At 37.5% G+C, this 72,089-nt stretch overlaps 1 protein-coding gene across 2 annotated transcripts; it reads left to right on the top strand.

The window, feature by feature from the left end:
* Positions 1 to 33,650: 33,650 nt before the first annotated feature.
* On the top strand, positions 33,651 to 64,364 carry LOC145988437 (uncharacterized). 2 transcript variants are annotated; one of them, XM_083123329.1, is made up of 4 exons: positions 33,651 to 33,740; positions 45,008 to 45,125; positions 57,664 to 57,788; positions 63,981 to 64,364. In XM_083123329.1, the coding sequence occupies exons 2-4, from the start codon at positions 45,121 to 45,123 to the stop codon at positions 64,214 to 64,216; spliced, it is 366 nt and encodes a 121-aa protein (XP_082979455.1). In that variant the 5' UTR covers positions 33,651 to 33,740; positions 45,008 to 45,120; the 3' UTR covers positions 64,217 to 64,364. The 2 variants fall into 2 exon arrangements, with proteins under 2 accessions (XP_082979455.1, XP_082979456.1); XM_083123330.1 differs by lacking the exon at positions 33,651 to 33,740 and adding an exon at positions 41,967 to 42,189.
* Positions 64,365 to 72,089: the final 7,725 nt, after the last annotated feature.

Raw genomic sequence — 72,089 nt, 5'->3', positions numbered from 1 at the left:
ACATTTGTTTAACCTCTTCCGTACAATTATATCTTTTTACATTATCTAAATTTTCTCTTCTTACTTCCTTTGTCACCATATCTTGTATAACTATAGTGTTCCTAAACGTTTCTAATACTATATACGGACCTTCGTACTTGAAAAACAGTTTTTTAATTGTGCAGTCAATGGCCTTACTTATTGGGTATGTTTTACAATAAACTATATCAACCCTCTTTACTTCTATCTTCTTTCCTTTCGCTTCCTCTTTTGACGTCCTCTTCTTTCTTTTGTTATACAGGTCATTGAAAAAATCTTTCCTTGTTCCTCTTTCCATATCCTTCTTGGGCCATTCTAAATCATCGAAAATCATCGGCTCTGCTTCATATCCCAAGAAAATCTCTATCGGGCTCATATTCGCCTCAGCTGATATAGAGTTATTTAATAACATAACTATCCTGTTAATTACTGCACACCACCTTGTATGATGATCATGACAGTACATTCTGAGTAACCTCACAATCTCTCCATTGTAACGCTCAATTGGATTTGAACTTGGATGATATCTTGTTACATTAATCAATTTTATCCCTTTGAAATATATATACTCCTTGAAATACTCTGAAGTAAATTGAGTTCCGTTGTCTGTCAACATTTTCTTTGGACTACCATAATGTTTGATAAATCCTTCATCCAACTTCTTGACTATCTCTTTGGTTGTGGCTTTCTTTAAAGGATAGCACATGATAAACTTGCTACATATGTCCACAAACGTCAATATGTACAAAAATCCCTTAGACCTAGGTAATGGTCCTATTAGATCTATCGAAACCATGTCTAATGGCCATTTAGCGATAATATGTAATTCTTCTTTCTTAAATTTTATCTTTGAAGGTTTAGTTTGTACGCAAACTGTACAATTTCTAACATGGTTAACAACGTCACTCTTCATAGTCTTCCATACGTAAATTCTTCTAGCTAATCTCAGCGTTTTGTCAACTCCGAAGTGGCCGGATCCTTCATGCACGATCTCGAGTACTCTTCTTATCAAGGTTCGTGGTACATTAATCCTTACTTGGTTCGGATTCTCATAACTAACTTGGAAAACGATGCCATTTATAACTTTGTATCTGTTCTTTATCTTAGATATCCTTGTTTTCTTGTTTCCTTCCTCTCCTTCCAACACCTTGATAATATCCCTTAATTCCTCATCTTCCTCTGTTCCAACTCGCCATTCCTCTTCTTTAATACCATTTACTTCTTCCTCAGCGATAGCGTTGATTTCTAGCCTAATCACTTCCTCTGGTTCCTGATTTCTCTTTAAAGGTGCTCTACTTAGAGTATCTGCAACATGGTTTTCCTTTCCTTTTATATCTATAACATCAAAACTGTTCTGTTGAAGTAATATTGAACATCTCGTAAGCCTTGCATTCCACTGTCTTGCAGAATTTAACCAAACTAGACTCTTGTGATCACATACCACCTTGAATCTTCTGCCTTTCAGATATGCAGAAAACTTTTCTATTCCAAATATTATCGCCAAACACTCTAGCTCACTTATAGTATACGCTCTTTCAAAGTTCTTCAAGCTTCTGCTAGCATATTGTATTACATTATCTTCATTGGATTCGTTTTTCTGAAATAGGTATGCTCCCAATCCAATGTTTGATGCATCTGTGCGTAAAAAGAACATTTTCCCGAAATCAGGTTGGCTTATGGCTGGTGCTTGTATAAGGTCTTGCTTAAGTCTTTGGAAAATCTCCTCTTCGTTTTCCTCCCATTTCCATTTTATATGTTTTCTTAGAAGTTCGTATAATGGCTTGGCTTTGCTTGCGAAATTGTGTTTTTTAATTTTCGATCGCCAATTACATACTCCCAGGAATCTTTGTAGTTTTTTTTCCTTGTGTTTGGCCTTGGGAACTTGCTTATCGCGTCATTTTTGTCCTGGCACATCTTTATTTCACCTCCAGATACTATATGACCTAGGAAACGTATTTCCTTCCTTGCAAAATAGCATTTTTCCAATTTGACAGTTAATCCTGCTTCTGCCAATTTACTTAATACCCAATCTATTTTTTCTATGTGTGTCTCCCAATCTTTCGTATGTATACACATATCATCCACATATATAGCAAGCCATTCTCTTGTTTCTATACTAAATATTCTATTTAGAGCCGTCATAAAAGCTGATACTGACGAATTTAAACCATATGGAAGCCTTCTGAATTGAAATAACCTTGATCCATATCGAAACGCTGTATATTTCCTAGACTCTTCTTCTATTTCTACTTGAAAGTATCCCAAAGTCATATCAAATGATGTGGAGTATATGCTGCCTGAAAAAGTGTGTAGTAATTCATTTATTCATTCTACTTGATTTCTGGGAAGTAGCACATGTTTATTTAGCTCCCTTAAATCCAGTACGGGCCTCACACCTCCGTCTGGTTTGTCTACCACTTGCATTGGGCTTACGTGTACGCTATTTGAGTTCTCTATTATCCCCCAACTTAACCATTTCTTCAATTCCTTTTCTACAGCTTCTCTCCTTTTGCAAAGGGTATAGGATATTGCTTTGACACTATTGGACTCGCTGTGTCTACCTCAATCCTATATGTGTATACATCCGTTACTCCTGGGCGTTGGCTAAATATTCCCCTATGTCTAAACAAAATATACCTTAAATCTTCTTTTTCATTTTCCGAGATCCAATGACACTCGTCCACTTTGGCTTGTATTTCTTCTTTCGATTCCTTGTATTTATGGTCCTCTATTTCGACCTCTTTTTCATATTCACCTTTTACATTTTCATTTTCAATTATATCATCGTAGTCTTTCTTCTTATACACTGCATCATGTTTCTGATATACAAGACTTTGCTTCCTAATGCCTATTTCGCTCTCGGAACCTTTTACTTCATCCTCCATAGGGATATCTACTTTCATGTTCTCCATTGATTCTAGATTTAGCCGTTTTTCGTTTATGTGTATGTGCCCATTGTAATTTTCTAAGAAAGGTACTCCTAGGATTATATCACACCTCAAACCCTTTATCACCAGAAATTTTACTTCAAAATTAGCTCCTCTGATGCAAATAATGATGCGTACCGTGCACTGAATTTTGTATTCTTCATTTCCCGCAGCCATAACTAATCTGACTTTGTCTTTTTCAGAAGCGTCTAATTTTGCTTTTGGGTATTTCTCTTTAATTCTCTGCCAACATTTATAGCTCATTACTTCTACGACACTCCCACAATCGATCAAGCATTTAACCTTAATTTCAATTATTTCTGCTTCCACATACAATGATCTTCCAGGTTTTAAGTTTTCAAAACTCGACTCTCCAATCAAAAATAACTTCAGAATTCCTTCTTCGTTAATCTTATATTCTCCCTCCATATATTTATCAGTTTCTTTTGCTCTCACACCTGGGAGTTGCTGCGAGAGCTCTACAAGTTTAGCCTCTCGGCCGATGTTCCTCGACTCCTCATTTATCTGCTGCCGCACAGCATTTCCTACTTCGTTCTGCATTTGGCTTCTTACTAACTCCACTGCTTCTCTTCGCTCTTCAATTATCTCATTATTTCCCCTCTCGTTCCTCTCGTTGTAATTATTTCCTCTAGGTTGCCTTTCCTCTATCTCCATCCTTCTTTCTGAATTTCTTCGATTCGCATTTTGCCAATAATCATTTCTTCCTCTATAGGCGCGGTTTCCTCTCCACGGTCCTGTATTTCTTCCATCAAAATTTCTCTGCTCTTCTTGAACATTATTTCGCCTTCTGCAGTTTCCGTTATCTTCTAAGAATCCTCTTCCTCTGTCTCTATATTCATTTCTGACTTCTATGTTCCTAATCCCGAATTCTTGTTTCCGGAATTTCTGCTCTGGACGTTGTTCCTCTTCAGGATGATGCCTCTTAGGATAATATCTACCTTCCTTTTCTTTATCCCATGACCTTTGAGTCTTTTTCAGCATGTCATCTGTTCTGAGGTAGTCTATCAAGTCTTCCACCTTCCTTATCTTTACTACAGCCACCGCTCTTAGCGTCCATATTGGTAGCGTTTGTATCACTTGTCTAACCAACTCTTCCATTTTTATTTCAAATTTCGGAAGCTCCTTAATGTTTCCCATGTGTGTGCTTCCAAACTCTCAACCTTGGACCAATCTATATATTTTCTTTTCAATGTCTCCAATTGCCTTTCCCTAATTTCCTCACTACAATAATATTCCAAAAATCTTTTACTAAACTCTTCGAATGTTCCAAACTTGTGCTGATTTAACTGATGCCAACCTGCCGCAGACTTTTCAAAACATCCTTCGATTAGGTCCAGTATCATATTTCCTGGTATCCTCATTAGCTTCACGTTAGTTGTTAGTTCCTTCAGGAATTTTCGTGGACACTAGTCAGATATATTTCCATTAAACTTGGGCAAGTGTTGTAATTCATTAGGCTTAGGGATTCTTGTTTTATATTTTCCCACTTCCAAATTACTTCCGTTTACTTTGTCCAACCATCTTCCATTGTCGCTTCCTTCTTCACTACTTTTCCATTTCCTTTTCTTCCTCTGATGATTCCTTTTATGCTTTATTTCCTCCTCTGTAGTCGATTCGTCGCTACTACTTTCCTTGTTTATTCTCCTCTTTTCATACTCTTATTTTCCATCATTTCCTTCTCGATTGAAACCTATTGGCTTATCTTGTATTCTCATATCTTCTATTTTAGGTATTATGTCTCTCCATTGTACTTTATTCTCTTGCTTTCCTTTGTCGATCTTACTTTCGAGGGTTTCCATCTCCTTATTACTCTCGTCTAATTCTTCCCTAACTTCTTGCCGCTCTCTAATTATCATTTCTCTAAATTTTAAAGTTTCTTTTACTTATGTTTCTTCTGTCGCAATCTTCATTTCTTCTACTCTGTTTTCTACTTCATCTAATTTGGAAATGTTAATATCTATCTGCTTCTTATTTGCCAAAATTTTGTTTTCTAAACCTGTACTCCTCTGCTGGCATTCTTCATTCACTCTTGAAGCTTCCTTTTCGATCTTTCTATTGGTTTCTTCATGTCTTTCATCTGACATCCTAATCATTTCTTCTATCTTTCTCTCAAAAGCTTTCCTGTTTTCTTCACATACTTCTGCCATCTCTTCTATTTTTCGATTATTTTCTTCCAACCTTTCTTTAACTTATTTGCTGTTCTCTTCCAACCTTCTGCTGTTGTGATCTTGACTTTCTTTTATTTCCATCATCATTTTCATCAACATCGCCATCGTATTTTGTTCTTCTTTCTTTCCTTCCTTTTCCTTTAACTTTACTGTCCTGCATTCCTTGCATTCGTATCCTTCTCCTCTTTCACATATCTTCTCATATTTTTCTTTCCGGATTCCTTCACATAACCAGTGTTTCATTTCTTCACATATCTTACACTGTATTATTTCTTCCTTATTTCCTTCTTTGCCACAACATATATATTTTCCTTCTTCCATTTTTGCTTTATTTATCTTTCCAAATTATTTTTCTTCGCGTTATATCAACCTCTGGTCTGTCTCGAGCCCCACACGTTGGTCGCCATTAAACGGTACCACGTCCCTCGCGTAAACACCTACCAGCTTATAGCCTCTTCTTCTTATGACCAATATGACATCTTATTCTAATAATTTATATGGCATCTTCTTCTTATGGCTTCTTCTTCTTATAATCATTATGGCATCTTCTTCTTATAATTAATGAATCTTCTTCTTCTAGTATTTAATAATTATAGTGCCTTCTTCTTGCAGTTAATAAGGCTTCTTCTTCTTGTAATCGCTAATATTTCTTAAGTATGTGACAAACGATGTCACGGCCCAGAGTGTAAGACTCATGTGAACACCTTGGCCAAGAACGCTATTACCTGTCGATTGAACCGAATGGATACATTAGTCTGACTGGGACATGCAAGGTGTTCTTTATGTGGACTTTTTTTGGAAAGGTTCAAGATTAATGTCCAGTAGTCCTGCACATTGATGAAGGGTGAGTACGTAATGTCATTCGTAAAAGAAACGGGGATGATGTTTGCAAATTTCATAAGCTTAATTTTAAGGTAAAATGCTATATTTTTCTGTTAAAATCGTCATTTGTAATTAAATATTATTCGTCTTATATTATGTGCCTCCCCGATAACACAGTGGTAGCGTCGTTGCCTTGTAATCAAGGGGGTTCGATACTTGGTGGAAACATATAGTGGTTCGGATTCCACTTTAAACTGTAGGTCCAGTCGAGATTAACCTTACTGAGCATAAAGTGTACTTAAGAAACCAAATCAATGAATCAATCGTCCTAATTTGTATCTATTTATTGGGTAATTATATTTAATGTAATGACAAATAAGGGCTCCCAAGGTCAATTTAACAGATGAAACTCTCCGAAAGGGGTTTGCTGCATGTTCTTACACTACGGACGTAGCCCTCAGTGATTATCAGATTATTTTAAGGTTCTTAAAGAACACATGAGATGGAATAAATTGAAAATAGATGAAGCACCGACAAAAAATGTCCTGCAGTGGCTACGAGAGCGATAAACTTTATTGTATTCTAAAGAACTCGGGGAACTGTTACAGTAATGGTAGCGGTGCCTAGATGCTGAAAGGGATTTCTTTCAAAGACTCACACAGTTGAGTGCTTGTAGAACGTTCCAATTTTTTCATAGAAATAAAAGTCTAGGGCAAACTTGAACTACCCTTGCATTTTATATGTATATTGTATCCCATATTACTTGTATATTACAACAAATATATTGAATAGGTTAAGCTAAGCGCTAGCGAAACTAAAAGAAGAATGATTGAGACAAGTGAGCACTCGTACTTCGCTATACTCTATACTGTGTTTGATTGCAATTCTATATGCTAGAGGGACTACAGCCTCCATTACAATTTGCATGTTGTCGAGTTTAGTGTTAAACGTAGAATTTCATTAGCTATGTCTCTCGTATTGTAAAGTAGTAGTTGGTTTTTAATTCATTTCTTGGGAATTACATTATGTTCAGAGTTGTCTGTAATGAACCAAAGTGAGTGATACAGGTAAAATTAATTTAGCAACGATAATGTTTGGCTTCTTCCGGAGGGAGGGGCTATGATTCAAACAGTGATGGCAGATAGACCTCAGCCACCTCATGTGGAGAGATAGATGCAGAGTGGCTATATATTATGTTATGTTTCAAAGGAAACATGAACTTTAAGGACTAATAATATGTTGCAATGCTATACTCACGTAACACCCTTACCAACGCTAAACATGATGAAAATCATTTAATTTATTTAAATCATTTATTTTATGTAACTCAGCATATTACGCACGACGTTCATTCCTTGAGGGTTTTTGTTTTCAATATATATCATAACTATTTCTGAAATGTGTATTAGTGGTTTATATTACTTGAAACATTACTTCAAATTTACAAAATACAAGGTATCTATTACAGTAGTCCGGGGTTTTGAAGCTAAATATTTTATTAAAAACTGAAACTCAGGAAAAAGTAAATACATATTTTTGAAGGTAATATTATCAAGTTTTGTTTACACTTTAGTAAATTCCAAAGTGTGACCCGTTTGTAGCACGGCACATATCCAAACGATAATCGTTATCTTGCCAAGTCCTGGCCAGCATGGCTGGGGTGATGGTTGCCACAGATGCGATAATTCTTTGCCTTAGATGGTTGACAACTTGAATTATCTCCGCATAAACCATGTTCTTCACATGTCCCCATAGGAAAAAGTCTAAGGGAGTAAGTTCCGGACTTCTTGGAGGCTATGGAATAGGCCATTTCCTTCCAATCCACACTTCCAGTTTCTTTAAACGCCTGAAGCCATTGACGTATAGTTTTGGCCGAAAGCTAAACACCTCCATATTCACGTCGAAAGTTCCGCTGTACAGTAATAACAGATCCAGTTTCTACAAGTCATATCTCACACTCCACCTTCTGTTGTGGCGTCGCCGTTACACTCAACTGCACTGACTTTGTTCGGCTCGGCTCAGCTCGACTTGGCCACTTCAAGGTCAACGCTTTTCAGCGTTGCCAACATTTGTTGGAATAAACTCCAAACGACGTGAATAAAACTTGATGAGCTACTGATTTCAAAATGATTAACTAACCTGAGTTGCCTATACAGTTTGCGCGCTATCATTGTTTAAAAACCCGGACTTCTTTTATATACACCCTGTATCTAGTTCACAGCATTCCCTCATCAGACGATTTTCTATTCGAACAGTAGGAATGTTTGTACACAGGATACACTAAAAGAATAGCTTGCAAAAAATAACTATGGCCATTATTTCGTTCAAATGTTATTTCAACACGTATTACATGAATGAAATATATTATAAAAATAGTTTTCACTTACTTCAATTTATTATAACAATCATTGAATTCCAACCAATTGCTACATGCAAGTGAGGACTTCAACTTCTGTCGAATATTATATATTAAATGCTATCTGTTAATTTCCACAGTAACAAAACGAGTAACTAAAAACAGCAATTGAAATACGTTACCTCGCACAATAAAACATTACCATCAGCAAATTAATTTTGATTCATTTACATTGAAAAGCACACAACTGAAGATTATCCTTATAACTAGATCAGCAGGCAGGAACAGGATCGATCCTTTGAAATGGATTCACACAAAGATAGAATAACTTTCAATTATTCATTGGGTTTTGCGTTTGTATTTATCATAGGCAAAGCTTTAATAGCATATAAAATATGCTATAAAATATGTACTATGTAAAATAGTACTTGGGAAATAAGTCGGCATTCTACTACAAGTTGCTGTAATATTTATAACCTCGTATTCGACCGCCTTCACCAAAGCACCATGTACTTCATTGCGTCAATTCTGCTACATATCCACATTAAGGGGCTATTTTGATAAAATTTAGCTGTTCGGAAATCTTCAGATTTTTTCTTGTGAAGACACATCAGAATGGTTGACAGTTTAAATATGACGAAATATTGTATTAACTAACTGCCAGATAATTATATAAAAAGGAAGCAAAGAGAAATCATGAAACTGGCTTCTGAAGTCACTCATTATTTCCATAGAAAGCACATTAAATTATAATATTTATTTAGGTATTCTCACCAATACCTCAGACACACACAGGGAACTATTTAAAGGAGTAATTTGGGAGAACTATTACCTGCAAAGTTTTAATTTACATGAAGCAAAGAAACCATTATTACCTTGGTATTATTTCAATATATTATTATTATTATTATTATTATTATTAATATTGCATCTTCGAGCAATTTACATTCAGTAAACATTGTGCTTATCCTTTACACAGTGCCGACTTCCGTACTGGAATGGTTAGAACAGCAGGCCAGGACATAGCAATAAGTTGCATTCAAATGTTGACATTTTATTCTCTAGACAGTTTCCCACAATATTTATTAATGTATGTCTGGATAGATGGCCAGAAATGTCTGGTGTTATTTTTAAAAAGAGACGTATCCAAGGCATAAGCGTCTTCTGGAAAAAAAAATTGCACTATATGTTTGTTCTTTCACAGCAGGAAAGGACTTCACCGATGCGATTTAATGTTGCGTTTGGTTGCCAGAGTTCTTTGAACCTTCGTAGAGCCGAAACGACGTACTAATGGAAATACATTAATGGGAAACGTGTTTTCATATTCTCCACAGGTTTATGTAGTCGGGTGCCATTTTAATGACACCCTATTTAAAACTATTTAAAGAATTGTGTGTACACACATACACCCACACACACACACACACATTCAGGGTGTGTCACCTAACATTACCAACGGAAATATGTCGTGAAGAACATGGATAATATGAGAGGGGCTCATGAAATTAGTGGATGAATTTTAAATTTGAATTAATTTTTTTGGGGTGCGTCAACACTAAGGCTATTTTGTACCCGTCACACTACACATGGTCCAGCCCCTTATCATAACAAAAATAAAAGCGTGTCTGAAAACTAAAATTTCCTTACATTGGTTAAAAGCTGAGGCTAAAAATGGGCGCTCAGCACAAATAAGGATAAAACACAGGACGACACAGAATTATACTGGCCATAGGACGAGTCGCCAGAGCCTCGTTAGTCTGCAGTCCAGGGTGTAGTACGTGAAAGTGAGGTTGATTATTGGGTGCACTACGTGGAACGAGCACCCCTTACACCCCATGAAATTAGTGGTTACGATATATTTAACAACGTAAGACAATATGATTTTCAACAAAAACTTAAGATTTTTAATGGAATTCTAATTTATAGTTGTAATGCAATTGAACTTAAGGAAAAATACATTAATTATGGCGTTTGTTACATTGCAATACTTCAATTGCTTCAAAAGTAATTATAACGTGAAGTTAACGAGTAAGACAAAGCTCTCAGGATTTCATTCGCGTGTCGTATTAAACGTGTTTTACCTTTTCCCTGTTAATTCGTGTGTTGTAACAAACATCCCCCCCCCCCCTTTGACTGTTCATTCGTGAACATGAAATTGAGATACAACGAAAGAGAAAGAAAAAATGGTTAAAAATGTCCAAGCAAGTTATCGTGATTTTATTCGTAAGAGAAATACGACGATATTTTTTACTTTTTTACGTCACCTTCAACGATACAGTTGGCATAATGGTGTAGAAAGATGGATTTTATGAAAGGGAATTCGTAAAAAAAATTAAAGAAACATTGATGCTTGCTTAAAAGTTATATATTATTTCAGTGCAGTAGTAGCATTTTAATGCAGTGTTCCAAAAGTCGCGCAACCCAAATTATGAAAATTTATATCACGAAAACTGTAAAAGATATTTACATCAGGTTTTCTGCATTATAAAGCCTCATCCTTTGAAATATTTCTCAATGCTTAACTTTATCAATGTATTTCATACAGAAAATTTAATAAATTAATAACTAGCGGAAGGCAGCGTTAAAATTTTTCCAGAAATGCACTTTTGAGTGAAATCTATATAAGAAATTATCGGATTAGACGTCTGATGACTGATCCCATGTCAATCTGTCATTTGCGACTAATAATGATCATGTGAAGCATTTGATTGATTTATGACTGGCAATTTTATGGGTTGAGTGAAAAAGTGACATTTTTCGAACATATCTCCGTAACTGGCAACACTAGCAGGTCGAAAGTTTGTCACCAGACGTACGCAATATGTGCTTAAGTATTGTCCATACATTTACGTGAAAAATCATAAATCATGATTTTGTAGCGAAATTGGACTCTTGAGAGAATCCTAGGCTGCCCCTGGCTACCCTGAATTTTCTTCGCTCACGCTTCGCAACTACAGTGCCTGGTTGATTCAGCATGGCGTATTCATCGGAGAAGCGCATTTTACCCGTATTTCCATACGTGTACATTATTATCAATATCTACATATATCATTTTCTTCTACATTTATTATTATTATCGGACATTCAGAACGTTTGCAAATCCCCGTCAGTTTCTGAGAAGCCAAGCAAAGGTCATTTGCGTTGCCCACAAAAGGCGAAGGCTATATTTACGCTTTCTCTCTCAGAAGCCCCTTTGTCTCCCCAACGTGAAATATTTCCATTCCTCCCGGCAACCAACCCCCTCCTCCACGTCAGCCAATATAAACTGGACATGGACAAAAAACCCTAACCCAACGGTGAATTTTGGCGGTTCAGTGTGCGTCTATAAGCTAGACAGAAGAGTCGGTGTTGAGAATTCAAGTGACAAGTGTGTGTCTAGAACTTGTGCCGGAGAGTCTGTTGTCGAGAAGCTGCGATAGAAGTGTTGAGGATTTGCCTTGACAAGTCTTTGTCGAGAGGTTGCGCTGAGAGTCCGTGTAAAAATGGTTACACTGAACATCCTGTGTCTAGACGTCAGTGTCCGTCAATGCTGAGAGCATAGCATTTAACACTTGATTACGCTGAACGGGATAGTTTTCGTCACAAGATAAACTATATCTTTTTACATATAATGTATGTAACTGGTCAGTGCACAGAAGACAGATGTGAACTGTGACGTGCGCTTCCGCGGCCTGATATACATGTAAGAATCGTCACCGGAGTGCAGTGTGATTGACATCACGGACAGTTGGGACTTCCAGGTTCCCTAACGACAGACAATGGAGACATCAATAAACAGAACCAGGACATCGGAGTAAGTGTGACCGGAATTGAAATTAAGGTGTGGACTTCCAGTTCTCATATCATGTAGAGATTCTTAACATAATACATATTCATATATCACAGTCCATCAATCAAATGCTATAATTTCATTTGCAACCCATCCTTTTCCCCCATCTCAATAGTATTTTTCTTTTTGTTTATGTGCACCGTGCAGGTATAGCCGGGCATCGAACCCTGGACTGCTTGGTCCCCAACCGCCTATTGTTCGGCTTCAACCAAGCGGCCCAGGGGGGGAAAGAGCTAGCCTGTACGGCCACAGCATGTACATTGTTGAAGAGTATTTTACCACTCATTCTTACTCATGTGCAAGAAGTTTTTCAAGATAAATACCCTGCTTCTGCTGTACCTCACAAAGCAACTGTTTTACAACTAGTGTGTCGATTTCGAGAAACCAGAAGTGTATGGAACAAAATAAGAAATGCTCGCCATCGTTTTTATCCGATGTACGTACACGCCTGGAACAATCTCCAACCGAAAGCCCGAGGAAACTTGAGTCTTAAGCGAAATTGTCACTCTCCAGTGCTCATAGGGCTGTGAAGAAAGTTACACTAAAATCATATCGCGTTCGCGCTATTCAAGAACTGCGACACCTTGATAAGGATACACGCATTAAGTACTGCAGGTTGTTTCGATATCTCATCAAAGAAAATGGCATCATTAATTAATTCCTTGTTTTTCACTGTTGAAGCTTGGTTCCATTTGAATGGTTATGTCAACAGCCAAAACAGCAGAATATATGGTCTTCTGAAAATCCTCATGCGTTCCACGAGGTACCTACCGCTCCGTCCACAAAACTTGGAGATGGGTTGGGGGGGAGGGTGTATTCCGACGACTTACCATTTTATTTGAGTGAACAATGGATGGTATTGTGTACGGAGATATAATCACTCAGTTTATTTCCCAGCTTCAAGAGGATGAACGCGATTTCTGGTTTCAGCAAGATAGCACTACTTGCCATACCTTCCACGAAACTATGTCATTTTTGCGCGAGTTTTTTAATGAAAGGATTATTTCCAAAAATTTGTGGCCCCCGGATCACCAGATTTAGATTTATCCTCTCTAGATTTATATATTTGGGGTTACCTCAAAGGAGTAGTTTACAGGACACATCCAACCACCCTGCAATAATTAAAGACCAACATTGAAACTGCAATTTTGAACATTAAGGAGGAAACACTTCACCGAGTTTCAACCAACATGCTTAGAAGAGTGTGAGCATGTATCCATGAGAAGGGCACCCGCTTTGAGCATCTCCTGTAAAATTGACACGTTTGCTATTGTTGTCAGACTGTTTTTCTTTTCAGACTTGACAGCAATCAACAATATCAAACACCAACAAATGATCCCACAAATTGTTAAGAGTTGGTATTTACAGTTGAAGATCAATTCCCGGATGGTTCAGCAAATTAACAAAGTTTATAAAATATTGTAATTGTTTTTGTTTGGATAAATGATAAGAAATACATTGACCGAGTGATAGCCTACATGATTAGTTTAGTGATTTAAACGGAACACTTAATGTCCAAATTGTAAAAATAATAATAATAAAAAAGTAGACACAAACACAACAAAGCCTCTAAGAAATCCGGACGTGTAGTAGCCGCACTTATGACTCGCCCTTACCATTTCGTAACAAGCTCTCGTCAGCTGTGTTAGAATGGCAGGGTTGCCAGGTGCGTAGAAATTTACACTTAAAAGTCAAATTTCGGTGCAAAATTATGATTTTTATTTTTCATGTAAATGTAGGATCAATATTTATGCACATATTGCGTGCGTCTGTTGACAAATTTTCGACCTGCTAATGTTGCCAGCTACGAAGATATGTCCCAAATATAGCACTATTTCACTCAACCCATAAAATCGCCAGCCATAAATCAATCAAATTCTACACATAATCATTATTGGTCGCAAATGACAGATTGACATGACGTCAGTTACCAGACGTCTATTTGTGACTCTCCGATAATTTATTATATAGTTTTCTCACTCAAAAGTGCATTTCCGGAAAAAAAACCGGGGGGTAAAGGCGGTCAGGGGCGTGATGCTGATCACATCACCCCCACTCACGACCGGATCAAGAAAGTGTGGGGCGTTACTCCCACACCCCCTATTCGCCTTCATGGCGTGGTGCTGTGCACAGGGGATCACTTTAATTTTTTACCTTTTTTTTGCCTTCCGGCAGTTATTAATTTATTTCATTTTCCGTATGGAATAAATTGATAATGTTAAGCATTAAAAAATATCTCAAAGTCAGAGGCTTTACAACTCAGCAAACCCGATGTCAATATCTCTTACAGTTTTCGTGATATAAATTTCCAAAATTTGGGTTTCACGACTTTTGAAACACTCTGTATTACGAAATATGTTGTTGTGTATTCCACCCCGTAGAACATATCTATGCATAATCAAATTTTAGAATTCCTTCCACCCCGCTAAAAAATTCTCCGTACACTACTGCTATGGTTTTGTTTTTGGTAATAACTGTTGTTTCATAAATAATTGAGGGGTTACAAAAATTTATTTCAAGTATGGCCAGCTTCTTATTGCACGTCCTTTAGAATTATTTACTTAAGAAATATAGTTCTTTCAAATAGGAGATAAGGCTTACAACTAAAGTTGGTCCATTAACCTAGCAGAAATATAATTTAAATACGGCAGTGGATGGCTTAACCCAGGGGTTCCCAAAATGTTTCCTTTGTCGGCGCCGTTAGTGTTTCAAGATTCCTCCGCGGCGTCAGAATGTAGGCCTATCTAATAACTTAAACACTCAGTTAGTGGTTAGGTTGTTTACCTTAAGTTAAAAAATAAACATATATTTCAAATTCAGAAACATTTTACACATAAAAAGTACTAAACAACACCAGCCTGCAGTTTTTTAAATAAAAATCGGATGATTGCAAATCAATAGATGATTCTGGAAGTATTGTGAATGCTGATCACGGAAATGACATCCATTTTTTTCCATCACGTTAGAATTTTTCACAATTAAAATTATCACTTATATCATTGCATTAAGCCTATTACAGAACACAATAAAATGATTTAAAACACAAACCAATAGGTGATTCTGTAAGTATTTTGAATGCTAATAATGCACATGATATCCATTTTCCTTTAGGGTAAGGACGGGGCAAACGGACACCCTAATCACAATTTTTCAAAATAAATCTGAAACATTTTATTCAAAACTGAAAATAACTATTGGCATGGAAGGTGTGAACGTTCAATTAACACATGATAGCTTATGGTGTTCAAAAAAATGAAGATCTGTCTCAAAATAGTCTGATCAATCCCCGGATGCGGTAGTATCCGTTTACCCCACACGTTCGGGGCAGATGGACACGTGATGATTTATGAACTATAATCACTCTTACAATAACAACACACAAAATATGGGTCATTTCCGTTTGCAACACAATTTACATGGAACCAGAGAGAACACTCTTAGCTCTGCGCCCAATTTTGATCCAGCTTGTACACATCTTTGCATACAAGGCACTCATCACTTGTGGTGCATTTAAACTCTTTGATTTTTTTGCTGCAGCTTTCAGTTTTTTGTCCTTGAGGCAAGCAATGAAGGAAGGATCCGTCAATACATGTAATTGCCCAGTTTTGCGTTTCCTGCTGTAGGTCCCAGAAGTTGATTGCAAAGCGTTAACTCCTCAAAACGTCCACGAGATGACACATCCTCTTCTCTTGCTGGAAGCTCTGATGATCGCTCATCTTGAACATGGACAATTACAGAAAAAAATACATGCCCAGGCAGTCTTTCTAGATTAAAGGAATATATTCCACAAGCATTGATCGCATATGCAGCATTGTTTGTCCTCGATGTCTCACCATCCTGTAACAAGGGCACATTGTATTAGAAACACAAACATTTGAAAGGTTTAAAATGCATTACATACAATTCAAACTTGCCATTTCCATTAGTGAGTCAAGTATACATTAGTATCTGAATCAAAAAATTACCTAACAATAGTTAAATTAAATACAATTCGTCTATGTCCGTTTGCCCCAACGGCAACCTGTCCATCTGCCCCACTTGTAACCTTTGACCTTACATTCCGAGAAAGTCCTCCAGATTGCAGCACAATGTTGGCAACATGTGTGTATCTATAATGGAATCACTGCCTTCACCACACTTCAAATCACAAATTCCGTGGGTAATCTATACAATCCCTATGTTCGCAACATATTGTTTTTTGTATTCAGTATTTTGCTTGTACATTTTGTGCTTACCTGGTCAAATTATTAGGCTGGATGGGAATTTTTTCTATACTATTTCTTCCGATGCTCAACACACCAGCTCGCAAACGTTCAGGTTCGTACACAACTCCAACTGCTAAACTGTTGCTAACTTCAAACCCAAAATATTCGTACTTTGCTTAGGAGATGTCCGTTTGCCCCAGTGCCCGTTTGCCCCAGTGTCCGTTTGCCCCATCCTATCACGTCAGGATTTTTCACAATTTCACAATCAAAATTATCACATTTTCCATTGCATGACGCCTATTACATAACGCAATAAAATGATTTTAAACAAAGGAAATTTCGGATGTTTACAAACCAGTAGATTATTTTGGAAGCATTTTAAATGCTGATGACGGATATGACATAAATCGTTTACCATCACGTCAGGATTTTTCCCTAGATCAGAATTTTTCTCCACATCATAAAATTCAATAAACCCACTACATTCTAACATTTTGTTTTAGACATTTTATGAAGAATATTTTCATGAGGGATTTCCAACATGGAACTTATGTAATCAAATTTTACAGTTTTCATGTCAATGTGTCTTGTGAAAATGGAAGGTGGATTAAATACTTACTGCTTTGTGCATTTATAATTCAAAATTGGAGGATATCCATTCTAGAAAACCAATATTTTATCATCATTAAACAGAGCCATCTATTGAGGAAATCGTGGAACTACACATTTCATTGTGAAATAAAGGCACTTACAATATTGCAATTTTCTGAAAAACTAGACGTGAAGAGTTCACTGAACATATTAGATCATTCGTGGCGCCCATGTAAGTTATCCACGGCGCCCCATGGCGCCGCGGCACACACCTTGGGAACCACTGGCTTAAGCCAAAAATTGTAGGTTTTGTGTAAAAATACGTAATGGCTAGAATGTTAAGCGGTTTATTTAACGTTATGCCTGATGAGCGTGAGACAAACTAAATGGTAATATGTAAAAAGAATATAAACCCTAATAGAAATTCAATAATTAAAGTAACCAAGAAACAAACTTACAGAAAGCAAATTATACAATTAAATCTTTACATTGTGATGCATTTCTTTTAAGTCCCAACGACTTCCTGATATTTTATTTAATCAAAGGAATTATAGTAATTTCAATTTAAAACCAATTTTAATATTCATTTCTGCTAAAGGGCATATCTCAGAATAGAACAAAGTGTGAGAAGACAGTCAGATGAGTTGCCGCCAAGAACTCGGCGAGCAGCAATGACTGGAACTCCAAGGATGGCAGACCTTAATTCCTTGTCGAAGTTCAAGGGTGACCTGGAAGCCCAGAATGCTGCAGTAGTTAAAGGAACTTAATATCAATTTTGATTTATTGCATATTCCATACGAATACCGACTGGAAATTATTCCTCGGCTATTCAAGAGCCAGGCTGAGCATTGATTTCTAACAAACCAGTTAGAGTTCAAGTCCTATTCTGATTTCTACCGTCGTTTTAGCAAACAATATGTTTCAGAAGAGGCCACAGAGAGGCAGCTGACAGCTGTGAGATATTGCCAATACTCAAAGCAGTCCGGTATGAGCATTGAGGAATATTCCTGGTCTACTTACTCAGCCTACCGCAATCTGTCTGCCCGTTACATAGAGCCTGAGATTGTGAATTTAATCATCTCCCAGCTTCCATATTGAGCTCGCAGTCTGAGTCTAGCTAATTCTCCTCAAACTGTACGGCAGCTAGCCGACTTTCTGAAAATGGTTCGAGGTGCTTGAGTAGCAGGACAGTTGGAAGCCTGCGTAGAATAGAGAAGGTGCTGGCCAGCGAAAATGCTCCTAGACAAAATTGAATTGGTAACCAACACCCCAGTTACGCAGGACCATAGAAATGGTTATTCCAATTACAACAGCGCGGAATGACGGACGCTCCTGATATCAAATCGCCAGCCCGACGCGGATATCCGCGAAGGAGTTAGGGTGCAGGTTCCTCCGCATCTTTACATTTTCGGGTGACCGACCCTGACTTGAGGTCGATATTTTCATCTGATTCATAATCGAGTTTGAACTCGACATCTATCATGGCATGTAAAAAAAATCTTCCCTCATTAATATTAAAAATAAAAAAACTTTAAACCTTATGTATTCTCAAAATAATTGTTGCAATGACATACTAATAAAAGAAAATAGACAAGTTAACAAAAATTTTGGGGTGGGGTTAATTTAAAACTGGTTATTGAACCTATCCTTTCAATTTTAATTTACTTCCTGGTGAAATAAATGAAAATCCCAGCACCTCTACCACATATCATTCCTATTTTCTCATCGCATTTCCGAAGAAATGGATGAGAAGCCCAAGCACCACACCACGTATCATTCTAAAGAATGATGGGGATCAAAACCAGTCACCCCTAATGGGTAATGTAACTTATTCGTCATTAATCCTCAATCATGAGAGCACTCGTCATTGACATGACAAGTCAAATGCTTGGCAGTGCGAAAGGCACAACTGAAACTAAATAGTTTAACAACTAGAAAAGACAATGGTCACTCATTGGATTTTATGAACCTTCGAACCTGAATCATGCCTGGGTTAGGATAATTACCTGTCTATCTGAAGAGTGATGATTAATTCAAAGTAATGTGACAGTCAGATTTACCGACGTCATTATTATTATTATTATTATTTTTATTATTATTATTATTATTATTATTGTCCATAGCGGTAAAATATGTGTTGATTCAAAGCGTTGAGAGTTTTAATTTGTAAGAATACATATTTGATTTTTGCCAAGCCGACAGGAGGAACGAGACGTTCGCGTGTCTTAAGGGTGAGCACCTGAAGGGTCACGTTATGCGTCTAAAGCTTAGGAAATTCGACCGTAGTGACAAATATTTAAATATCTCGGTTTCCAGCGGTCAGATTCTTGTGAAACGTATACCAGCGCAGCAGCATGTGTGCAAGGACGGATGTGTGGAGTTTCGTCGCGATCAAGCAACAATTACGGACGCCAGATCAAATCGGTTGTAATTGATCAGTTTGTGGACACCGGTTGCAATTGAGCTATGGGCGACAGCGAGGCTGAGGCTTAACCCGCAGAAACTCAACTTCGAGCACGGCTCGTCCCAGTTGGGAGACAATAGAGCAAAGTGGAATGACCTCTTCGGAAGCGTCACTTCAATGAACGCCTAGCGTCTTTTTTCAAAATCTAAATAAAACGAAGGACATGGTTTTTCGATACACAGTCTTACCGCGATCCTTGTAGCGAGAGCAGCTCCGTGCTACCTCTCCGTATACAGTTTTGAAGCGATTCTTGTAACGAGAGTGCCTTCGTGCTACCTCTTTGTGTACAGTGGACTTTGTTGTGTTTTGCGAACACCAGTGTGTGATAGGCAGTAAGTCTACACGAGTGCGCCTACCTCAACCGCTGGGAGAAGTTGAAGCGAGACCGTGTTTTCGTGATTACCTTACGCCGTTTATAATTTTTTAGAAACGAGGAACACCGGAAACTATGGCGGGCTAGAGGAAGAAGAGAGATGAGGGCGTTACCGTCGATTCGCCCGATGTCAGAAGAGACTACGCCGATGATGCCTACCAGCTGCCACGGAGACAGAGAGAAACGACGAGCCACGCCGATGATGCCTATCCGCCGCCATGGAGAGAGAGAGAGAGAGAGACGTCGAACGCCGCCCTATTGATACGCCGATGATGCCTACCAGCCGCCACGTTGACGTCCCGACGCCCAGACCACGGAGATGTTCACCGATCCCGAGGGGAAGCGAAACCGAGGAACCGGACGTATTAACGCTTTTCGCATCTTCATCGTCGCGACCAAGGAAACCTTTCGTGTGAATACTATGTGTTTCCAATCACTCATAAAGACGCCAGGATGCACCTCGGAAGCTGAGAGATGGTAATGTATTCATCTGTGTGATTGTCAGCACGTGACGGCCCGATTGATTTAGAGAACGCCCTTGAAATTCGTCAACATTTTGAAAACGCCCACACAACTCGAAACTTCATATCAAACTCCCGTCGCGCTTGTCATTTGTAATTTATTCGTCTCAGGTCAATTTTTCTTATTCCTTGTGATATTTTTTAATGATCTTAAATTCATGGTTGTTTGTGCTCCTTTTGTTTAAAGTGCGTACTATTAGAGTAAAGCGCCGCCCGCTTAATTGCATATTCTACTTGAGGTATGTTCATTTTTTATGTGTCAGTGCTGTGTCGCTGCTAGCTAGGTCAGGCCGCATGTGTGATTATTTGTTAAAAGTATTTGCCTGGTAATATGAATTGCTCGTCGCGGCGAAGTGTTTAAGTCCCGCCTGCTAGAGAGTATATGTTTGCGTCACTCAACGGAGGTTATTTGTCATGTTTGAACTACGTGAGGTCTTGTAAAAGGAAAACGTCCGCCCACGTGAATGTAATTGCCGTTTAGACGCCTTTGTTTATGCTGATCAAATAATGTATTGTCACCGCGCCGACTAGTTTCTTTTTAAAAAAGGTGAACTTAAGTAAGGGCTGGCCAGGATTTGAGTAGCACTGGACCAAAATCACAAATGACCTGATTAGACAAAAAGTAAGGTCAAATTAATTGCGAATGCAATAATTACGGCTTATCGTCATAACACCTGTACATGTCATGTATCATTTTTGTGTTGACCCCGTAGAGAGAATCTGTGAGAGAATGTGTGTGGAATGCAAGAGTGGGGACCTGTAATAATTCCATTGTTTGTTGGTTATGAATAGAATATACTTTTTATTTTTCATGTTAATTTTGGGTTATATCATTTCGTACGCATGTCGCTACCCGTGATTTTCAGGTATGCAGCTAGCCGCTTCCTGGCTACAGGTAAAGAGGTGGTTATTTGAAAGTACATATGTCTTTGTTTTTATTCGATATGGCTTATCACTATGCACTGTCGGTCACCGGTTCCTACACACGAACTTAACCTGGACCGTAACGCTATTTCGCTTGTCTGAGGGAGATTTTGCCACCTCTATCTTGGTAGTGGTAGCATTTGTTTTCCTGGGCAAGGGAGGGCGTTTCACAGTAACGTCGAACAAAATAAAACTAAGTCCTCTCTAGGCTTCGTTGCTCGTTGACCAGGACTCGCCTGACTTTCCCTGAAGTCCTTTCTCCAAGCTCCTCTCTCTCCTCAATCCAAAACAAAAGTCAGTCCCTTCTCAGTATCTCTCACCTCTATATCACCCAGTCCATGGAGACCTTCGTCCGTGCCTAATCGTGATTTTTACTACCTCTATTGCAAACATCTGACTCCATAAACCTGATGGAACTTCCTATGTCCTGAATACATCAGGAAACTTGCATAGCACAACACTGTGCATTTTTCACATACCACAGAGGTTGAGAAAACTGGAGCAAACAAGTGAATGTCCTGGTCAACATGAAACATCCAGAGAGCGTTTAAATAAAATATAATCTTATAGATTAATACGGAACAACGGCAAAGCGTCGACGTAACAAGGGACTTTTGTTGGGCACCATCGACTAGTGGTAATCACAGTGATATGCAGTCGTAGCCAGTCGCCCAACGTGAATTCTTCGTTCCCCGACCACGGTTGGGCTAAAATCTTGGACATGTTTGGGAACAGATGACAGCGCTATAAATATTGAAGATAATTATCTTTTTGATGTTCTGACTCTCAATGAAGGAGAACAAAGTTTAGATAGAGCACTACAACAGGCAGTTAGATAGGAAAATTACCCAGGGCTCCCTTAATTAAAGGAACTGTAACAGGCGTGATTTTATTTGTATTCTGGACACTGGCAGCGAATGTAATCTCATGAGCTACGCCATTTGGAAGAAGATTAAAGCGAATCTGCCGTCATTGCACTTACAACCATGTCCAGATGTTAGGCTGACTGATTTCAATGGGAGAAACAGAACTAGAGTTGTGGGATGTAGACAAGTATATCTGGAGATTGCTGGAAGAAATTTATTGGAGGAAATGTTTGTCTTGAAAGGTCTCGAAGCTGACTATATTTTGGGCTACTCATTCATCAGGAAATATGAAGCAGGAATTGACCTACAGCGAGAGAAGCTATCTCTCACGTAGACGGAGTTCTGGCAGAGCAGAACCTCGTGAATAATGAATCTTCGACAGGGACGTGTCTAAGAAAGGTCCGTGATGATTCCCATGTCGATTAGTGAACGGCTAGTCCTGACGACATTCTTCGGAAGGTCAATGCGAATGAAATGTTATGCCAAAGGGGTAGAGACCAATTGAAAGAAGTCTTATTGAAACATAGAGATGCATTTTCCGAGAGACCTGGTACTATTGAAAACTTCCAGTGTGAGATTTTACTCACCACAACAGAACCTGTGCATCGATCTCCATATCCCATGCATATAGCTTAAATTTTGATTTGATTTGATTTGCTTTATTTTACTTCGCTTTTTGTGCCACTTTTGGCTAATTTGCGAAGATCGGAATGAGGGATGATATGATGATGATTATGAAATTAATGAATGGACACTCAGAAACATCCATGCCCAGGCCAGGATTCGAACCCGGGACCCCTAGCGTCGCGGCGCGATGTGCTAAACACTCCGCTAAACAATGAGATGTTTCTGTACCTTGATATTCATCTTGTATGAGCACCTTACTTGTTGGTAAGCCTGATGGTAACATACGCTTCCAGACGATTTGCTGATTAATTATTCTATTTCTGAGACCACTGGATATTCGCCTGCTGAACTATTCTTTAATCGTTGTATATCCAGAGTGATCCTAACTCATTTCAATTGGCCCGAACGGGAAGAAGCCCAACCGGATTGTGAAGTCCAAATTATTTTCATCCCAAGTCAGGGAGAAGAAGAAGCTATCGAAGAATATGAAACAAAAAGGAAACACCAAGCAAATGACAGCTGGAGACTTGGTGATGGTTAGAAACCACTCCTTAAGTTCCCTACTAGATGGGACCATTCAAAATTATATATGTTGTCGGTAGAATCTTATCTAGTGTACAAAGTTGAAAATAATGTTCTGACATTGATCATTCCAAGGTCTAAAAAAATATATGGAAGGTTAACTTGGATAACCTGAAACTGGTGCACTTTTCGGAAGATAAGAACAAAGAGTTTGTACTTTAAAAATAAGTTTCCTTCAGGTAGATAACTTCTTTCCTGAAACTAAGTTTCCGAAAGGAAGGGGTAGATGATATGATCCATATTTTCACGTGACGTCACAACTTTAAAATATGTCACTAATATATTTATTTTGTAAAAGAAAGCGTAATTCCCATGTTATTATGTGTAATATTGCACCTTGTTTGTAATGTATATCTTTTGTTTAATGTTTATTGTATTTTATGCTATATTATGAGTAGTTTAATGTATCCTCATGTTTGCGAGAGTGCACTATGTGAATTTGTATTTCTAAACATGTATAGATGTCAGTTTTGTTGGTAGCATCTTTTTGTAGATAGTAGGTGATTCTTCTGTACTTGAATCTGTGTTCTCGAAAATAGTATAAAAGCGAGGATATCGCGTAAGAAATATTACCAGGCCTCCCGCACTGGTGCAAAAATCCGAATAAGGTTAATTTCGGAATTCATTTGTTCGTGCATGAATTAACCAGCTACCAGTCGGCACCACCATTGATGCTAAATCCTAATTTTCTCATTAAAAATTTAGTTTATGTATCTATTAATCAATGATGATCACTTCTACGTGATTTTTTATTTTGTTAAATGCCTTTCCCTTCTCAAACATGTATAAGAAAAATCATATTTTTAAAGTCTGCATGACGTAACATCGTTCCATATACTTCTAATCACAGCTTCAAATAACCTTGCATATGATCTGTCATGGACGTACACTAACTATTTTAATAAGGATGTAGAAGAACAAAAAATAAAAACAATGGCTTATTGTGCAGATTTTTATTGTAAAAACTGTCAGAAGAGGAATCCAGAGCTGTGTTCGTGTTCTGTCATATCCTGAAAGGTTTAGTTATTTATGAATTCTGTTCGCTCTTTATGTAAAAATAATTTCTATAAAGTTAGTTTCCACGGAGAATAATTCCTAGTATGTCTTCGTATTCTGTATTTTCCTTCATTTAAGTAAAAGGCCATGTGTTAAAAAAAATGTCTGAAAGGGTAAAGGTTCGATTTTGTAACTTAATGCTATTTATAAGTTACACAGGAGGATAGGAAGCCAACGAGAATAGTAGGAATGACTTGAAGTTTGTTTGAAGTTCAGAAAAGCTCATTTGTGCATGTTATAATGCAGAAAGTTGCAAGTTATCGCGCTCCTATTCGCTTCTGCATGAAGTTTATTTCTTCTAGCATTTAAAACTTTGTCAACATGTACAGGAGATGAAAAAAAGCGGTTAAATATTAAAGCAATGAAACCTAAGGTAACGGTTCCTATCGTTCTATGATTTTTTTAAAAATTCTCTTAGCAGGAAGACTAATTATCGTAGAATTTCAGCAATCATTGTCACACGAAATTTGAACCTTTTTTAAAGTAATTAGCACTCTTTGGATTTTTTTAAAAAAATATATTTATGTTAAAAAAACAACTTAAAAATTACCTTACGGAAGCTTGCACGCTTCCCAAGGACTGTATTTTCCATTGACAAGGGACTGTAAGTATCGTAGACTAGTGGGAATTAATGTAGAAGTAAATCGGAAACTTAATAAAATGAATTTAGGTAATTTATTTATAATGCTAAGAGAACCAAACCTGGCTTGCCTAACCTAACTACGAAAGCATACATTGAACCAAATCATAAATAATCACTAGTTTTGGAAACGAAATGAGTGTAACTAACCTACATGTGCAATATATGCAAAATATTTTACGAACATTTACACATGTGTTACTGTAAAGAAAGATCCTTTCTCACTGGTGCCACGGGAGAAAGATTTTGTGTTTCAAATCGCATTTTAATCTATGTGCTTTAATCCAACCCTACATAATTATGGATGTTACTCCTATTATTAATAATAATATATTTTGTTGATGGAATCATCTAATTATACCTGTAGTTAATATTATTGCTGTAATAGCTCTTGTTGTTGGTCATGGGCTTTGATCTACTAGATGGTATGGGGGATTTTGATTTGTTGACATATTTCCTGTCCTGGTATCTTCTTCAGAAATATGTTGTGTCATAACATTTTTCTTGAAAGCACTCCCGGGAGTAGATTCCATGCTCCATTCAATGACCAAAAATTCCTTTGTTAGCCAGTTGTAGGTTAGGCAGTAAGCTTCAGGGACTCTTTCTAAAAGATAATGTGGTAAAACTTTGCTTCATATGTTAGGAAGTTTAGTGCAATATCTATAATATTTTTTTATTTGCATTACCACACACTGTATGGTGCCATAAGAATTAGTTACGATGAGAAATAATGTGAAAATTGAGTAAAAATAAATCAATTGAATGGTGACAAGCTCATAAGATTTTGCGCAATTGTTGAAGGAGCTATCATAGAATGGACCCTTATACATTTGACACTACTTTATTCAACAGATACAGATTCAACTAATGCATATTCATTTTCAGTAACTTTTCTTTGTGTTGACACGCTTTGACCTTAGCTCACTAACAACTCTTGCATCTTGGAATTTATCTTTTTTGAGTGACACAAAATGCAGAATGCTTTGTCTTGCATAGTTATATGTTTCTAAAATAATTTTTCGTCTTTTATTTTTCTCGTAGAGCTGAGATATAATTGAAGAAAATATGGCGAAAGGACTTGAGGCACAAAACATACAAAAGTTACAGAGTTTATGGAGACAATTTTTCAGAGAAAATGTTTATGAATTCTAATAGAAATAAGTTAGTGCATGATGCATACCCAGATGTAGAACCAAGTAAGTATATTGCATTTCTTATGGAATAACATTGTCATCAGTTATGTGGCTCATGCATAAGAAATTGTATTTTCCCTTTTCTGCATTAAAAAAAATATATGCTTTAGAGATAAATTTTGCCTTAAGTACATAACACCTAACAACACGATACATTGCTTGAGGATGTTAGAAACAAATGTATTTAATGTTTCACTAAATATTCCAAGCAGGATGGATGAAAAAGATATGATTTTCAGCTAAACAGTCCTGTAAAATATTTGAAAAGTTTGATTAAAGGAAATAAAATGCACATATTTTTCTGTTTGAGACTGTACATATGTGAACCTACTATGGAAATGTTTGTTGAGTGTGTTAATGATGCTTTAATAATTTCAGTAACTTTTATTCCAGTGAAAGTCTGTAGGACCTCAAAGAGATTATCATACCTTATGCAAAATATATTAATTACTAGTGATTCAATAAATATATATATACCTGAATAACAACGTGTTTGTTTATTTTCCCTTACATTTGTTATTAACAATAGAATATAATGTTTTACATTTCCACAGTATCAGTATTAAATCATTAACAGTAATGTACCTACTCTGAAACTGTTATCTTCTTCTGGAGTATTTCAACATGTAAATTCATTCTTGGTGAAGTTTAACATGTCACCATAGTGAGTGTCCGACCAAGAAACCTATCAGTATGACTATCAATGGTTTGTCTAATGGAATTTCATTAACAATATTATGATAATATTCAATACAGTGGAAATTAATTGATGTAGGGTTTTAAGGATTTCTTATAGTCTTTTACTATATATTCCATATGTTTAATGCTAACAATATAATTTATATATGTAATTGGAAGTAAGATGCTTGAAATAGATTTTGGGACTTGTAATCATAATGACCATATTGGGCCATTCAATGTATGTGAGGAAGAATCCCCTTATCTAATATTCTTACTTGAGTTTGAACTGTTCTTTTAGGTTTACTTTATGCACAGAAAGGCTAATTTGGTTGAAACTACCGTTTAAAGTGGGATCCGAAACACTATGGGTCTCCACCGGGTATCGAACCCATACCTGAGTTAAAAAATGGGTGTGAAGAGCCCCTTGAGAAATGTTGAAAGTGAAATGTTGTAAAGACTTGCAAAGGATATACACAAAACTACAAACTTCCTCAGAGATAGTATAAGAGCCCAGCTCTTCTCAAAAAGGTAATGACATTTCTTAAAGTGCTTTCAATATCTCTCAACCTGGTCAATAATTGGTAAGATCAAAAGTTCGAGGAAAGTATAATCTACACATTAGGTAGGAATAAGCCAATCACTTAACATTTAGACATTACACATTGGATGGTCTAGCCCTTGCAGCAAATCATCATGAGTGAGACACCTATGTTCAATACGAGGCCAAGTTAAATTTACTTCTTGATGGAAGGGATGATATGAGAAACATGCACCAATGAACGACCTGATAGTGTGAAGCTTGAAAGAATGATTATTTATTAACTCTTTATGTTCACTTTCTTTTAGACTGACTAGAAACATGTGTGACATTATTTAGAAGTAGCAGGGATTTTGTCAATATGTCATCCACTATGAGTGAAATGTTGCTGTTCATTGGTTCATTTCCAAGTGGAATATGTCACATGTCACTTTGGTGTGAAATCTCTCTAAATTGCAAAAAATACTGTTGGTTTCTTTGTCATCAGCTGGAAATTTGCACATTTCTTTTGTTTTTTAATTAGCTTTAAAAAATTCATGTGCAATATTTATTCTGAATGCATGGATTGTATCATCTTCAGTACTGTATTAAGTATATGAATATATAAAATACATATCTGTGCAGGATAAGATCTTTCAGTGGTGTATTTATAATTCCATTGTGTGTGTGTTTAGGAGTGGGGGGCTGGGAGTGTGCTTATCTAGCTTGATCGTACATACTCCATGACTGCTTTGTTTTGTATTCTAAGACATTCATATTTCGAGTCCATATTTTTGTGTAACTATGAAATATGTAATGCCACATGATGAAATTGTAGTCAATATGTAGAGTGGTTCCAGTAAGTAATTTCGAACAAAACTCGCTTGTATGACATACTCCTACTCCCATTCTAGATTAAAAATTAGGGATTTTTGACAAATACTAAAATGAATAAGCATGCAGTGATTAGTTAATAATAATAAATCTTACAAACATTCACACGTTTTTAGAAATGGGTTGAAATTACTCTCATGCAAACCAGAAAAGTGAAATTTCATACAACTTCGATTGATTGATTGATTTGGTGTTTTAAGTCAACTTTATTCACAGTAAGGCCAATCGGGACTGGAACTACAGTTTAAAGTGGGATCCGAACCACTATGCGTCTCCATATAGGTACAACTTCGAGATGGGGTGGTTGCTATATAGGCATTCTAGGTTAACTTGTGTAAGGTGTGACCTTTTCTTACTCTATTTTCCTATAACTATTCATTATCACCATCATAGTAGTTTTTACAGAGAAATAGACTGATAGAATTAAAACAATTACAATTTTATTCCAGAAATTATTCTGTTTGATAACTTCCTCAATGAGCTGTGTCACTCATAACTATTATTTTATTCTATTCTCTCATGGCAGATGGCACTGAACTAATTTCTATGTCGTATTGTCCAAAATATTATTTCATCTACAGAACACTGAATGTAAGTTGTGATAGAAATTAACTGTAGTGTAAAATATTTACTTTCATCTACAGCATAACATAACCCATGGTTCTACAGAATAGTTTCTCAACCTATAGGGTGCGACCAACTCATGGGTGCTTAGAGGACATTTGGTGGGTCGGGAAGTTGGGCTCGAAACTTTGTTAACTGGGTCTTAAAAACCTATTACCTTAAATTACTTAGATATATTGTTTTAACAATTTAAATTCAGGCCGTGTTGTTGTAAAAGAGCAAATATATGATTATAGACTAGGTGCACACCCCTACAAAATAATTCCGCTTGTTCCCATCTTATGGGTCCCATGAAGTGTAATATCCTTCAAGGTGGGTCCCCGACTGAAAAAGGTTGAGATTCACTGCTCTACAGCGCTGGAAGGTCCTTGGCCTATGAACTGACTGCTAGTCTGCCTCCCACAACCCTACCAAGAGGTGTGGAGATCTTCAAACAGTAATGGAGTGACGTGGGGTCAGCACATCGAACCCTCAGCTGTTATAGGAGATTTCCCAGACTGGGTTACGCTACTCACTTGTAGGTCCCCAATTTTCTTAGGATGGTGGTTAAGTTTGGAAAACAAGTACTGACTGACTATATGTATATATCTTTTATTCCAGTATATTTCATATATTTCTGCCTGGCTAATGAATGGATTTGAGGGAACCCAGACTTTCCGCCTCCAGTTGAACGGGGCAAAAGCGATGTTGCTACCGGTGGCTACTACACCTGTTTTTTGTCCAGTTGTCCACGACACATCATCTTGCCAACAAGCTTCCTTCGCTCGCATTTCAGGGAGAGGCGGGGAATCTGAGACCCATTCGCTTGCTGCGCTGCGGCAACCATTCGACTTTGATGTGCTTGGCCTTGTTGAGAGTGTAACCTGTTTAGAAAACGGCTCGAAACGAAAAATCTAGCAACGCCTCACCACGGCAACTGGAAAAAACCAATTGGTTCAATGAGTCACGTGACCCTCCTTGCCTTTCGATAGAAAAGTCCATTCTCTGGCCGGAACAACTGTAGTTTATTAATTTGTTGTTTTATTTACCGACGTTTTTGTTTCAATTCGAAACTTTCGAATGTACAGTATTGTGCTGAGCCGGGTCGGCGATTGAACATGGAGCCTGCCGCTTGCTTTTGAAAGACAACACCGGTTTCCCTGCGTTCCAGGAACGCCGTTTCTTGTTACTGCTCATATTACCCACATATGAAAAGCATGTGATTGAATTGTAGAGAATTAAAATGTCGGCGCAAGCATTATTAAAGGGATTACGCATCGTACTATTCTACTGTTAGTTGCTCGATTGATTGATTGATGTTGTGTTGTAAGTCCACTTTAGCACAGTAAAGCTAATCGGGACTGGACCTACGGTTTAAAGTGGGATCCGAACCACCATGTGCCCCCACCGGGTATCGTACCCGGGACCCTTTGATTACAAGGCGACCACACAACCACCGCAATCGGGAAGCGCTTTGACAAATTTTTCAAGAAGTAGGTGGTGTGTCGTGTCTCGCTTAAAAAAGCTAGAAAGACGAAAAGCAAGAAGAATTTCTGAAAAATGTTCCGAAAATCAGTTCTTTATTTTTATACAGAAATGTAATCAGGAAAAAGTGTGGAAAGTGCCGTTGATTAGCCCAGTGTGTGTTCTGTAAATCTAAAGATGCTCCTCATGCATCCAATGAATCTCAGGCATCGGCATTAGTCATCAGCGGCAGATCACCTAATTATTCTTCAGTTGCAATGGCGAACTCTGGTAAACTTGAAATTAGTGGCAGTGTTAGCGTAAGTTTTACTGAAAAAACACAATCTAGTGCTAATTACAGACCCAGCATTGTGGAAAATTGATGAACTACGTAGCTGTCCATGGCGTCAAACAGAACTTGGAAATGGATTTTGTATGTAACTGTCATTTAATTATTACTACATGCCGTTAATAGTAAAAATAGTAAAACTGAAAATAATGTTTTTTTTATTCTTGATAAACGGCAGGGGGGGGGGGTGACAAAGCTTGTTTGGCCTAGGGGCGGCATGGAGGTAAATCCGTAAATCCCGCCCTGCCTCAAGTACTTCCTAGTGACGCCCCTCTTTGCTAATCAAATACATTTAGTGGAAAACAAACTAATCATTTCCCTTACTTTCTTTCATAAAGACTTTGCATATGGTTATACAAGTAAACTATTGAACTTACGTTTATGAAACGAGTTCAGATCCCTGCCGCTAGGCGACACTCAAGTAACCCACATCAAGCAAAGTGTTGTGTGTAATGTTTTGGCCCCCAAGATCAGCGGACTTTACACCGTGTGACTTCCTTTTGTGGAGTGTCATCAAAGACGGTATTCGTCTCACCAATGCACCTTATATCGCAGCCCTAAGGGAGTATATCCAAGGGAGACCGGAGGCTTTTTTTTCCGGTGGGTGGGGGCAGAATCATAGAAACGTCTTTTATTATCATTATTATTAATATTGCTATTGTCATTATACTTATTACTAATTACAACTCCTACTTTACAAATCATAAAATTCAAATTATATTGAAAACACTTTGGCGTTGTATGTAGAAGTAACTTGAGACTCGAGTCTACTATTTAGATAGAAAGCGAATCGCCTTTCTTCCTTTCAATAAACATGTCGGCTATCGCTTTGTTGATGAACAATTCTTGGTCTTTTTCAGCTTTTTCACAATGCACAGATATCGACCAGAGTCACAGACCACGTAAACTACTGTTTTTCATGGTACTTCTGCTTCATATATTTACGTGTCCAAGTCTACTGTAAAATAATAATAACAATAAAAATAATGATAATAAAAAATAATAATAATAGTGTCTGTAACGTACGGCCTGTAAGTCACAGAAAACTATATTTCTTTTTTTACAAAATATCGCTAAAATTTTACCGTTCGAATTACATTAATTCTTACGAGGGTCAATATTTATATTTTGAGCCTAACAATGAAAAAACAGGAATTTGGCATTGAAAACTGCTTTATTGTTTTTCGAAGTATTCTCCTTTATAGTCAATACACTTTTGCATTCGTTCGAACCATTTGTCAAAGCAGTTTTTCCAATCTTCTTGAGACACCTCCATAATATGGTTTCAACGGCGTCTTCCGCCGACGAAAATCGTTGTCCACGCAATTTATTTTTGACATTCGGGAACAAGAAGAAGTCATTGGGACCCAAATCAGGACTGTACGGCGGATGACCCTTCAATTCGATTTTTTGACTGTTCATAAAATCGGTTGTTAGACGAGATGTGTGACAGCTGGCATTGTCTTGATGAAGAATGATCCGACGGCGTTTGTTTCTTTGTCCGTATTTGACCGAAGACCTCTGGCAAACAAATTGTTGTGTACCATTCAGAGTTGACCGTTCTACGTTCCTCTAAAGGCACAGTTGCCACATGACCAGTTTTACCGAAGAAACAATTTGTTTCGATGTGCTTCGAGCGTGAACAACTTTTGTTGGATTGGGTTCACCTTGAAACACCCATACAGTCGACTGCTGTTTACGTTCCGGCTCATATGCATATATCGATGATTCGTCACCTGTTACAATCTTATATACGTCTTTTGAAGCACCACGATTGTATTTATTGAGCATTTGTTTGCACCAATCTTATATACGTCTTTTGAAGCCCGACGATTGTATTTATTGAGCATTTGTTTGCACCAATTGACGCGAGCGTCTTTTTGAGTTTTTGTCAAATTGTGTGGGATCCAACGAGAACTTACCTTTCTCACAGCTAAATGATCATGTAATATTTTATATATGCTGGTGGAACTAATGCCTATGGTTGCCTCAATCTCACAGTATGTCACATGACGTTCTTGCAGTATTAGGTTTTGCACAGCATCAATGTTTTCTTGAACAACAACTGATTTTGAACGACCTTCGCGAATCTCGTCGGTGAGCGAACGGCGGCCACGATTAAATTTGTTATACCAGCGTTTCACAGTGGAAAAGGATGGGGCTTCATCGCCAAATGTGGAAGTAAGTTGATCGATGCACTCTTGTCTTGATAATCCACGTCGAAAATCGTAAAAAAACATCGCACGAAAATGTTCACAAGTTAATTCCATTTTATTGTTGTCGCGCAATCTCCAAGGCAACATAAACAACACAAATAAAGCTATTGACAAAACATTTGAAGTACGTTATGGTCAATAATGCCAGACGATTCCGTGCAAACGTCAAAACTTCAATCAGTGTTGCCAAGGCTCAAAATATAAATAGTGACCCTCGTACCAGAAATCTCAAAGGGGGAAATGCCACCTGCCGGTACCCATGAGTTTATCACGGCTGCGATAAACACTATCGACAAGCCCATGTTGATGCGAGTGTGGCAAGAAGTAGACTATCCTGTGGATACATTCTGTAACACCCGTGGTGCACACATTGAACATTTGTTAGTGTAAGAAAAACCTGTTGGAGTTTCTCGTTCGTTCTGGACTGGTTTCAATACTTTACTTCCAATACATTTTTGTAACCCCTCAATTATTTATGAAACTCCCGGTATGGTGCAGATGAGGAAATGCATTGTAGTTTTCTTTTCTTTTTCATCAGCATTTAAACACTTTATAAAATAGATTGGAAATGAGTGCGTTATTTGTCTGGGTATAACACGCATCATGTGCCACAACAAAACTTTTCTTTTATCAAAGGTTTTGTGAACTTTGCAGATTCTTCAGTTATCAGGAAATGCTTATCGTTATTCAGTGGAGTGGGAAACAGTAGATAAGATTATGTGTCACATTTCTATGATAATGTTCTAACAAGGAACACAAAAGATTATAAGATATTGTCCCAGGAAGCAGTGGAACATCACGAAGGACGGAAATTTCAAAGAAAGGAAAATTAGGTAAGCTAATCTTCTATAAAACAAAAATTTCTGACATATAAATGGATATCAACATATGAACGAAAGGTACTTTCAACTGAACATTAATTAATACATTTTGCAAAATAATATGGTTACTTTAATGTGTTTTATACATTACGGTATATGGGACACGCTCGCGCGTACACACACACAAAGACAGACAGATATATATAGTGATTGATTAGCTGATTACCAGGCGTTGCCTGGTTGACCCAACCTTCCATTAGACAGGCAAATAATGAATTCTAACTATAGTGTAAAATGTAACTAATTGTATTTACAGGTATTTCAAAGTATGAGTACAGTACGCAAATTATAATGTAAATTCCAAAATCACTATTAATATTAATTTAACTCAAAACTTGATTTTAAACAACATTTTTAAGTGTCACCTCCGGGAGCGAGAATAAATAAATTGAACAGCATTGGGACTGACACTATTCATCTTAGCTACCACGAAAGCTATGTATTCCACACCAATATCGGTCGCTTTCGATTATGTTTACTTTACCCTGTTCCCACCCCCACCCCTAGGGGTGTCAGGGGTGTCTTACCCCCACAGTATATCATTCCAGGTTGTAAGTCATATGTGTACCAAGTTTGGTTGAAATTGCTCCAGGCGTTCAAGAGTTATGCCGGAACAAAGATACATACATATATACACACATACATACATTTTTGTATACAGTAAATCCTCGTTAATCCGGACTAAAGGGGGGATAAGTGACCGGTTTAACGAAAGTTCGGATTAACTGAAATAACCTAAATAACAGAAAGTGCATTAAACTCCGTTTATAGAAACAAAAGACAATTGCTATTTTCTTCTGCATCCTCTGGGTGACATCTGGATCCCATCTGGAGGAATGACTGCGTCTTATTTCTACGACAAGGTGCATCAGTGATAACACAGAAAAGAAAGATCACTATCAGTGTTTATTGTATAGCAAAATACAATTTAAACGTGAACGGAAGCAATTGCTAATTTGAGCAGGGTATAATTAATATACTTAGGTATTGTAATTATGCACTGTTTTGTTGCAGTACAAATAAACAACTATTGATAATAAATATAAAGCAATGGGTATCAATAATATATATAAGAAAATTTTATGTAATCAGATGTGAATGGCATTATTGCATGACGACAGGGAATTTGCAGATGTAACAAGTAATTATTTGGAACTTGATTTTCGTATTTCTGTCCAAATCGTTGTGTAAGAAAAATGTGTGTCTGCGTGAGAGTTTGGTTGTTTTTTAACGATGCGGCGCTCTCAGTTCGTTTCATCGATTGCTGGGACACATCTGCTTGATAGCACTTTAGAAGTTAACATACTTTCATTACTTTAAAAATGTTGATAATATTGCCGTTTAAGTTAAGTTATACTCCCTCTGTCCCATAATTATTGTCCGGTACACTTTTGTTTGATGTCCAATAATACTTGTGACATTGGTGTGTATACAGAAGAAGAAAATGAAACACGGGAAGGAGTCATACAACGTTATTACTCAAGGATCAGTACAAATTGGCCGATCAAGTATCCAAAAGAACATAAATAAAAAGTTACCATTTTGGCAAACCGGACTATAATTATGGGACAGAGGGAGTATGAATTTCAGAAGTAAAAAGAGAAGAGATGGACAAGACGTTGGTACATGCTCTGTAAAGACTCTGTGGGCTGTTCAGAGGCAAATATGAATCATTGAAATGCCCCTAATGAACAGTTTACAGCAAATGGAATGGATAGTGCATAAGTGAAAGCAGGTGAGCCTTCCTTCCATATGCAGTGGCTGTAATCATTTCGCTCGTGCTTTTTTTTACGTTCATGTATGCAAATGCTAGCGAAACAGAAGGTAGTGATGCTTTGGTATACCCTTTGGGAGTCCATTAACTTACATGTTGAAGTGACGTCACGGGGGAAAAGGTCGGTCCAAAGTTGTATGTGAAAGGAAAAAAGTGTTCCGGCGATAGTTGTCGCGTGTACGAGATTTAATTTCTTGTTTTATTTTCTATTGCTCTGAGAGTGGGTATCAAAATTTTTCCTCGGTAATATGAAAAACTGAATTTATAAGATAAAGCATAGTTCACACGTGTTATTCAGAGTGTTTAATTTCATAGTTGAAGAGTGGTTACTTTTACTGTTCGGAATTTCGTCGCATCGAGGAACTCTGAAGGATGATGATGATCGTCATCTTCGTTAAGAAGCAACTCTTTTATGCTACCAGTGGATTCAACGTGTCTCGCAGTGTTTCCAACTTCTCATGTATAAGGTTCACTCGTTGTGAATTATTCCAAAAAGGCCTTCTAGAATATGAGGGATATCCGCTTGCATTCATTAATGCAAATCTGAGGCATTCATTGTCTTCCTCTGTACCTGGTCGATCAAGAGTTACCATTCGTGATGTATAAAGTTTCATCATGATCGACGCTACATTTTGTTCAAAGCTTTTTCATTGCTTCACCCCTTCAATTCTGTAATGGTTTCTATCGAGTCGCTCGATTACTGCGAAAAGTATTTCTTACTTGCCTAAATATTTAGAAACTACACAATTAGTGTACTATCTAAAAACTACAAATTCCGATTTAGAAACTACACATTTAAATGAATGCGCCTTCACGATGGCGCAGTGGTGACGCCGCCGCATCGTAATCAATGGGTCCCGGTTCGATACCCGGTGAAGGAACATAGTGGTTCGGATCCCTCTTTAAATCGTAGATTCAGTCCCGATTAGCCTTACTGTGTTTAAATTGGACTTAAAACACCAACTCAATCAATCAATCCAACCATTTGAAGTAATTTGCAAGGAGATATTGACTTCCTTATTGAAATGACGAATGTACAAATATGTAATCCGATCATGTTACAACCCTTGCCGGCCAATGCATTGCTACCGACTGCGGGTCTCAGTTCCGCAAGGCGTGGGAGATAATTCAATCAGTTACGTGGTGATATATGGTCAGCACGACAAATCCCCAGTCGTTGTTGTAGGTTTCCATGTCCGGGTTACGCTACTCATTCCTTGCTCCCCAATTTCCTCAGGATCGTGAGTGGTCACACCAGTCGAAATCTCAAGAGATAATAATAATAATAATACTGTAATTCCCTTGGGTAGCTGCACAGCAACGGATTCGTTGTTTCCATTGTTCCTAGCAGTGCTGCAAGGTTTCTTCTGGAATGTTCCTCGGTTACGCTCTTCTGGATATTATCCAAAGTAGAACAATGGCGCCCTTTCTAGTGGTTTTTGAACCTTGGGAATAAAAAGAAATCACAGGGACTGAGATCCGGCTAATACGTGGCCTGATGAAGCACAGGAATGCTACATTCTGACAAAAATTCATTGATGGAGACTGCCGTGTAAAATAGGGCATTGTCGTGGTGCAGCATGTGCTAAAATTTTATGGACGGTAAAGCGGTTCAAATTTAACTCACTACTGATCATTCCTAACTTTAATCGACGATCTGACGTAACAAGAGACCTCACTCTTTTCACATTGTCGTCCGTTTTTCAAGATGAAGCACGAGGTCCGCCTTCCACTTGTTCTAGGCCTTCTAAAAAGAACTTGTGCCATCTGAACACTTGTGCCATCTGAACACTTGTGCCCTGGATAGAGAATATTCTCTATAAGCTCTTTGTAACTTTATATAAGTGACAGTAGTGGATTTGCCAAGCATTACACAAAATGCGATGGAAAACGTTGCTGAAGCTTCTAAGCCAGTCCATTTTCATGAGGAACCTCACAAACACAACTTACCTTCAGACGCTCTCAACAATCGCGTAGCAACTGTAGGAAGTTCAAACTTGTACTGGGTCAACGACAGGGAATAACCTAACTGCCATGCGAAGGGCAAGGCAGCAGCGTAGTCGATTTGTGTGCAGTGTTGCCATCTCATTACTTTTCTGCCAAATCTCGTACATGCATACATACACACATGATTGCTTTCCTTTATTATACTTCACTTTTGTGTCACTTTAGGCTAATACCAAAGATGGGGATGAGACATACATGATACACACATGAATATACAGGGTGTTTCGTGACAATGTTATAAACTTCACTGGTTGACAGTGATTTTTTTTTTTTTTTTTTTTTTTTTTTGCATGAAAGTGTTCCTTTTAGTTTTCGAGCTGCTGAAGACGAATCTGAACTTGTTTTTTGTCCTGCACCCTCAGATTTAGAAATAACGCCATTTATAGTACATTTGGGACCCATCACGGCCAATTTGTAGAAGAAGAAGAAGAAGAAGAAGATATGATAATTAGGGAAGAAGTTAATTTTTGGAGAAACACTTACAGTTGCGTTACGCAAACATAAACTCAGTAAGACACTACCTATACATACATTAAGTTGGCTAACTGAAGTTGTCATGTAGGACGAATTTCAATGAAGAAACATATGTAAAGTATAAATATTGCAATATACAGGGTGAGTCAAAAGTCCTTGACCACCCCTTATGAAATGAAAGGGAGTGTAGATTTTAGCAATTGGTCATGGTAGTAATATGTTAGGCCTAGGGGAAAACCTTTTGGTGCATGTCATGACAACGTCCACCATCTTGGTGCCCGCCATCTTGGATCCAATTTTTTCTTTAAATGGGAAGGGAGGCATGTGGAGTATGGGTGTTGGGCTAGAATTTCACCAGGAATTCAGTGATGAATACAGATTTATGAAAACATGAATGATAAGAAAGTTATAGGCACATGAAAGTTAGACAATGTGTTCAATATGCTATCCTTCTTGTGCTATGCACATGATGAGACCGTTCTCCCATGCTCTGTGAACACGGAGCAAAATCTCAGGTGAGGTGTGATTTGCGCACAGGCATCCAGTATCCGTTGCTCCAAGTGACCCACATCCCGAATTGTTTCGGCATACACAATTGACTTCACATGACCCCACAAGTAAAAATCGAGTGAATCAAATCTGGTGATCGGGGAGGCCATTCCACTGACCCACGTCGACCATTCCGTCGACCCGGAAACTGGAGGTCCAGATAGTGAAGAACCTGTCGCCCATAATGTGGTGGTGCCCCATCCTGCTGAAAATATGAGGAGAATGCTGCCATCCTCCGTCAAAAACCGACAGAAAAATGTGTTCTTGTAACATCTGCAAGTAGCCCTCTGCATTTAAATTGTCATGAATGAAGAATGGGTCACTGATATTTGTCCCCTAGATTCCAGCCCACACCATAACCTTCCCAGCAGCAACCAAATTACTCAGATCTCTCCACAACATGTTCTCGGAGGACCTATACCGCATGTTCTGTTTATTCACTTCTCTATTCACATAAAAATTTGCTTCATCAGAATGCAGAATAATCAGTGCAAAGTGTCGGTCTTGGCGAATTTGCTCCCCAGCCCATTCACTGTACTGCATGCATCTATATGGGTCGTCCTCAGAGAGATGGTGTTGCAGCGGCAGCTTGTACGGGTGCCACTAAACCATCTTTACCATCCTGTAAATGGAACTCTGGCTGACAGCACATTGCACAGACATTCCACGTGTGCTGAGACTTGGCATCGATGCTAGAACTGCCGTAGCTGTTCCTTCGTCAGTGGCAATTCTGGTTCTACCAGATCGATGCCTGTTCTGGACTGTACCGCTCTCTTCGAACCTGGTCAGCAATCGGTGCACTGTAACGTGCGACACTGGGTTCCGTTCGTTGAAATCACGAGCTACAGCACGGGCACTTCTGCCTCATCCCCTCCAAAGCTTGATGATCTTTATTATTTCGGCCTTGGTCAATGGCATGGTTCAGCACATGCAAATGATATGTAATTATCACTTTCATATGACCATAACTTTCTTATCATTCATGTTTTCATAAATCTGTATTCATCACTGAATTCCTGGTGAAATTCTAACCCAACACCCATACTCCACATGCCTCCCTTCCCATTTAAAGAAAAAATTGGATCCAAGATGGCGGGCACCAAGATGGTGGACGTTGTCATGACATGCACCAAAAGGTTTTCCCCTAGGCCTAACATATTACTACCATGACCAATTGCTGCATTCTACACTCCCTTTTATTTTATAAGGGGTGGTCAAGGACTTCTGACTCACCATGTATATTGTAATACGTATACTTTACAGATGTTTCTTCATTGAAATTCGTACTACACGACAACTTCAGTTAGCCAACTTAATATATAGGGTGTGTCTTACTGAGTTTATGTTTGCTTAGCGCAACTGTAAGTGTTTCTCCAAAAATTAACTTATTCCCAAATTTTCTTATTTTCTTGTTATTCTCTTCTTACAAACACATTGATCGTGATGGGTCCCAAATGTACCTCGTTGGAATCTGTGTTCCATAAGCTTTCTAACGAGGTATCATGTTTGATTCTGCGATAATTAGTAGAGGGGCACAAAGGCCGCCAACATGAAGCTCTGCGATTTCCTTCAAATTTTGGCAGGGGTCTAAAGGTTGATAATATAACAGGCGTTATTTCTAAATCTGAGGGTGCAGGACAAAAGCCAAGTTGCGGTCACGTAATAAGTGTTGTGTACGAGACACCTGTGGAAAATAAACAACAACTCCTGGCAATAATCCTTGCTGCCTGTGACATTGCCAGAACAACTCCAGCAGGCATGTTAGAGGGTATGCGACAAATCTTCTTGCAATGCTGTCGTGCATGTCTCGATGCTGGAGGATGTAATTTTGAACAACTACTATAAATGCATCAATCTTGGATATATGATGAAAGAATGGTAGGAGATAGTAATTTACTTATTAAAGCTACAAAGAATGATCTGTCTTTTCTTTCCATAACCATCCCACATTTTGGTTAAAATTTGGTTTTGTTGAAACTATTTTATGCTTAGAGGGGCTAATAGGGACTGGACCTACAGGTAAAGTAGGGTCAGAGCCACTGTGGTTGTTTCACGTACTCGAAAAAGGACTGCAAAGAACCTTCAACCTTCCAACAACTGTTTTGACAGATAACTGGAGAATTTTCGGACTGAGATTCCTGATCTCTTATGTCCATAAATAAACAACATATCTACTAGCTTCTCTATCCTTTTGTGCGGTTCCATACAAGTTTGTGAGTTGCATACCTTTCATGTCAGAATGGTTTTGGAACCCTTGAAACTTATGAACGAAGGGTTTCCGGACAGCGGTTTCTTATCTCATATTGATGATTTTGTACACTTGCATTATCCCTGAATATTTGTAGCATGGTCACAGAAACAAAATTGTGTGTATATATATATATATATATATATAAATATATAAATATATGTGTGTGTATGTATGTATACAGGGTGCTCGGAAATTCCCCTTACAAACTCCTAGGGCTAGTAGAGGTAACTGAGTAGACAATATTTGGAATAGGAACCCATGTCCGGAAACGTACCGTTTCCGTGCTACAACCATGACAATGTGTCGGATGTACCTGTGTTGGTATGCAACCGGGTAGGCAGTATATGACGTCAGAAGATCACCTGATGACCTAAAGTGTAATCATTTATTACAACCATGTCAAATGAGGTGTTACGTAAGGTACAGAAGTGAATGACGTGTGACTCAGTCCATAATACAAACAAATTTATTTGGTAACAATGCCAAGGGAACAAAAAATAAACTTACTATTCATTAATCAACACCTGTGTCGACAGTGGAACGCAACAATTTGTAGACGTCACGTGCCATCAGGTGATCTTCAGACATCATGTACTGCCCACCAGGTTACATACCAACACAGGCACATCCGACATATTATAACGAATATTGTTATAAACACTATTTAAAATGCAGACTGTATTTAATATTTTATAATTCATGTCAAAAGTGTAGGTAATTTTCATATGACTCGATGTGAATAGTTTACGTGTTGTTTGAATGAGTACAGTTTTTACTCACTAGGTGGCAGTAGCCTGCAGCGCTGTCGCAAATAGTTTGATTTTTTGCTCAATAGATGGGCTTTGCGGTTTCTCTGTGCATAGATGATGTGTATTGGTATGTAAAATTAAGGCTGATTACTTCAATTTTTTTATTTTTGGTCATCGCGATAACTGGTACGGCAAAGTGATAATTATGTAACTAATTGAAAGATTATGTCTTTAATGTGAGCTTAAATTGAAAGATGGTAATTGACTTCAATGAGACTTAGTGTGCATAAAATCTCTCAGGAATAAAAGAAGAAGAAAAAAGTGTTGACCGGAACTGGAACTTTTGAACGCGGGGGAAGGGATCTCGCAAAGAAGATGGAGAACGAGAAAGTAGCAAGTAAATACGAGCGGTGAAGAATCAAATGATATCGGATTTGTAAAGATAGTACAAGCTATTATTGATATCAAGTTCTAAGCGCAAGAGTTCGGGAAATACGGACATGATCATGTAACGAGACGAACGATTGTCAGATTGCAGGATAAGTGAAATTCACTGTTGGCTGTCAGAGTCACATGGTTTGTATTCGGAACAATAATGTAAGTACCAAATTCTTCTAGTATTGAAGTGACAACTGCGTGGTTGTTGAAGAAGCTTTGAAACATAACGTTTCAGTGATTGAAGCATGCATGCATTGTGTTATGGCCATTATATGTGAACTTCTTGAGTCACGAACCTAGGAAAATAACAAAGGATGTGGCTTCGTCATATTGAAAACAATTTGATTACGGGAATTTGCTGAACGATAATATTTGCAAGGGATATGAATATGGACCTATAATGAGAATAAAATTAACATTTCATATTTGTTAATTGTAAAAGTGAATTGTTATGATTGTCACTCCAGGTCATGTGACCTTTTCTAAAACATGAGTAACCAATAGTTGAAGTGTGGAATCTATCACCGCTGTTATCAGCTATAATGTGTTAAACAAGCTGTTTGAAGACATGGTTTCATAAATTAGTTAAACTTGAAATCTATCCACTTTTTTTTATTTTGTTTAATTTTCCTATTGCAAAGGAAATCATGTCTGAAAGTGATCATTATTTTTATTACTTGCTATGTTAATAAATGTGCATTTCGAAACCGTGGTGTTACACATTCACCTAAATAATTTATCAGTGTAAAGAGAATTAATAATTTGTGTGCTAATAACTGCCTTCTCTTCCAGGAGGGGGGGAATTCAGGTTCACACTGATCATAATTAATTATCCTCTTTAGAAATATACAGAAATCTTCATAGACTATCAATTTTAGAGTGATTTGCAAAAAATCGTTGGTATTGACAAGTTAATTAAAGAATAATTAAGGAATTGCACACGTGTGAGATATATATATAGGGTGTCCAGATAGTAATGATAGATTAAAGTTAAGGTTCGGTGGGATTGGCAGGTTGTGTAAATTTCGCAATTAATACTTTAAATTTTGGAAAATATTCAGCTGTGGCTCACTTGTCATAGCTACCTATGCTACTGGCGAGGCGAATAGGGACGGGTTTGTCGGTTCGGTATTTAGTTGGAAGTTAAGGGGCAAGTTTGGGAAAACAGGTAGGGGTTCCTTATCGCGCTGTAGAGTATTGGATAAACCCTCCACAGTTAGTTCGTCTCAATATTGTCATGGTTGTAGCACGGAAACGGTACGTTTCCGGATATGGGTTCCTATTCCAAATATTGTCTACTCAGCCCCCTCTACTAGCCCTAGGAGTTTGTAAGGGGAATTTCCGAGCACCCTGTATATACATATATAATATTTTATTATATTATATATATATATAATTGATGTATTTTTGTATGTGTGTGTGTGTTTGTTCCGGCATAACTCTCGAATGCCTGAAGCGATTTCAACCAAACTTGGTACACGTATCACTTGCAATACGGAACGAAACATGTTGGGGTAAGATACCCCTGGAACCCCTAGGGATGGGGGTTGGAAGGGGGTGACATGTAAAAAAATCGAAAACGACCAAAATTATTGTGGAATCCAGAGTTTTCGAGGCCGCTAGGATGAATAGTGACACTCCCAATGACGTTCGACTCCACGTTCATCACCTATCGGGTTGGAGGGTGAGAGGGGGTAAAAAATAAAATGTCAGAAATGACCTAGATTAGTGTCGAATCCATAGTTTTCGGAGTCTTTAAGCTAATTGCTGCAATTCACGATGACCAAACTTGGTCCACATATTACTTACAAACTGGAAATAAATACTGTGAGGGTAAGACACCCCTGGCACCCCTAAGGGTGGGTGGATAGGGGTGACATGTAAAAATAATAGAAAACGACCGATATCAGTGTGGAGTCCATAGTTGTCGGGGGTAGGAAAGGGTTGACATGTAAAACGACCGATATTAGTGTGGAATTCATAGTTTTCTGTGTCGCTAAGGTGAATAGTGACACTCCCAAAGCTGTTCAACTCCAAAACTTCCCTGACAGCCGTATGGGTGAGGGTGGGAAGGGGATGACACGTAAAACGACCGATATTAGTGTTGAATCAATAGTTTTCGGGACCGATGAGATGAATAGTGACACTCACAAAGCCGTCCAACTCAAAGTTCATTTTACACTATAGTTAGAATTCATTATATTCCTGTCTAACAGAAGACTGGGATAAATAAATACCCGGGCAATGCCGTGTCAAGTCTAGATAATTGTACCCATAAATTAAAAAGCACAGGTGAGACCAATCATCACCTGAAAGAGCTTTGTACGAAATTGTTTTCATTCACTAGTGTTTTATTTCATTACTTCCAGTAATATATCAACCATAACCATAGCTTACCCGAGGAGGGGGACTTCCATTCCTTCCATTTTTCAGTTGTGGAAATTTTTATAAAAATTGAAAATAAATTACATTGTTCCTCATGGTGTTCTCAATATTTCTGCATTACACCTGTTCATAAAAATATAAATGTAGTGTAAATAGGAGGCCAAATGGACTTGGGGGTGCCTTTTTAGAAACTCGTGTGAGGGGACAGTGTAGAATTGGTTGTAAATGATTATATTTTTTGTAATTATTATAATTAATAAATAACTGCTCCTCTACAAAGGAAAATTCAATGATAAAAAAATATTACGGTTTTTGTGAGTTTTAGTGAATAGTAAAATATGTGTGTGAAAATCATACAATAATTTAGTAGTATTTGTTATTAACTTTGGTAATTTTTGTAATTATTATAATTAAAAAATAATAAAACACATAATCAACAAAGGAAGCATTGATTCGATAACAACATGTATTCTTGAATTTTAATAATAAAAAAATTGTGTGCCTGTGAGGCGCCTTTTCAGGTAACTAAGTGTCTTGTACGGTACGAGCAAGCTAGAGATAATATAATAATTCTGAGTGCTTTATGTTACAGGCAAATATTTGGCAATTGACAGAATGTGCATATATAATGGAAGGGTGGCAGTTTTTGCAAATGCGGGAAGTTCTACATTGAGATGCTAATGCATTGTTTACTAGCACGTTATAATGAGGTAAGTTTTCATATATGAAAATTGATTCTAGTATTTCACATAAGCAACACACATACTCGTAGTATCTGCTCGTAAGTCAAGTAATTACGCTCTTATGCTAAATGCAATTATAAGAGAAGAACATCATTAAAACATATAAAATCCCTGAATTCGGATATAAACCATCATCACTACCTTTGTTGAAACTTTCAGAATTTGTTCATGTTTATTGCCTTAAATTTTCAACTAGAGGAAACATTTCCAGTTGCTGGATAGAAAAATGAGACCAAAGAAACATCTGAACAACATGCATTGTGTCTTACTTAAAATTATAACAAAAGGAAAGTTAATAACTTGTAAGTTTAGTAATATATTTTCGTATATTTTTCTTCTGCATATAGAGTAGCTCATTCTTTTTTTATCTAACTAATTTACCTCGCTTGGTTCAACATTAGTAGCACGACGGATCCAAGCTATATCCAAGCTAATTGAATGTGTTGTGCAACATTACAGGCTTCACATTCCAGATGCGACGTCGTAGATCAGGAAAATTAGGAACGCGTGTTTGGTACGTACACTGGACTACTACGGACATTACTCTGCTTGATTTTTCTGTAGGGTTTTGTAAAGTCTTAAGTGTATCAAACACGAATTTGTAACATTCCTGATCTACAACGTCGCATGCGGAATGTGACGCCAGTAATGTTGTACAGTGGTGGTAAAAAGTTCTTCCCCGTAATACTTTAATGGCAGTAAATAATGCCGGCAGGGTAGGCAACACACATTGCACCTTTAGGTGATCCGGTGATTCTGTCTGTCTCAAGAGCAACTCGTCTCTCATGCAAAAGCCAACAGGCACAGGAAATGTAGGAAAGTCACGTGACTTGTCAGGTGAAATATTTCTCGTCAGAAAATCGCCTTTCCTCAAGCCAGGTTGCAGAACCGACAAGAGCTACACGTTATATGTCCGAAAATGATTCGCCTAAAAACGTTGAACGAAAGGCTAAAATAACTCTGGCCTTAATTACATAGGCTACTATACTATAGGTACCGCAGTAGCTCAGTCGTTAGGGCGTCTTATTACCATTCGAGATATCTGTGTTCGATCACCGACGGGGGAGAATCGGGATTTTGTCCACCTGTTCAAGCTACTCCGCTGCCCACCCAGGGTCGTATAAAGTCTGGAGGAAACCCTGGGGAAGGGGAGGAAAGGCGGCCAGGGGAGTGGTGCTGATCACATCATTCCCACCTTCGGCCTGATGAAGAAAGCTTGGGGCCCTATCTGCACACCCCTTCATGGCTTGGTGCAAAGCCCAAGGCAGCACTTTGCTTTTTAATTTACTATACATTCAGATTTTGTCGGAACAGAACTTGCCAATCTCTACCTGTGCTTTCTTCCAAGTTCGGTAGGGATGTGAATAGGCTCCAATTTTTCTTGACACAATTCATACATGTTAGCTATATTTCCTTATAAGAACAAGAGCCGATATCTTTTTTGTGTCGATATCTTGTCCAACGACTCAATCTCAATTTCACTAAGATTTTATTCAACAAACATTCTCTTTTTCATTTTCAACAATGATGAACAATCTAGTTCATTGTGTTCTTTAATGTACTACGATAAAAACGAAGCAAAGGAAAAACATCTTTCTTTTGGAAGCTCTTTCTTTTCAATGCGAAACTATAAGACTTTTTCTTGTAAGAAAAACATTGTTGATATATTGAGTTTCGGCGTTGTAACAATCAGTTATTTTATTTTGTGTCTTGCTTATTTTTCTCTGACCGAAGCAAATTAAAGAGTTATTTAACAACAATGGCGCAAAATGTATAACGCGATAAAAGTGCCATTGTTGACGAAACAATAAACACTGATTATTGATAAGCCCAAAGAAGCAAAGTTATAAGTAGGTCAAAAGAAGATTGTGCTCTTTATAAAAACTAGTTCAAATAACAATGACCAAAAAGGAACAAAAATTTTGATGAAAGAATTGTCAGACTTGTAAAATGTTTTGTTACAGCAAGCTTATATTTACGAAGGTATATTTTATATTATCCAAGTTGATAGTTCATGTACATGCATATTAATTGAAATTTATTGTAACTTTCGATGATTATATGTAACCTAAAAGTCTATCTCAGTCATAAATTATTGTGTTTGGAAGAAAACTTGAATCTGTTATCAAGTAGTTCTTTTAGTGTAATCTCAGTGTATAATTTTATAATTATTTTAATCGAATATTATTTGTGTTATGTGATAGTAAGCATCTATTAAAAAAAATACTTCGATATACTCAGCCATTTTTTTTATGCCGACAAGGGGGAAATTGTAACGACCGCCATGTTAGGCAGATTTAAGTTGTATATTGGCATTTATCTTATTCTTATACTTTCAAGTTAAGAACTTGGATTAAATTACACAATGTAACAAAAAATTATTTTTTTCTGTTCCTGGGTAATAATTGTTATTTCCTAATTCCCTGTGTTCCAAAAGTATAGAAAATAGCTATTATTCCTCATAAACTTTGTTTTTGTAGCCAGGACAATGATGTTTTGAGATTTACCCTTTTCCAGTACACGTTTTTTCTCATTACGAATAAAGAAGATAAATAACGTGTCATATTGCGCGCTGTAGCAATATACTGATCTCCCCTATAACTGAAATGGACATGTCTTGGCATTCTGCCAGCAACAATAAAGCAAATCATGCAGTTTGAAGCGGTTCATTGCCGTCCTAGCTGCCTAATTAGATACACGTTTACAATGGCATCAAGAGGCTGCAAGTATATGGCAGACGAATTTTGTTATGTCGGTGGACATTTTATCAAGAAAAGAGGAAATAAGTACTGTGTGAAAGCATCTGCTAAAATGTGTGAATCATACAGAGCATATTTCGGCATGCGTGTAGGGGAACAAGACAAAACCTGGGCACCTCATTTCACCTGCGAGAACTGCAAAAAAAACTGTGGAAGGTAAGACGAAAATTAAAATGTAAAATTTTAATAATTTCAATTATATATTAAATATTTAGGGTTTTCTTGAAGAGGCCTAGAATTTTTTGTTTATTTCAAATGTATTTTGAAAAATTACTTTTACTAACACCTTACATGTTTAACATTTAATAAACTGCTATATACTTTATTTTTACCCCCAATAATGTTGAATTGTACATCATGTTTTGTAAGTTGCTTGTGCACCTATCCAATAGTAGTGTACCTAAGTCACAAGGTTTGGGTGCAGTTGTGCACCTGATTGACAAAGTTAATAAAAGTATATATTTTTGTGCATATTAAATATATATCTACATATCTCACATGTGAAATATGTTGTGAAAATAACCATTAGTTTATTTTTGTCTTTTGTCTTTTGCAGGATGGTACAGTGGAGAAAAGAGAGCCATGAAGTTCGCTATCCCAAGAATTTGGCGGGAACCCACTGACCACTCAAGTAATTGCAACTTTAGCATGGTGGATCCTTCCAAACGTCGGGCTGGAAAGAATGCGCAAGCTATTATATATCCGGATATACCTTCGTCCATCGCCCCTATGCCACGTTGCCCTGAGTTTCCCGTGCCCACTCCTCCGGAGAAAAAGCTGCCCTCTTCAGACGAGAGTAGTAAGTCAGAGAGCGAAGAAGACATTGATCTGGATACTTACAATTTTCGAGCCGAGGAGAGAAACCCATACTACCGCAATCAAAAATATCTTAACGACTTAATAAGAGATCTTGGTCTTACCAAGTCCAATGCAGAACTATTGACATCCAGGCTTAAGCAGTGGAATTTATTAGATGAAAGTGTGCAAATAACAGATCAGAGGAAGCATCATCAAAGTTTTTCCAGCTTTTTCATAAGTCAAGATGGACTCTGCTTCTGCCACAATGTCACCGGCCTGTTTGAAGCAATTGGAATTGACTTCAGTCCAAATGAGTGGCGCCTCTTTATTGACAGTTCGTCCAGAAGTCTTAAAGCCGTGCTTCTTCATAATGGAAATACATACCCGTCTGTTCCACTAGCTCACTCAGTCCACCTCAAAGAGGATTACAACAGCATAAAGCGATTGCTAGATACCTTGAAATTTGATGAGTATGGATGGGAAGTCATCGGAGACTTCAAAATCATAGGATTTCTAATGGGTCTCCAAGGCGGTTTTACCAAGTTTCCTTGTTATCTTTGCCTATGGGACAGCAGAGACACCAAAGCGCACTACAAGACGAGGTACTGGCCACAGAGGACCGAGTTCTCTGTGGGGAAAAAACAACATCAAGTGGGAGCCACTGGTAGACCCCCACAAGGTGCTAATGCCTCCACTCCATAATAAATTGGGCCTGATCAAACAATTTGTCAAAGCTTTAGATAAGGAGTCGTCAGCCTTCAAGTACCTTCAAGACTTCTTTCCTAACCTGTCTGATGCAGAGATCAAAGCCGGTGTCTTCGTCGGTCCACAGATAAAGAACCTTTTGGCGTGCGAAGAATTTCCCAAGAAGCTCAGTGAGAATGAAAAAGCGACTTGGAACAGCTTTGTCTTAGTGGTTATAGGCTTTTTGGGCAATCATAAGTCCGAGAGCTATGGGAAACTGGTTGAGACTCTGGTGAAGAACTACGGCAAAACAGGCTGCAGGATGTCCCTGAAAATTCATGTCCTCGATGCTCACCTTCATACATTTAAGGATAACATTGGAGCGTACTCGTTTCCATCAAGATATATTGGACTTCGAACGTCGCTACCAAGGCCAGTATAACCAGAACATGATGGGAGACTATATTTGGGGGCTGATTCGTGAAAGTAATGTACAGTATAATCGTAAATCCCGGAAAACTACTCATTTTTAAATCTTTTGCAATAATTTTGTTCACAACTAGAGTGTAAATATATGTCACTTTTGATGTATGTGTGTTTGTCTTTTTCTTTATGTAAATGAAAAACATGAATTCGTATATTTTCTCATTGAAAATAGGTAAAATTCAAAAATAACACGGTCCTGGTCACAAAAACAAAGTTTGAGGGGAATAAAAGGCATTTTCTATGGTTTCCAGTCAGAAACCTTTAGAAAATAATACTCACTACACAGGAACAAAAATCGTGTTACAGGGTGTTATTTATACTTAATTGTTTTTATAATTCATATATATATTTACGTTTTATCTTACGTTATAATATTATTCGCGTATTTTTGCAACATTCAGAATGTATAGGCTAATAATTATCCCAAATAATATATGCAACGTTTTCATTGTTTTTCAAGCACAAGTTAAATACATTGCTTTTAATATCGAGTTTTGTTCAACAATGTACAAGATTGAAGTAATTTATTTTCGTTATAAACTAAATCTTTATTTAATCATTTTTATGTGCAAGAGCAAATATGATTTATTTGATAAAATCAGTTTAGTTATTTCTATATAGTTTAATATTGTAATATTATAGCAAAGTATATCTCCCTCGTTTTCAATAAAATATCGTATTCCTATTGGCTGTTTATGTTAGGAGTGGGGGAACCACGCTTCGTGTTCTTGGCGATGTAAAAACTTCCACGTTGGCATTTTTAATTGTTGCCAACCTGAACTTTAGCTTACTATCTCTAATTAGCATTGATGTGTTATATAAATTATCAGTTTTTCTTGTGCTATTTTATGTTATGAGTTTGTATTGTAAGTTTGAACAATCTGTTATGCTGCGCCTCGCGCTTGAGGTAGGCAGTTGAGGTCTTGCTATTAACGGTGAAGGCGGTGCGCGGATTCTGTCGTGATAAATAAGTTACTCATCACTGCCTACAAGCGAGCAGGACACAACACATTATATTTTTGGCTTGTGCGAATAAGTATGTACGCGCGCGATTCGTGATTAAAGATTTTGGATATTTTTAATATAAAGTATTTGAATTATTTTTATTTACTGTCACCTGTCGCAATTCGCAGCCGGAGCAAGGAGTGGTGGCACGTTGCAACCCCTTCCAGACATCTATGCCCCTATATTATTATATTTTCACCTAGAAGTTTAGGACAGATGAATCTTATCGCCATTACTAAATGATATTATACTCTTACAGAAAATTAAGTATTTTCAAGCCGATGGACGTTCAAAACAACTACGGGGGAAGGGGGTGCAGTAGCGCAACCACAGCTCCCCCAACCTTGAACGAAAATCAATTTTAGGGGGGGCAAACATGGAAGTAAAGGAAAGCAAGACTAGCAGCTAGCAGAATCTAAGAGTAGCAGGACAAAAGGATACTCAAGATGGAATTAGTTTTCACGTCTTTCTTACATTATTTCTTCCAGACTGCAAAGAGCACCTGCGGGGGGAAGGGGGCAGAGCTACAATTGCCCCCTTGATTTCAAATTTTATACAAAATAAATACATTTTGTAAAAGTTTCTTGATCGCTTCGCTCGCAATGTCTGCTTTTCTTGCCCTCTTGTCAAGTTCAGAGCCGTAGCTAGGGGTCGGCTGGAGTTAACCCTGATCGCCAAAGGATCTAAATGAAAAAAGTTGAAAAAGATAATAATATGGCGCTCCATGAAATGTTTTCGCCATATTAAATTGATATTGTTTTAATTTTTCAAAAATTTGGATCTGAAAATTTATTGCTCGCGAAATGCATTTTAAATTACCGAGGAGAGAAGTACTGCTGCAGAAAGGTTTTTGTCTTAAGTGCATGAACCATTCTTTGGAGGAAAAGGAACGCTCACATTTGAGAGACAATTTATGACGATTCGATGAAAACCACCATTTCAGTGAACATTCTTGACAATGGCTCTAATATCAGTAAAGATAACATTTCCTTACTAGTAGCTGTTGTTAAAGAGACCAATTCCTGAAACTTTATCTGGAGGCCTCACGGTACTCAGTTGTTGTTTGTTGTGGCTGGGCGGTGGTTAAGACTCACGTTGCTGTGAATAACACTGTACAACAATGGTTTTGTTAAAAGTAAAATTTCAACGGTTCTTAATGTTTTGCCACCTGCTGATTCCGAAAATGAAGTCAGAAATTGTCAATCACCCACCATTTTTTTGTAACAATAAAAATATAATTCTGCATTATTATTGCAGCATGCAGTCCATAATAAGCTGATTGGTAGGCAATATTTAATATATTTTATGTCTTTGCTGCAACAATACACTAGTAACTCTAGGCCATTGATGTCTGGATGAATGGCAACAATTAACTTTTCAACACAAGGCTGTGATTTGACTGTTATGTCTACTTCTCATTTCAGTAGCAAGTTGTCTGGAGGAAATAAGCTTTTTCTGAGTGTTCTTCAGTTTCAGTGAGTTTTGAAGCAAAGACTGAATCATGTCAAGAAGTTTCGTAAACAACAGGAACAATTTCTGTTATATCTGTGGTGAGTTGACCTTAAAAGCAAGTAGGAGAACATTTACTCCTCGTGTAAGAAGAGCTTATGAGTGTTACTTTTACAATAAGATAGACGAAAACAAGAAATGGGCCCCTGATATCTGTTGTGTGAACTGTGTAACGCTTTTGAGTAGTTGGCTTAAAGGATCTCGTCATATGCCTTTTTGAGTTCCTATGATATGGCGGGAACCTAAGGATCATATAACAGACTGCTATATTTGCTTGACAAATATATCTGGGATAAATTAGAAATCAAGCCATACAGTTATATATCCATCACTAGAATCAGCACCTCGACCGGTGCCTCATGGACCTGGAGTTCCCATCCCTCCTCCACCAGATGACATAAGTGTAACGGAAGAAAGAGAAAGTGTTTCTAACAAATGTAGTGATTTGCATAATGATCCTGATTTTGTGGGGAGTGTATCAACAGTTGAACCTCACTTAATAACTCAAGAGGATCTTAAGGATTTAGTTTGAGATCTAGAGTTAAGTAGAGGTAAAGCAGAACTGCTTGCATCGCGATTAAAAGGATGGCATTTCTTGGAGAGTGACACTAGAGTTACTTTTTTCCGGCAACGCCAAAAATACTTTGTAGATATGTATGCTGAAGATAAGGACTTTGTTTTCTGTTGTAACATCGATGGTCTATTAGAGTCACTAGTTATTGTCCATAAAAGTGAAGAATGGCATTTTTTTTAGACTCTTCGAAAACAAGTTTGAAATGCGTTCTACTGCACAATGGAAATAAATATCCAAGCATTCCCGTAGCATATTCCTGGGGCATGAAGGAAATTAATGGAAACATGAAGCTGTTAACAAATATCCAGTACTGTAAATACCCTTGGCAGATAGATGGAGATTTAAAAGTTATTGCTATCCTCTTAGGATTGCGACTAGGTTACACCACATTTTGTAGTTTCCTGTGTAAATGGGACAGCAGAGATAGAAAAAATATTTTTGTTAAAAAGATCTGGCCGAAGAGAGAGTCACTCATCGCAGGACAGGATAATGTTGTTCATCCACCACTTGTAAGTTCAGACAAAATCTTACTGCCTCCTCTCCACATAAAGCTTGGTCTGATGAAGAATTTTGTAAAAGGAATGGACAGGGAGGGTAGTGGATTTATGTTCCTCAAAGAGAAGTTTCCGCGAATTACTGAGGCGAAACTAAAAGAGAGAATATATGTTGGCCCCCAAATCAGGAAACTAATGAAAGATAATGATTTTGAAAAGAGCCTAAATGAGCTGGAATTGGCTGCTTGGCAATCTTTCAAGGAAGTTTGCATAAATTTTCTCGGAAACTACAAGTCGGAAAATTACAGAGAACTTGTCAGTAATTTGATTCTGAACTATCATGCTCTGGGGTGTAATATGTCTATGAAGATACACTTTTTAGACTCCCACCTCGATTTCTTCCCGTGAAACCTTGGGACAATGAGCGACGAACATGGAGAACGTTTCCACCAGGAAATTGGTGAAATGGAAAGGCCCTACCAGGGAAAATGGACTCCAAATATGTTGGCAGATTATAGCTGGACAGTAAAAAGAGATGCTCCTCAGGCAAAGTACAGCAGAAAATCAAGTTCGAAGACATTATAGATATACCATTGTAAATAATATTGCATCATATCACTATAAGGCTATATAAGATTTGTATGTACCTGATACTTTGTGTGTACCCTGTTATTCAAATTTCATGGGTGATGGAAAAATCTGTAATTAGATTTGAAATCAGCACATCAAATTCAATGAGAATCACCCCCAACTTATCTTTTAACAGACAAAAACTTCAATTTTGTTGGACAGTGTAATCAATCGTTTCCGAGAATCCAGGTCCGCCAGGAAAACCTAAGCGACATTTTCTTTTAAATTGGGTTACATAGACAACAGGCTTTAGGATGTTACGATATCATAGGTCTCGTGGCCCAAGAACAACTTTCTCTGACTGTACAACACATGATGGGAGCATTAATATAGGTTGGACATCTGACATGCAACTGATGGTTGTACATTTCGAAGTGTATTAGGTGTATAAAAATACCATTTTTGTTATTCTATAGGTAGAAGAAAACTGTACGGAAATATCTTAATAAACTTAAAAGTTATCAGTTTTTCTTCTATTGTACCTTTAAGCCGGACACACTGTATAACAAAACTTGCAACTAGAGATTACTATTATTACATGAGAGAACAGAATGTATAAATTAACTAAAAGAGATAATGAAATAGTTTGAGTGAAAGACAAAACTTGTTTCTAATTACGTATGACATTTTATTTGGTTTTCTGTCCATATGTAATCTTTGATAAATATCTAATTGAATGTTACACTCTAAGGCAGTTAGAATTTTCATCATCCAACATTGATGACCCAAAACTCACATCAGAAATAATTCCGTAATTGAATTTCATATTATCATAATCCAATAATTAAATTTAGCTAAATAATACAACCCAGATAGCACAAAAAGCTTACTAGAACTTGAAGCAAGCTTGTTGTCGAGTGAAGAAGCATGCAGAAAGCTCCCTATGACAAGCTTTCCGTCCAGCTATCTACTTACCAAATTTGAAGTTGCAGCAAATTTGCCAAGACAAGAGTATATGTAGCTGAAGCGAACCAGATTCTGACTGCCAGTCCAGCTCTTATCTTCAAGATAAACTGATTTCTATCTTTACATTCATAGTGTAAACATAACCATGCTATGTTAAAAAGAAACAGCAATAATAATAAAAAAAATAATAATAATCGGGGCCTTACAGCAGAGAGTTATCTATGTTTCATATGACGTAATGTTTGTTCATGTCGCTACACTGCATTGCCCTGCATACATTTTAAGTTTTAAAGTAAAGTAGAGTATTGGGCTGGTTTTGCCCTGACGCTGAAAACTGCGTAATTTGACTTGCAAATTAATAGAAATTTCGTTTGACTATACGTGTCACTTGTGTGTGCAACTGTCCCAACAGAAACATTTATTTATATGTCACAATGATTAAGTTTTGTTTTCATGGAGTCACTTCCGATACGTTTGTCTGAGGGAATTCGTTATTTCCACATTTTGTATTGCAGGATTTGAGTGAAGTGGCATAGTTTGCAATATTTTTTTTATGAGCGTTCCATATCTGTTGAATTACTGGAGTTAATATCATATGCTCTAGTCTTTGTGTGGTTAGTGTATACATGCCAAGGCCTGTTATGATACGAGCTGCTTTGCTGTGCACCCGTTCCAGTCATTCGAGATGTGAATAGGCGGCATGCTGTCAGGCTGGACCCGCGTAAGTTAGAGTTGGAATGATATACATCTGCAATAGATGTAGCCTCGTCGTGTAAATTGCAGGCACGTAAACATAACGAAAAGGACAAACTCTTTTCGTAGTCCTCTGTTAGCTATATTTTGAATGTAAAAGGTAAACGTGAGTCCTCGATCAAGATATTTGACTTTATCCTCCTGTGGAATTGATTGCCCGTAACATGAAAGTTGTTTGAGTTGGTACTTTCTTCGTTTTGTGTCAATTACATACACGTTTGTCTGCGTTCACCTTCCAACATTTCCGAGTCCACGCATGGAAGTCATTATATGTTGCTCTTGGAGATATCTGTAGGAAAAGTCTATGGGACGGCGAGCTGCAAACGATGTTGCATTATCTGCATATGTTGCTTGAAAGCATATCTCTAAAGATGGAATATCTTCTGTGTAAAACGTGTATAAAAAAGGAGCAAGTATTCTTCCCTGCGGTACACCTGCATTCAGGTACACAGGGTGATCGCGACTGGACCTAAAATTTAACCAATAATTGCCTCCACCGTAAATCGAACACGGATCGCTTTGTTATTCTGCAGGGAACATAAGCAACCAAATATAAATCTTTTAATACCGTTGAGATGTATAAATACATAATACAGTATACAAAAGATAATACTTGTCTTCTTTCTTTCCCTCTTCCATCCCCTTCTCCCCCATAAGGAAAGTTAAAGAGTTAGCAAGGAGAACCTTTAGAGCCTACTTGCAGCTTCAAGAAAATTCATCTCTAGTTTCAAGTTATCATTTCATAAAAAGTAATTATTTTCCAAATTTGTACTTTTTCTCTACTTTGTGTAACCGTATAATCTTAATATTATTTGTGAAAGGCATACAAAAATGTAATATCTGAAGATAAAGAACTTTATATTGTCACATATCAACATATTACATAATTTACTATGTTTTACAGAGTGCGTCAAACGTCCCTTAACAACCCCTGTAAAATGTAAGCAGTTATGCTGGCTACAATTGTTCAGAACCATAGTGGTGCATGCCAACCGGATGACCTCGATATTGTTGTCTACCGAAATCAATTAAACTCAAAAAACAAGTAAATGGAAAGGGGTGAGTGATGTATAAAACAGCCAAGAAGTTGACGAGAAATGAAGTTTTTGAAGGTTTTTCCAACGTATCTTTATCCAGTAAAAGTTTATGAATGAATGCTTGTATCGAAAAGTAATAAAATGTCTGAAATGCGATAGCAACGCATCAAGATCATACTGGCATATGGAGAGAGACTTTTACGTGCTATTTCACATGATATTAATTAGCAACATCCAGAAGAGTTGAATATTGATAATGGTTCTCTCGAAGAAGTACAGTATGAGGCTTCCTTTGGAGTGAAAGTCCTTCACAGTGACAAGGCTAATCTTTAAATACATTGTGAAATTAATAAGTAGTATGTGCGATATTAGTTATCAGAAAACCCGCATTGGGCATTTACCAATTGAATGATCGATGCTCATGAGATAATGTTGTGGTGTGGTGAATGGAAGTCGATTCTTTGGTTCATTTTCATCGACGCAACTTAAAATTCAGATGGCTACTTGGATTTGTTAAGTGAACAAGTTTTATACTGAACTTTTTTTTAGTTCAATTCTATATGTTGGCCATCAATACATCTGCCTCCGCTTGGCACCCAATGCTATTGTAAAATCATTGGCTAATATTTCTGTGATAACGTGAATAATCTAGTGACTTAACAAACAGTTATTTCTGTAATCCGTACGAGTTGTCAGCCAATCAGGTTAGTTAGATTCATACTGACATTTCGATTTATTACATTTACACATGGGTGAACTTACTTTTATTAACCACGAACTGTTAGCAAGCAAGTTTTAAACAACACGAGTGTTTATTTTATCGTATACTTTATTTGTGGTTTTGAAATATCTCCCTGTTTCCTATTGCAGCCTGAGTAAATCAGATATCATTGGAATTACAGTAGTCGCCTGTATCTTGGGAATAGCATTCATCACGTTGTTGTGCGTGCGTGCCATGCGAAGAAAGAAGAGAGAGTCTCCCAATGTATCCTCAGGTAATAGTTTCTTTCAGTTTTGAAAATTGTATTTCAGAATTCACTATCATTGTTTTTTAAATCATTATTGATGTACCTTAATTAATTATATTTAATACGTTTGTAAAAGCTATTTTATATATTATCTTACCAATATACCATACATTTATTTTCTTTCGAAACGTGTATTTGAATCTCAGTGCTAACATCAACTGACCATATGTATTCCAGTCTTTATTTTATAGACGTGCGTAACAGACGTAGAGAGTGACCGTTGTTATGTATATATCGCATATCTTAATTTTGCTCAAAAAGGGGACTGCTAATGACTATAATGTTTCTCCTGCCTTTTTCTCTCAAAACGGCTTGCCATGGCTCTGGTTGTTGATATTCTCCTGATATTATCAAATTCGTTTCCATGCTGAATTTCTGGAGACTAATAAATATACTCAAATAGTTTTAGGGCATAAATACATACATGGAAGAAATAAAATATACAAAATATGTGTCAAAGAGGAGCAAGAATCCTAACGTTCCAAGCAAGAATATAATGGTGGAGTTTTTAAGATGCAGGACTGTATTCGTAACGAAATGTAGGTATAACCACCAACATTAAAGTAATAACAGTCCAATGTTGTGAGGACACCCACTCTTGTATTTTCAAGAAAACCGAAGCATTGTTTCTAAATTCTTCATTTTGCATTTTAATACTAACCTGGTTCTAATTAAGATGTAGCATTTTGACCCCTTTGCCCCCAAAAATGGAATTCTAGTAGTCTGATTGATTAATTTGAATTTTCCCTTCATTTACTTCGCTTTTCAGCTACTTTTCGCTAATCGCAAAAATGAGGATGAGCAATGATATGATAGAATTGATGAAGGAACACTCACAAGGACTATCGGAACTCCTGTAGTCTGCTATAGGATTTCTAAGAGCATGGCAGGCATTCTACAAAAAAGCCGAGTGACCTTATTAATTACTGAAAGGATATAATACGGTTAATGTTTACATGAAATAATCGTTGAAAAATAAGAGTAGTCAGCTAGTATTTCATTCTATTTTATACTTGCCATAAAACACGAAACCTACATCATTTAACATAGAGCCATGCAACGACGGCTTCCTATCTTAACCATTAATGACACTACAAAACATTCCGTAAACCGAATCACAGGGACGTTTAAATATTCCAAACAACCATAATTTTCCGTTAGCAGATATTGTTCATAAAAATATTTTTTAAATAAATACATAATCCTGATTCTAAAATGGACTTACATATCAAGATACTTGTGACATGCAATTCAAATAAGATTTGATGTGTAAAATGCCCAAGAACCTGCTTGGCTACCTACAGTTATTACGTTCAAGAGGTTGGTTTTACGTTAGGTTGGCCACGGTATGTTGCCAGCGCTTGTTCAACCATGGAAAAGTGTGTCAAAATCAATTTTAAAAACTACTTTCTCCTGATAAGACAACTTTAAAGAGCTGTAAATTCTAGTGTGTAATGTAAATGCTGTGTGATAGTGTTTTTTTATAAAAATATCAGTCACAGCACATACTGAAAATATAATATTTCATTAATGAAAGTAGAACCTATCCTTAACTTGTAGTCACTCACCAATCCTTTGTCCTTTGAACGAAATATTTTTCTGTTTTGCGAATTGCTTATGATTTGTTTGTTTAGCTGTAGCTGAATATGAGCACTCTTAGAGGTATTCTTGTGAAGATGGTTCGTTACATATATACATGCATATACGTATGTGTACATTTAAATATATACAATGAACAATGATATACAGGGTTACTGGTAATTAGATGTATTCCCTGAAAGGCGTTAAAGTAGAGACAATTTGCAATAAATTTGACCATATGATACCCCGTCCGAAAATTTGTAGTTTTCGAGATAATCGAATTTCAATTGTTTCTTTAAAAAATGACAATTTTTCACATGAAAAGGTGAATTGAGAAAAAACTGCTCATTGTATGGAACTTATTTCAGCGTTTTCTGATAGCTAATAAATAAGTGGTTCGTGGAAAAAAAAGTTTTTCACAAATAACAATAACATGTAAATCTTAAATGGCATCACTTATGAACATTTTTTGAAGAACGGAATGGCAATGATGTTGGAGGATGTGCCTCTAGCTACAAGACATGACATGATTATCAGCATGATGACTGCCAAGCTCGATCCACCGATCGATTTGACGCCTTGCGAATTTCACATTTGGAGCCACATGACAAGACACCGGTAAACTCGCAAGAGCTAAGGGAGAGGATCTTAAGAGCTGGTCAACACATGAAGGACACCATCACATCACGAGTTAAGAGACCAAATTTCCCTAAAAACCTGCGTGCCTGCATTCGTAACGGAGGTGCCCACTTTGAGCAAGACTTGTAATGTTCTTTAATTGTATTGTTCATTGATTCCATTCACATGAAGATGAATGAAATATTATTTCTTGTACACAAATGTGAATGTTAGCAACATTTGTATCTTGTTGGATAGCAGATGACACAAGGAAGTAATTTAAGTAATTTGTACGCTTCGTGGCATACCATTTTTGTTATTAATACGTTGCCAAGTAAACTAAGAGTGCATTTTTTTTATCATCACTTGTAAGTTTAGACCCACCCGTTACTTACATATGATTGTTATTTGGGAAAAACTTTTTTTTCCACGAACCACTTATTTGTTAGCTATCAGAAAACGCTGAAATAAATTCCATACAATAAGCAGTTTTTTCTCAATTCTACTATTTATGTGGAAAATTGTCATTTTTAAAATAAAAATAAAAACAATTGAAATTCGATTATCTCGAAAATTACTAATTTTCGGACGGGGTATAATATGGTCAAATTTATTGCAAATTGTCTCTACCTTAACCCCTTTTAGGGAATACATCTAATTACCAGTCACCCTGTATATACAGACTAAATTCCGTGAAAGTTGTATAACTAAGTAAACAATAGAAAGCGTTTTGTTCTACAACTTGAAGGTACATTGAAAACAATGTTATCATATCAATGACAAAGTGTGTATTTTGTTTTTAATTTTGCACAAATTATTTGATCCAAAGTTTATATTTGGTCTCACAAAAATGTATATATATATATGTATATTACAACACAAACATATCTATACTTTAGTTTTCAGTACGTTGGCGTAACGTAAAACCTCACGTTGGACCAACGTTGGAACAACGGCCAAAATTATCGTTGCTTAACTGTTTGTTCTTACACTTAGGAACCGCTTTAGTTTACTTGGATATAAACTAGAAAAAAAATGATTTTCTTGATGAAAAAGATGCATTGACAAAGTGAGAAATATTGTTATTCTACTTAAATGATAAGGGTATTTTAAAAATAATAATTTGAAAATGGCTCCTTAACATTATAGAATGGGCTGTATAATATTATTGCTTTTAATTTCCAATACCCTTACCACTTGTGAAAGCTAAATGCTTTGATAAGGAATAACATATATCAAATCTAAATTGTATCGCAGAATATTTATGGCAAGTAGAACAAAAGTTGAAAAGGACATTGTTAAATCTACAGTGAAGAAGTTTCACTGAACTAGAAAATAAATATTAGGAGATAGAATAGAGCAACGAGGAAGACGCAAATTATGAATATGTACTATTTGATAATTATATATATATACACTATATTTTATGTTAAAAACAATATTTGTAAATAATAATATTGTTAATTCAAAGGCACATTTTCAAATAATGTATTGCATATTTGGAGTATTGCATGAGATCTAAAGATGTTGAATTTATTTTTATCGTTAAGAATAAATGTATTATAACTTATTTTTTCATTTACGTTCAGTACATATTATAGTACGAAGGGTGTGAAGGGGGAGCGTTTTTGAAAACACCTAGAGGAAAGTCACCAAAACAGACATAGCGCTCCTAAACCGACACAGCACTATTTCACAGCCGAAGAGTCCTGACACTTTGCGGTAACAGGAAATATATTCTTTAGGTTTTCAAGATAATGCGCGACCAATGAAAGGAGCGCTGCTGGCGGTTTTCTTTTCGTAGGAAGGGATTTTTTGTTTTTGGGTGATTTCAATACTTTTGTTTGTCTCTGCATAACACTATATTATTCATACTGGAAGGATGAATAAATTTTTACAGTTTTATCAGGTCATTGTAGATAGAATAACGATTCCGAACATGTATATCTTTCAGTTGTAAAGATTTGGTGCTTGTAAATTTTTGAATATATTTTTATTGATGGCGTCGTTCCCTAAACCGACATACGTCGATAATTGGGTTCTATAAATCGTTGGGCGAGATGAAGATATCCTAGATGCTGAATGTATTTTGGCGAAGGACATTATTCTGAAGATGACAATGGTGAAGAATGAATAATGTGTATCAAGTGGGCTCATGTTCAATATGCAGGTGCAGAACATGACCTATACGTCTGTGTCTTCTGTAAATGAGATGCCATTGAGAACTCAATAGTCCACATAAATTACATTTGTTTCATGATGATTAAAGGAATTGCTTTATTCTCCAATAGAAACCATTTAAATATATTTGTTTGTGTTTCTTTGTAATTTAATCTTTTTTTAAACAGGTATGTCGGATTAGGAACCCATTTCCTCACATGATGTAATTGTAACTTTTGTGATAAAACTATTTTGTGAAGCAAAATGTTGTTGTAATAGATCTTGTTACACAGCTTACACTTGGGTGTGGAATTGATGTACACATTGATGTATCCACATCGGAAAATTCCTTCCCTACTCCTAGTATAGAGTAAAAAAACAAAATGGTGCGTCGGTTTTGGTGAATTTCCTCTAAATGTCAACTTCCTTTCCATGTAGCACACCTGGATAACCTTTTGCAAACTTGTGAGACTTTGGCGTCAGGGCTCACAGCTAGTGTAATCCTCTGTGGGGATGTTGCTGGTTTTCCAGGTATTGTTTAAATTACCCATAATACATGTAATGTTATCGCTAGGGCCCGGATATTTGGGCACTTATACCCTAATACGTAAACTATGCATTCAAATATGCAAATAGATATGCTCTTTAAAAAACAACATTACTTTTTAAAATGTTTTCTTTCGGTTACTCCGAAAGCCTTACATGTAAGCAGATATTTGCTCTATTTTCAGCCAATACGATTTAGCATAACATAATTCATCATTTAGCATATAATTGCAGTTATGAATTCTTATACACATTATTCTTTGCATTGCTGTTTCGTAAATAATAGAAAAACGTATATTACTTAGAGATTACAACATCGTATCTCAAACTTTCAACTTTGAAATTCCTACAGTTTTCTGCAAGAGTATTCTTATACTCAGAAAACAATCATTCTACTTCACAAGACACAATTGGACAATATTTTAAGGCAACAATATTTTCAATTATAGACTGCCCATTGCTTTGTTGTATCTCGCACACTGTCACCACGGCTGAGTATCCGCTGTGTTTTCCCAGCAGTCCGGGATTCAAACCTGGGACTCCTGGCGACATAGCGGGTTGTGATAATCACTCTGCTACGGAAGTCGGCTGGAGGGAAGTAGGAAGTTACTTTATTAAGAAGAAGACAATACTACCAGACGCGTACACGTAAAATATGCAAAAGTTTACATATGTTATTCATATATGCATTTGCATATGCAACAAATGTTTATTTGAAAATGTTAGAATTATACATTTGCACATGCAATATGCAAAATGAATAACTATCCGGGCCTTAGTTATGACCATTCATTCTCTTCTTCGCGATTAGCCAAAAGTTGAAGACATGTGAAGTAAAATCAATCTATCAATCAATTTAATGTAGTTCTAATTTGAAAAATGTAAGAATAACACTTCAGTTTGTAAATTACTTATATAGGGAGGGCCAAAAAGATGTTACCACTTATATGACAATTTGAATGAAGGATAAATCATGTGTTTATATGCCTTGCAAGTTATTATTGGAGACGTGTTATATGGAAACTTTAGTTAATTTGTAACTGATATGTGTTATTTGTACCATTCACATACCTACATACATACACATATGTAAATTACAGTGAAAATAAATCTCTAAAAATGTAGTAACCGTAACCGCAACATATCACTTTCTCTGCTAATATCTTTTTGGTCCAACTTGTATAATTAATATTCCTCCTTCATACTATTTTGCAAACAAATAACTTCCATTAATTTGTCGTTCGTTTATTTCAGAAAACCACATAGAATATGACGATAATAACAGTGTGTGGTTTATTGAAGAGTTCAGTCCGCGGTCTGTTAATACATTTAATGACAATGTGGAAAATACTAACCATACATCTGCAATGATTACCAACAAGAACATACAAGAAACTATTCAGCTGCAGGAACTTGAACTTTTGTATTACAATTCAAAAATTCAATTAAAACTGTATGAACCGTCAGCACCACCCATGGAGGATATATAATTCCATGCTTCATACTGGCAAAGCGAGACACCATGGATATTTTATTCACAATTTAACTAGCTTCACTCTAAATTGGAAATTAAAGTCCTTACTAGAATACTTTAAGATAGTTTAAACTATTTTATTTTTAACAATGAGACAAATTATAGGCTTCGCCTGGTAAGCATAAATAAACAGTATTTTGTAAATGGAAGGGGCCAATTCAAAGGATATTATTAAACAAGTATAGTTGATGTATTATTTGTTTTCACACAATATGTTTCTTCCCAATATATGTATCTACAAAAGCAGATCTATTACACATTTGAAATCGCTACTAAAATGAATTTTGAAAAAAGGGTTTAATATCAACATTGTGATCAGTCAAATATTGAATTCAATTTTTCAAGTCGGAAGGCAGGGAAGTTTGGTTTCATCTTCATTTTACCTTAAAAAAATATATAAATGTAAAATGGATGAACGAATAAGTGAATTAGGTGGGAGGGATTTCGCTCTTGCACTTTCAAAGTGTACGAGGAACGACGATCTTATCTACAACACGTAGCTTAATTTAAAAAAGGACTGTAAGAAGCCCCTTGAGGAAGGTTTCAAGTGCTAGGTTTAAAAGAAATTTAAATTGCTTTTATGAATCAAAACGTTAGTATTATATCTATATACAGGGTGTTAGGTCGTTTACAACGTTTGGGAGGTGATTCCTTACACGAAAACAAGCAAAAATTGTGAGTTCCATTTTTACGACTGAGGCTTCGTTTCCGAGATAGGAGCCTCGCAAAAGGTGACAAAGTGAACGTCACACCTAACTGGGACGAATGCTATCACAGATAGAGAGGCGGTTCCAAGAGAATCATCAAGGAATCGTATGTGCTCAGTCCGGAAGTCACTATGAAAAGTTCATTGCACGCATGCGGAATGGAGTCCTCAAAGGAATTGGGGATTTCCAGCAAGAACAATGCATGGAAAGGGTATGTAACGCAGCAAGAAGGACCGTAAAAATGGAAAATGCGTTAAAGACAACACATACCGACCTCAAACATCAAAACATGAGCACGGGAGACAAAATTCGAAAAGTTGTGCACGGTTGTATACCCCAGTTACACGCGAGGAATGAACGAATTATGTCATGTGGCATACGAGAGACACATTACTCCACCAGGAGGAGGGAAAGAAAAACACAATGTCAGATCATTGCGACAACGTGTATTTTTACACGCGACAACTACGTAATATCCCCCTCCCCACACACACACACAACAAACAAGAAATGCTACAATGTCTTATGCACAGACAGTGTGTGTCACTGTACACTAACTGAAGATGTCATTTTCACCACACAAAGGGGGTGGGGAGGAATACCAAGAGTTTTCGCACGCGATCACTGTGACGAAAAAGAGACTAGTTTTGGAAGCGCTGCGCAGGCAAGTCTGGCTCTTGTAGTCTACGTTTGACCTTCATGACTGCTGTACCCGCGAGAGGAGTTCGAAGGGTTGGTTCACTCCGGCAGTCGTCCCAGTCGTGTTGCAAGTGCTGGGATATGTTCAGCAGTTCGCTCTACGTTGTCATACGCTTTGAAGAGTACTAGTATGTTGTAATGAAAGAAGTTGACGTGGTGGAGTGGGCAAGTCATGTATCGTAACAATTGGTCTGTGGTGTTCGTACAGTGATACGGCCAATTTGTTCAGTGTGCCAGTGTTAAACAAAAACGATACTTTGCAGTTCTAGTTCCCTATTACACAGATGACTGCGTATACGACCCAGCAACTAGCAGACATGCATCTCATGTATGGGGAGGCACGTGGTAATAGCCGTGAGGCAAGGCGTCTTTATGGAGAACGCTTTCCACATAGACGTTTACCGCCTCACGCCTTCTTTCAGGTAGTGGACAGTCGACTGCGTGAAACAGGATCAGTGTTACCACCGCGCCAAGAAGTTGGAAGACCCCGAAGTGTACGCACACATCAGATTGCAGAAGATGTGTTAACAGCGGTCGCAGAACATGCTTGCACCAGTACGCGCGTGCTCGCTCGGGCACGAAACACGTCTCATGTGAGTGTTTGGCGAATGTTGTCAGAGGAAGAAATGCACCCTTTTAAACTGCAGAAAGTACAAGAATTGTTACCTCGTGAGATTTTCGCCCTCATATGGAGTTTTGCCAATGGTTGTTACATCAGCTGGACACAAACCCTCACTTCGGGGCAAAGGTATTATTTACAGATGAAGCCATTGTCACCATTATGGATGTCTTCAATAGTAGAAACAGTCATGTCTGGGACTTTGACAACCCACATGCACTTTTTGTGGTCCATCACCAGCACAGGTTTTCAGTGAATGTGTGGTGCGGAATAGTACATGATTATTTAATTGGACCATACATTATCCCTGTTCTCCTGAATGGTCGCACGTATCATGCATTTCTCAGTGAGGTTCTGCCTGAACTGTTGGAGACCGTATCTTTGGCACTGCGGCAAGAAATGTGGTACCAACACGATGGGGCACCAGCTCATTTCGATCGTAATGTACGACATTTCCTGCATGACGTGTTTCGCAATAGGTTCATTGGTAGGGATGAGCCTGTGCCTTGGCCACCGAGGTCGCCAGATATCAACCCTCTCGATTTTTTCTTCTGGGGAGAAATGAAAACCCTCGTATACGACACAACTGTCACATCAGCTGAGGGCCTCGTTGCTCGCAGCAACTTCGCCGCCGAGACGGTAGCAGATACACCTGGCTTGTTTGCTCGTACTCGACAATCCTTGATTCGTCGCTGTCATCTCTGCGTAGAAGTGAACGGCAGACATTTTGAAAACCGTCTGTGATTATCGCCCTCGGCAAATCCCCGTGAGAACACTCTTGGCATTGCTCCCCACCCCCTATGTGTGGTGAAAGGGACATCTTCACTTGGTGTACAGTGACACGCACTGTCTGTGCGTAAGACATTGTAGCATTTGTTGTTTGTTGTGTGTGTGTGGAGGGGGGATATTACGTAGTTGTTGCGTGTAAAAATACACGTTTACGAAATCATCTGATATTGTGTTTTTTTTTCCCTCCTCCTGGTGGAGTAATGTGTCTCTCGTGTGCCACATGACATAATTCGTTCATTCCTCGCTTGTAACTGGGGTATGCAACCGTGCACAACTTTTCGGATTTTGTCTTCCGTGCTCATGTTTTGATGTTTGAGGTCGGTATGTGTTGTCTTTAACGCATTTTCCATTTTTACGGTCCTTCTTGCTGCGTTACATACCCTTTCCATGCATTGTTCTTGCTGGAAATCCCCAATTCCTTTGAGGACTCCATTGCGCATGCGTGCAATGAACTTTTCATAGTGACTTCCGGACTGAGCACATACGATTCCTTGATGTTTCTCTTGGAACCGCCTCTCTATCTGTGATAGCATTCGTCCCAGTTAGGTGTGACGTTCACTTTGTCACCTTTTGCGAGGCTCCCATCTCGGAAACGAAGCCTCAATCGTAAAAATGCAACTCACACTTTTTGCTTGTTTTTGTGTGAGGAATCACTTCCCAAGCGTTAAAAACGACCTTTAGAAACACCCTGTATATAGATACAGGTGCAGAGTCAAAGAAATTAACAACAAATACGTTATCGCAAATTTTTAAATGCATAGAAAAGCCTTTTATAATAGCAGGGGATTTCAGTTGCCATCACACAATATGGGGAGATCAGCATCAAGACAAGCTGGGGAAAGTGTTAGTAGAATCTATGGATTTTTACAACTTTACTGTAATTATTGATGGATTTTTTATTTATTTATTTGTTTATTTATTTGAGAAATCCTGAATACAGAGAGGATCCATTTTATATCAGGATATCAACAGCGAGAAAAATAGAAATTAACAAATGAGAAGCACGCACACATATGTAACAAGAATAATACAATAAAAATAATAAAAATTAAACAATAATAATAAAACAATAACAAGGGTATAACAAATATTAATTTCTCTTCAGCTGCTTGATGCACGCATTTCTGAAAGCCTGCTTAGATAGATGGAAGCCTGGAGGATTAATTAGTGTATTGTACCTTGTTTGTAGCCTATAGAGAAATTACCTTTGTTCTAGGGATAGCCTCGAGGCTTTTGTGTAAAAGAAGTTGTTGCATTTGCTGTTGGTACGTGGGATCCGGATGTGAAGATGTGGCAAGAGTTCGTTAGTGAAAAGTTGTCCATTCATTATTTTGAAAAGAAATGTTAGATCTGAAACTTGACGGCCAAGGGATGGATCGTGAATTTGAAGAGTGGATAGAATTTCATGTTTGGAAAAGTTTTCAAGGGCTGGACATCTATGTTTGACTATTCTGATAAAGAAATTTACCACTTTGTTTGTTCTCTTTATATTGCTATCACAGGCCATAGACCAAATACAGGAACCATATTCAAGAATAGGTACTACGCACGATGTAAAGTAGGTTTTGAGGGCAGAAACATGTGTGATATCTGTAAATCTGTAAATTAGCGCAAGGGTTTTCATGGCTCTAGAGGTTATGTAATCTATGTGGTGGCTGAAAGTGAGTTTGCTGTCGAAAATGACTCCAAGATCTTTGTGCTGTTGTACGAACGGGATGATTTTGTTGCATAATCTATAGGATGGTGCTGTAAAATTGGATTTGAGGGTAAACCTCATAAAAACAGATTTCTCGGGATTTATTTTTAGATTCCAGTCTTGGCACCACCGTTCAATGTGTGTGAGATTTTCTTGCATGGAACAAGTGTCTTCAACTGAAGCGATGTTTCTAAATAACTTACAGTCATCAGCATACAATAAAATTGAGCATTCTGGAGAAATATATTCATGAATATCGTCCATGAAAAGAGTGAAACACAGGGGCCCTAGAGAACTTCCTTGAGGCACACCGGAAACTACAGGGAGCCATGACGAAGAGCAACCAGATATGATAACCTTTTGCTTTCTATTGTGCAAGTAAGATGAGAGTAATTTAAGAAGAGGACCGTGAATGTTGAATCTGTTTGAAAGTTTATGGATGAGTTGTGTATGAGGGACAGAGTCAAAGGCTTTAGAAAAATCTAAGTAAACGACATCCATGTCTTGCTTGGCACTCAGGCAGTTAACAGCGTTGGTGAGCAAACAAGCAAGGTTTGTGTCACATGAAGCATGAGGAAGAAAACCGTGTTGAGTGGGAGAGAGGAACGGAGTAGCATGCGCAAGGAAACGATTGGAAATTATTTTTTCGGCTAGCAGTGCAAGTGCAGGAAGTAAGGAAATCGGACGATAAGAAGTAACGTGAGTTTTGTTTCCGTGTTTGAGTATAGGAACTATATTTGCTTGCTTCCATGCAAGAGGAAATACACCCTCGGAAAAACATTTGTTAAAGATTATGCTGATTGGTTTGGATAGAATATGGGCTAATCGTTGTAGAAATATGCCAGGGATATCATTAGGAGCGTTAGCTTTAGAACATGAAAGAGATTTTAATAATTCGTGGACTTCATTGCAGTTAGTTGAGATTTGAGAGAGTGTGTAAGGAGTGATGGGCTTGACTTCAGGCAGTGCGGTAGTGGTATTATTTGTAAAGTTGCTGTGAAAATACGAGTTAAAAAGTGATGTGCGCTCCTTCTTTGTAGCAGACTTACCGTTCCAGGAGACTTGAACGGGAATACGGTCGTGTTGTCGGCGTGAGTTAATTAGCGTCCAGAACATTTTGGGGTTTTTAGCAGCACTTTCTGTCACAGTTTGAATGTAATTATTATAGTCTCTTTGCATTAAGTTTTTGCTATGTTTTCTTAATTGAGTAAAAGTGTTCCGTGTATGAACGTTTGGGACTTGTTTCCACAGGATCCACGCATTCTTTTTGTTCTTTAGCGTAAGTTTCGTCTCTTCACTATACCACGATGGGAATCGGGATGTTTTTGTTTTCCTTAGGGGCACGTGATCTTTAATTATGGCTTGCACACAGTCCACGAGGAAATCCACTGCTTCTTCCGCTGGGAGGGGGTCCATCATTGTCCACGGTACAAGGCTGGTGACAAGAGAAAGCTGCTCCCAGTTGACTCTTTTCCAGTTGTAGACTGGTCTGGAGGAGGGGGAGGGCCTGGGGGCTTTTCCAGGGACTCGGATTTCGGCATGGACGGGGGTGTGGTCGGAGGCGATGAATTGCTCACCACGCTTGGCCTTGACCTTTGTGTACGAAGAAAGCAACAGGTCGAGAGTTTCTGTGCGTCTTGTGGGGAAGTCTACAAACTGATGAAGTCCAATCGCTTTGATATAATGATCAAAAAACCACCTGTCATCATTGTCTGTGCAGAGGCCAGAGTTCGACGATGACCATTTTATGTGAAGGTTGAAATCGCCCATAAGAATAATGTTACGTATATAGGAATATTAGGTACTCGGCCAACAACTATAGATTTAACGTTAATGTCAGATTATATATGTGGTCAATTTCAGTGGGGAACAGACAGTGACCAAAGAACCCGTGACCATTATCCATGTTTCTTTTATACTGATACTAATTCAGTGAGATCTCTCACTATTCCGCTCAGAAAATGGAAACTTAACGCAGCTGATTGGAATAAATATTACAAATTACTTACAATTTTATTTAAATACTATTGATAAGAGTACATATGATTATTTTGTCAATTCTTTTAGTATTGTAATGGACAGATCATGTACAAGGGCAAAAGAGGAAGTTGTAAAAAAGTATCCAATAGAACTGCGGTGGAATCAAGATTGCCAAAATTTTAAAATACAGAGAATCGAAGCTACAAAAGTTTATAAAACAATACAAAATCTGGAAACTTGGATTATGTGTAAGAAAACAATAGCACAGGCCAAGAAAAGTTATATCAGTGCAAAGAGGCAATCGTAGGCAAAGTATTGTAAAGACATAAATTCAAAGAGTCTATAAGTACCGTGTGGACTAAAACTAAATCAATCCGCAAACCACATACCCCTCGATTAATACCACTCAAAGCAACTTGGAAAGATGAAATTATTATGAAGGTAACATTTAATAATAAACACGAACCTGCAGATGCCCCTGATGAAATTTTCTCTTTCAGTCCTAAAGATAGACATTCACAGGGATTATACACCAATATCATGATTGATGAAATAAGAGACATAATAATTAGAGCCAAGGACGCAACTCGAGGAAAAGATGGAATATCATACTCAATGATTAAAAATTTGCCGGAATGTGATATAATATATCTTTGTAACATATACAATTATATAATGAATTTAGGAAATGAACCGCAATCGTGGTACACTCAAATGATTTAACTAATATTGAAACCTGGCAAAATCCCACATAAAGGAAAATCTTACAGACCGATAGTTTTGTCGTCAGTTTCTCAAAAGGCACGAAGCATAAAATACAGTATCCTGACTTGGATTCCGGGAGGAGACCTGTCCCACATGATGTTGTTCTGCCTGTACCCGTACCACCAGACTCATACACACTGAGCAGTGTTTTATCCGAAGAAGAACCTGCGACTTGTCACGATGTTGCACAGTCTTCGAGTACGCATTCAGATCCAAATTACGCCCTAGTGTCTGACACTAAGGAACCACATGTGATAAGTCAGGAAGAACTGAATGATCTGATGAGAGACATAAACCTTCCGAAGACCAAGGCCCTGTTGCTTGCATCACGACTTCAACAATGGTATCTACTTGACCGAGATGTGAATATATCGATGTACAGAAAAAGAGAGGTGAGCCTAGTTCATAATTTTACAAAGGATGGTGATTTTTTTGTATTGCAGTGACATTCCGTCGCTTATGGAACAACTGAAATTTGACTACATCACTGAAGAATATAGACTGTTCGTAGATTCGTCTCGGACTAGCCTGAAGGCAGTGTTCCTACACAATGGCAATCAATATCCTGCCACCC

Source organism: Lepisma saccharinum, chromosome 5 (assembly GCF_977018435.1).
Source record: "Lepisma saccharinum chromosome 5, izLepSacc3.1, whole genome shotgun sequence".
NCBI lineage: Eukaryota > Metazoa > Arthropoda > Insecta > Zygentoma > Lepismatidae > Lepisma > Lepisma saccharinum.
Note: the sequence above shows the minus strand (reverse complement) of the source record. Positions and strands in the feature narration are given on the sequence as shown.

Bases quoted from the DNA above. Each gene is read 5' to 3' on its own strand.
- LOC145988437 (XM_083123329.1), top strand. The intron at 57,789-63,980 runs GTAATAGTTTCT...CGTTTATTTCAG, and splicing joins GTCTCCCAATGTATCCTCAG to AAAACCACATAGAATATGAC.